Below are 60948 nucleotides of genomic sequence, written 5' to 3' on the forward strand. Positions count from 1 at the left end.
AAAGACAACGGGGATGTTTATTGTCTTAGGGTTGATTTTAAGCTTGAGGTTGCACGCGTTGTGAGCGGCGCCTCTATACTTACCAGTTATGTGGCAGTGATCTCTCACCGAATCACCGTTAAGTGGTGAGTCGCACACGTGACAGTTAGTGCTACTGGCGTGAGCTAGCATGTCGGCTCTGGTCATACGCATTGGAGCGATTTTATACAATGCATTCCTAATAATTTTTTCTTCCTCCTGCAAGCACTTTAGAAACCTTTCAGCCGCGTCAGGGCCCCTATACACTACCGGAGCTTTCGTTTCCCCATCACAACGGACGACAATGTATCCAAACGAACAGGCTTTATGCTCTTGTGTTTTGTGTGTGAAACTCCCACTAGTGGATGATTCCCCTACAATTAAGGCTTCGAAGTCGGCGTATATAATATAAGGCACAGACATTTGATTCTTGTGATTGTCGAATTTTAGGATATTTTCACCTTCCTTAGGCATGTCGACTCGTATGGCCGTCTGCCCAACACCTTGGCAATCCTCCAGGTGGGATTCTAATAAATCGGCCCGACTGAAACAGTGTAGGCATCGTACACAAAAGTGTTTTTCCCCAACGTGTTTCGACTGGTCGTGCAACAACCGGCTGAGATGTTTTATCCACGTGTAGTGATACGTTTCACCTTTTTGAATCATGAATAAATTAATAACTTGACAATCCTTCACCGGGCTGACCCTGTGTATTATTGTTGTATTACCTTCGTGTCCAAAGACATTTATAGCCAGATTATTCTGTTTTTCTACTTTAGTGATCTGGGATATTGGGGTGGGTTCATCTATACCATCCCAGTTGAGCCCATCGTCCTGTGGATAATTAGAAGGCCTGTTCGGATTAGTGGCAGCTGGAAATAAGGCTGACCTGATAGATAACCTCAAGCAATCGTTTCCTCTATTCTTAACGTTTACTATGGCTTGTTTGTTCTTATAGTAGGGAGGCAAGGCTAGGTATGACCCACCTCTGAACGGCACGTATTTAGCTATATCTAGATAGGCATTATCGATTTTATCTACAGCCCACCCGGACCCTAAGTGTGTGTAGCGTTCTAGGTATTCTCGTATCTGCTGAAAACTTGTATCGATTGATGCGTCAATGGTCTCTGCATGTGTGACGACCTCTTGTTTACCTCGGAAGTAAGGCTGAACATACTCAGTGGTACTCCCAACCTGCTTATCGAGCGACATTTTCACTGTGATCTGAAACTTGATACTTCCTAGATTATTTAGTTCCTGGTTGACCTTATCAGCTATCAGAGGCTTAATATCTGTAATGTCTATGTTTCTATCAATGTGCATGCGCCAACCTCTCAAATAATTGCCTACGGCGTGCTCAGTGCGCACAAACTGTAGGTCAATAGCTCTATTCTGTCGTAATAATTCTACAAGCTGTGGTTTTCTCATACGGGAATACCCGCCTAAACCCAAATCGTGTGCCTCGGCTTTCAGTTGTTTTACAGTGGGTACAGGGGTATGTGATAACAATGCGGTTAACCCGGCTCTCCCCAGGTTTGAATAACCCGTGTGTCCAAGCTGTTTTGCTTGAGCTTTTAATTGTTTTACCGTAGGAGGGGCTTCTAAACCTAGTAATCTCAACAATGCTGACTTCCGCATTCTAGAATACCCGATAACACCTCTCTGTTTTGCGACCCTCTTGAGCTCGCTTACAGTAGCCATAGTGTTTACACCTAAGAGAATCAATGTCTAATTGGTCGGCAGTAACTCTTAAAAAATATTTTCTGGTGGCCGGGTACAATTCTAGACATTCTGTCAAATCATCCCACGTACCTGGTAAAATATATAGTGTGGCTGTTTCAATCCAGTACTCGCCTTGGGTATAGTATTCCTTGTATTCACTTATACTCGAAAAACGTTCTATATGGTATTGAGACGCGATATCCCGCTCCCATTCGAAGGGGTGAGTATACTTAACACCCTCTTTAATCCATACCACGTCCACTATTATCTTAAATCTGAAGCTACCCCATAAGGCCAGTTCATATTTGAATATGTTTTCCACAGACATAGCTATACGTAGGTGTGTATAATCTCTAATTGGAGTCTATCTTGAGCAGTCGCCTACGTTCTTTTATGTAGCCTTTTTTATTCTCATATATGAGTTGATGTCTGACTACGTTCGCTCCGTGAGCTTTACATAAACAGTAGTGCCCTTTAACCCCGATACCACACACAGAACACGTGTAGTTAGGACTTCCCATATGGAAACAACAGAACCCCTGATTCCTACATTTCCTACCACAGGCCTCGGTCTTCCCCATAAGTATATATTCACATCGGTATGGAGCGGGTCTCATGTTTACTTATATAGGTATTTTAGTTTAATTGCTTAGCAACCAACGCAGTAGCTGCTATACCCAACACTATGAAGCCCAGTTCACGATTCATTTGTCCCTTGGATGGTGTGTAGTACTGAGCGAGTGTGGGTTTATTGAGCGGTTCCAATTGTTTACCAGTTAGTAGATAGTATTCTTTCATTGCTTCATCGACATCGTTGAATGTTTGAACGGCATGGTTTTCACGCGTGAGTTGTTCATTAATAAAATCGAGCCTCTGGAGGCGTTTTTTAGCGTACTCAGCCTGTGCTCTTTGTAATTTCTCAGTAGCGAGATCGTGTCGCTTCCTTTCTTCCTGTATTTCAGCCGCGTGATCATCTCGTAGTTTCGAGAAGAGGAAATTACTCCCGGAAAATGCCAGGGCATTCACTAACGCCCCACCGACCATCACAGCTATCGTGGCCATCCCTATATTTATTTCATTATATTATCAGGTATTATTCCTTGTTTTACTAGGATGTCTTTCGTGGCCATCGCCATACCAAGGTTCATTATGAGCATACCCATATCCTGCAGGTTGAAATCTAGCTTGATAGTTGGTTGTTTAAGCACCATTTTAGTTAACCGAGCGTACCCTACTGCTAGACTAGCTACCACTGTGGCGTGGTATGCGTCGTTGACGAACGTTTTCCCCTCAGACATTATGTATATGATATAAAATATTTTAAATTATAACATGATATGCGGGTCTACCATGGGGGATACCCCCATACCCCCACTGTTGTGGGTGGGGGGCTCACTGTTGGGTGGTGGCTCACTGTGGGAGGCGTATAACCATGTTATAACCACGGCAGCAGTTACACCTACAGCCAACAACAGTCGGGTTGGGTTGGTCACTTTATGTTGGTTACACCACCGTTTTTTACCGGCAGCTACTCTCTTAGGATTCTTCTGTCTGGTTACTGTTGAAGTGGTCTCCACCGTCACCTCGGGACTCACTGTTTGGGGTGTGGGGGGTACCACCACTGGGGTCTCCTCCTGTGCAGCATCCATCTATACTATTATTATTATTCTTTCTCTCAAATTGGCAATGTTTTGCCGTGATAATCGCCGCCGTCACTGGAGCCAACAACATACCATATTTGTGGTACAACCCGCAGCTGATAGAGCTCACGGCGTGTTCGATAAAAGGGTCTTTATCTAGGTCTTCCCACAGGTAAAGTCGGCGCTCTGGTGGAATGGGAAGGAAATGTGACACAATACCGGTGTACATCTGGGTCATAGCCGATCCTATTGTCTTTGTCATTTCTGCTCCGAGCCGGGACTCGTATCTAGCGTACAGCTTATCGATTTCTTCGGCTGACATTTTGTTAATTTTATCTGGAGTGTAGTCTCCAAAGTAATGTTTGGCTTTGCCTCCAACAGCCAACGCCACCAGTTTCTCTCGCTTGTCATCAGTGGGGCCTGCGGGCGGCGTGGGGGAACCCTCCAACGACAATTGTTCGAGCAATTCCTCACACTCCATCTTATAATATAACAAGTAAGATTTAGTTTTAACTATATAATACCCGATACAAACAAAACACAGAGAAATGAAGGTTAAGTTGCACACGACAAACACTTCGAATATCATAGCTATGCTTAGCATTTGCTTAGCTTTGCTTAGCTTTTACTTAGCTTTGCTTAGCAAACTATATATGCTACTGGTTGGTCGGTCTTTAGAACGAGCTTAGCGTGTTTAGTTTCAGCGAGCTGTTTCTTCACCCGTTCCCGTTCTAATTTACTCATCACATCGTTCTCTCTCAAACACTCCTCAAACGAATCCCTGTCCTTGCAGTGAAATAAGGCCACCCATCGCGTCTGCTCCCTGAGGTCTTTCAACACCGAGTTGAACTTCTGCGTTAGCACCCAGACGCTGTGATTTGCATGACGGCCGGAGAAGGCCAGGTACGATAGCATGTCTCTCTTTTTTGTTATCTCACGATTAGCGCTGCAGTCGTCCAGTATAAACAGCGTCGGTTCCCCTTTAAATTTCTCGTGAAGAGCTTTCAACCAGTCCTGCAGGCGTGTTCCAGGGTCGATTTTGTGTAAGTCAGGGTCCGTCATTACCCAAGGTCGCGCGTACGTTTTATTCATACCTAGAGTAGGGCACATGATAACGATGTTATCGAACACATCCTTGTAGTAACCCTCCAACATATCCAACACGAAAACTGTCTTCCCACAACCAGTCTGCCCGCATATGATAGCGCAGTGTGGGTCAGTGGGGAGGGGGAGACCCCCACACCCCCCAGAGGTTGGTAGTTTATTGGGGGGTATGGGGGGGTACCCCCCACTAGTAGATGGCTTGCACGAATCTCCCATTGTCTATATTAAGTTGCGCGTCCATAATAACGTACAGATATAATTTCAACTTACCAGCGGTTTGAGCCTTCTTAGTAATCTGGATGGTTATCCCTTCGCTGCCGTTATCTATACGACGCCCGCTACCGTGCAGTTTATCATCATCCGTGGATCGCATGTCCAACCATAGGGCGTACTTGGTGGTCAGGTATTCACCGATCTGCACGGAGCCGAGGTCCAGGTCCTTTGTTATGTAGTCCCCCACTGGTAGCTTTTTTATCTCATCCCACTGCTGGTGTGGCCTCATACCATGACTGAACAGCTGGTTGGGCACGCCCTCGATGGTAACTTCCACCTTTTCAATCTCGGGGTTGAAAAACTTCTCGCTGTCCCTCCGGAATGGATCGTAATCCTCCACGGGGACGACCAGGATACCTTTCATCGATCGCGCCGGCACGTTCAGGTTGATATTCCACACAGTGTCGCTCTTATCTCGCACGACTGATCTATGTCTCAGTACGCGATCGTACAGGATAGCCATCTTCCCAGAGTACTGACTTCGAACCTGCCTGGCCAGCTCCGGACTAGTGACCATGTCGAACTCCAGAGAGATGTTGTCTATGGTATAACTGGCCTCATCACCGTTCGGCGTACGCACTACTTTGCTATAGTCGTTAAACGTGAGCTCGTATTCGAGCCTATCACCCAGCGCGGCCTGGTAAAACGGCGCGTGTCCCGTGAGCAACTCGAAGTCGAGCGGCACGCAGAATCGATTCCCGTATGCTAGAGCGATGGCCTTTTCACCGTCCGATAGCTTGTCTTGCTGGTCTGTCGTGAAGACGTATCCTATGCGCGCCCGGGTTGATTTGCTGATGCCCTGGTACACATCATTGACTCGTTCTCTCTCGCTTTTCCAGAGATCCTTGTAGCAGTGAAACACGTCGCTGTCGTCGATGCTCAGCACCTCGTTACCGCTGATCTTGACGGTCGTTTTCTTGATGATAGCTCTACCCACGTTCCGCACTAGCTCGCGTTTGTCGTTGTCGGAGGTCAACGTGATATTAAACGCCAGTCGAACAGTGCCTGGTACAATGAGGTCATTCTCACCAAGGTTTGGAAATCTAACCAGCAGAGTTTGGTTCTGGTCTATCTTGCTGGGATTGTTGGTGATAGTCACCGACTGTCGCACGGCTCTGGCACCTAATGGCTCTCTCAATTTTCTGAAAGGATCTAATTTTCTACCGTACATTGTTATATAAATGAAATATATTTTTAATACTAATGGATGAAGACATACCTATGGATGATATGCGGGGCGATAGTGCCCAGGCATATGATGATGACCAGGAGACCTCATTCTCGCAAGGTGACGAGCTCCTTAAGGGCGCCGTCGACGGATTTTATGAAGGTTTAAAAAAGGATAAACATTACGTATATCCGTTGGATCGAGACGATTCCAAGTTTTTTGTTGATGGCAATGGCACGCTGCGTTTGAAGTCTCGCCCGGGGATCGATCTTATGAATAAACGCACTAGAGAACCGCTTGCTTTATCAACATTGGCTGGTAAACATGGAAGTAAGTTTGTCCAAAATGAACTAGGCTTCAAAGATTACGGTGGCGCACGACCTAAGATTCCTCCGAAGTTAGTTCAAGGTCTGGAAGGCATCAGGGACGCCACATCAGATCAAAACATGACTTATGATATTAAAAAGGTGTTGGCCGACTACGAGAACGAACCCTTCCCGGGGCTCAAAAGTACTTTTAGGGAACTGCGGGGGTTGGACCTGTTAATGCAAACCATTCGTGGTCATCTCTGGAAAAGCACGGCCAAAATGAGTGAGATAGACGACCACATCGCCTATGAAAGGAAAAAACTCGGTGAAACTGAGGACGAGGCTCTGAAAGCCCCCATCGAGAAACGAATACGTGATTTGGAAGAGGAAAAGAAGGTCTGGTTGGAGACAGCATCCTCCTTCAAAGAAAAGCTTCGATCCCAGGTCAGCCGTATACGAGAAACCATCAATCAAGTCCTCCACCGAGACACCACGTTAGCAGACAGGATTCGGATATTATTCCGGGAGCAAGGGATCACCATCGCCAGCATTCTAACTGCATTGGGTTTCATCATATCAACCCTGGTGGTGGCACTAACAGGGGGTACTATGGGAGTTCCCTCCACACCTGGCGGCGTCGGAACTCCAAGTGGCGGTGGGGGTGTTAAAGACTGGATTAAAAAACTCGGGGAAGGCCTAGCTAAACTGGCTGGTAAAGCCGCCGAAGCCCTTCCCGGCATCCTGGGTAGTATCGTCTCGTGGTTGTTGAGCGCTCTGTCTAAAACTGCCATGTGGCTCAGTCAAAACCTGTGGGCAGCCATCGTCGCCGTGGCGGGTCTGGTGTACGTAGCGGCTAAGAAATCTTTAACCAAATAAGTCCCAAAGTTACCCCACCAACCACTAAGGCTGTTTTATTATCAATATGCTGCTCATAGGAGACCTGCATATGAGGGGCCACCTCCTGTGGTGTTGGTTGAACTTTAGGCTCCGGAGGTGGCGCCACTATACCCTTTTCACGTGGTTGGGTGTGTGGGATATGTGGGGTGTTAATATCGGGGTTGATACCCAACTTTTGGTCCGCCGTGGCTATGACTATTTTGTTGTTATAACCCACCACTTTTTTTATTCTCAGTTGCATATCACTCGGAGCCATGTACAACCCCACGCCGAACACGTAATTGACTTTCGATCTGGCGTATTCTAACACGTTTTGGTAGCGTTCGATGGCCCGCGGGAGATCAACTGGAGAATTTATAGCATCCTCAACGTTGGAAACGAACTGTTTCTGAGCGTCGTAAGCAGTTCCCTTACCGAGGATGTTGGAACGCGTCATCGACTGCGCACCCAACAGCGCCCACACGTACGTTCGAATCGAGTCGTTCAAGCGTATTGTACCAGCACGAGTGAATCCTTTCGACGTGTCCAGCATGAACATTTTCCACCCGTCTGCGGTTGACTGCTCCACTTTCTGGACTGTGAAAGCAACACCACCTTTAAAGTTCATACGATCATCCCTCCATTCATTACTCGACAAAGCAAAGTCCGGGCGTAGTTTACCTTGTTTCAGTATAAGATCACTGAGTTCTTTCACTGATCGCACGCCATCAGAAGGAATACCCAACCCGTGGTTCGGCCCCGGCAAACGCCAATCCGTCTTCGGGTTTATTTCGAATTCATTACAAATACGTTCATAGGCCCGTCTATCGTATGGGTTGTTTGTTGCGTCCCACGCTTTGTCCTGTGGGAGGGGGGCACTGATCTCTTTAAGGATACGTCTGACCTGGTAGTACACGTGGAATTTGAACACAGACTGACTCAGCGGTCCACGCCGAGTGTCGGTCAATGCCACACCACACCCCGTTGTAGCGCACCACACAGCAAAGTTGAATTGATTCTGCCAGAACTGCATAGGGTTGTTGAACCACGCGTGGACTGCCTCAATGTTAGTCACCATAAGCTTATACTTATCGAACACATCTAAAAGCTGGGCATTGAAATACAACTCAGGAGCAACCACGATCTTCATGGGGGAGAAATCTACATCCAGTTTAGGGTAAAACACACCAGGGGAATACATTTTAAAACTATTATATAAATAAATATATATGTAATATGTACATAACACTTCCAGGAATAACTAGCGGTGAGGCCGTTCAGCTGACGCACGCGATCGATAACACGTCAGGTCAACTCGAAGTCGCACTCTGCGATATCACCTACCTACCGCAATGGACTAACATTAATATCAGCAACAATAAGCTGTTCGTCAGTGGAACTCGCAGCCAGATAACTGACGGCTACTACAGCGTGTGCTCTCTAAACGACGAGGTCTTCAAACCCCTGGGAGCCGAACTCAAGATGAACGACTCAAACGGTACAGTGGTGTTAATCAACAATGGAATAAACCCTTTGAGGCTCGGCCGACCATTAGCAAGGATGCTCGGTATGTCTCCTGACGAGATAAAACCAACAACAACCGTCACAGGCACGAAGTTACCCGACCTAGTACCGTACCGAGAGCTGTACATTCATCTCGATCAGGTGAGCACAACGTATAACATTCAAGGAGGCCACCCTTCCACTATACTGAGAGCAGTGCCGGTGAAAACTGAAAAATTCAACGACGGTAGAACCGAGTCGTTTTCACCACGGCAGTATAAGAGATTAACCCAGGGCAACATACCTGAACTGACAATATCGGTGTTAGATATAAATCATAATCCTGTAAATATAGGATACCTCAGCTTAACGCTTCACGTAACATGACCAGCGCACAAGGACCCGGAGTGAAAAAATGCGTCAATATCGGGATCTCCGACCTCGGAGACACACGCGGTTTCGACGCTCCCGGAGTAGATGGTAAAACGTACGCCTTGCAACTGAAAAACAACATTTACAAACGCGTTGAAGTCTCCTCCGGTGGAGCCCTAAGCGATGTAGTAGATACCACAGGAGCAACAGTCAACACTAAGTACGCCCTCGTCAACACCGGTGATGACAACTGGAGAATATACCCATCATTCGGAGGTAAACTGTTCGACTTAGATGATGTTGAGAGAACTGCCATCGAAAAGAACCGGCCATATAAGCTCGTCTTCACCGAAGATGACAAGTGGGTGTTGTTAACCGATTACGACAACTACTGGTTTCTCAATATTAAGCTCTTCTCCCCCTACGTGTTCACTGATAACAAAGACCACTACCTAAACAAAGTCGTGAACGATGGATTCCTGCTCGTGGCTTACGTCCCAACTCAGAGACGCAGCGTAGTCGTCAGCCCAATCGGCAATTCACCACTCCACATGCTATCGAGTAAAACAGGCATGCAAAACGTGACATTACAGTTGGTGTCTGAATTCGAAGGCGTGGACAAAATACTAGATGGTATACCATCAAACACAACACTGGTCATCAAAGTCTACCTAGGGGAATCATCGGGGGATAACGTCGAGATCGTGAAGGGGGTCAAAATAGGGTGGGAGAAACGACACAAGGATCAAGTTTGCCGCGTTTACGTGCGGGTGGGTGTCGGCTCCAACACCAGTCTGCAGGGTATCAACGTGATCGTGGAAAACAAGATATCACTAACCAAGATCTTCCTACCTAACAACATACACTTTATTAGTATGAATTTAATCCCTGAATTATTAACAGAAAGCCAGTTGGAAATTATATAATAATATTATAATAATGACCAGTCATCGTCCCAACACTACGCTTAACGACCTGGGAGATACAGAGGGATTCGATCAGCCTGGTGAGGAAGATGAATTATACATCCTGCACTTCAAAGACAACGTGTACAGACGGGTGTTGTTATCAGATTTTAAAGAGCCCAAATGGCTGCTCAACTTAACAATCGCCTCACCTTATATCATATTTAACGAAGATGGTATTACTATCTCTGAGATTAAGAACAACGGTACCTGGTTCTCAAATTTCATTCCGCATGGTTTATCAAATCCAGTATATAGGAGTGGCGGGAAAAAAAATATGTTACGGGTAAGAGGTAAATTAACAATTGGCAGTGGTGGTGGGGGGGATGTTATTATAAGCTCCAGATTCTACACACTCATCATAGAAGTCTCCTTTACGAGATTTGACGAGGAAAACTCCTTGAGAGGACACCAAATTTTACCCGGGTTGGTAATACACTGGTATGCCGAACACTTAGACCAAGATTGTCGTATTATTATACAAAATAATGTTTCAGCCTCTCATCTAACCTACTTAATAAACCTGCAAGGGGTTTTTATTACAACAGACTATTTATCTATGAGATTCACACCTATTACCTTGAATGATAAGCTATCCCTTGTTGGCTTCAAATTCATTGATAGACTATTAACTGAAGCTCAATTAAAATATCTTTTATTAGATTAACACCTATTACCATGAATGATAATCGACCCCTTGTTGGCTTCAAATTCATTGATAAAGTACTAACTGAAACCCAATTAAAATATCTTTCATAATATATATTATAGGATGGGTCTGTACCCAGTCATAGAGGAAGTAGCGAAGACGCTGGAAACCGTAGATGGGTTCCGCTTGAGGCAGTTATGTGATGTGAAACATCAACTAGAACAAGACCGTGACACGCGGAAAGCTCTATGTAAGAAGTACAATAGAGCTTTCAATATCGTGGACGGGGCTGACACTACCCTTATGGCAACCAGCATGGGACTAGGGGCGGCAGGCGTTGGGTTGTTAACCACCATCGTGGCTGCACCTATAGTGCTAGGTATTGAAATAACGGCTGGGGTGACAGGGTTGGTAGGGTTGGCGCTTAAGTTAGTATCACGCAGACTTAATCGTAAGGCATTGAAACACGACGAGATCAGGGTTCTGGCTGAAGCAAAGCTGAACACAGTGAGTGAGCGTATTTCCACGGCACTCTCTGACAGTAAGATCTCAGAAGAGGAGTTTCGTTCAATCCTATCTGAACTCAAAAAATATAACGGAATGAAACAAGATATTCGGTCCAAGTCTCGTAAGTCTGCTATCAGCGAGGATGAGAAAAAAAAGTACATAGAACAGGGGATACAAAAAGCCCAACAAGCCTTTATTACGAACACCAAAGAGATCATAGGCGGTTCACGTTAAACTGTTTCCTCGATATAAACATAACATAACCGTAAGCGAGCCACCGATCCTATATGTTCGGTCAAAACTTACAACAAATTATTGATCGTACCGTACGGCACAGTGTTACCGCCTGCCAAGTCACGGTAAACGTGATGGCGTGGCTTTGTAGTAGGGGCAATAATAGCAAGAGCTAATGGTCCCACCAAAGCCTCATTTAGTAAATGAGGCTTTTTAGAGGGGTTTTTGAAAAGTGTTTTCGGACTATCATTCCCTATACTACTTACTCACTGGGCATAAAAGCGATGCCAGAGGTTTGTTAAGTGCCCCTTCAGCTTCAGCAGCAGCTATTGCTTCGCCACAAATTTCAAAGCGACCCAGATGACGACGTCGTATCGACCTTTGGATATTAAGGAGTTTGTACTCAGCCACGGATGTGTGATTGTCCTGAATACGTTCTTGGTTCATATCACAACTTGTATACACTAAATTCACAGGTTTGTTACCTGTATCTGAAGGGATGAAGTGAGATGTCACTTTTCAAGTCATAGTATTTATCATATCTATCGTGACAATTCATTTAATTTAAGTCCATTTCATTTCACATAATCGTGATCATTATGTCTTTAGCTAGACAAATATGTCAACCCTCGTCTCAGCTGTTGCGACCAAGGACCTTCTGTCTGAGTGTCCAATCTGTGTGGAACACTTTGACGACTCTACACGAATTCCTCGTCGTATGCCATGCTGTGACCAGTCCATGTGTCACCCTTGTTTAGAAGCGTACAGTGGCGAAAATACAACCATACCCTGCGTTGTGTGTCGACACCAAGTTGCCCTGACTAATGGTGTCCTGTCTGCCCAAAGACACTGTCATCCAGAAGACTCTGACCCAGATCAAGATCCAGAAAGGTCATCATCTTCCATGTACAGACTGTCCTGACAAGGAAGCAGCAGTAGCCCAGTGTGATACCCGTGGGACATTCTTGTGCTCCTTTTGCTTAAGTGCGCATAAAAGGAACACGTTATCAAAATCCCATATAATATATACTTTGGGCCAACTTAAGAAGTGACCTATGCAGAGCGTCAGTCGTCGACACCAGTGCACACAGCATCAACAGCCACTTGAGTTCTACTGCCGCTCTTGTGACAAGGTCGTGTCTGGGCACTGCACTGTAGACGAACACAAGGAAGAGAGAGGTCACAACGTTGTATACGTGGACGAAGACCGCAAAGCAAGGGTGAAATCAATAAATGACATTTTACTCAAGATTGAAGAGAAGACAAAACAAATGACCGGAGAGGAGGAAGATCTTCAACAAAAGATAGAGAACATTATAGTATCAAAGAGATTAGCAAGAGATGATATCAACAACACCACTGAGAATCTGATTGATTATCTGCATCAAAGAAGAAAAATACTCTTGTTAAATATTGACGCTAAATCAGCTAAAAGTCTGAATCTTGTAGAGGGGCATTGGATCAATGCGAGTTCTACTCACTAAACTGAAGTCTTCTACTGAATACTTGCAAATTGATGAATATGCTGAGCAACTCTGACAAGACAGAAGATTTATAAGTAAAGGGATCACTTGAGGCGTCGTTTGATGCCATGCTGAAAGAATCACCACCTGAAATACACTTTGACAGGACTGGAGTCAGTTTTGTCCAAGCCAATGTAAAACAGCTTCGCGATATCATCAAAGTGACAGGAATGGTCAGAACAGTCACGTTCACCCCAACAGAGAGGCAGGAGTGCGTGCCGGACTCAGCAACATACAACGCCATCATACTGGAACCAGCAGAGACTTATAAAAATACAGTATTTTATCATGGTCTGTCAACTTAACACACGAAGAAAGCCTAGGTTACACGTGGTCGTTCAATCATCGGATGGTCAGACCTGCGGACGTAATTGACCCCTATCGATGCTCATGATGTCAATAGCCGGAGTGTCTGGTGTTCGCTTTATTACACAGAGACCGTCATTACATATCTGGAATATTGTGTTGTAACAGACACATTTATGATAACATAGAGATACTATCCCCATCTAGAGAATCTAAAACTTGTGCTTCTTTTCCTCAGCATCATAGTTTTAACAGGTGCGATTTGCATTACAATATTGGGAGCAGGCGGAACATACATAATAATATACATAAATATTAATGTCTTGTTTCTGTTATGGAGATGGACTGGATGATGTCTGACAATGAGATAACACGTAAGATATGTGTCCTTAATGCAAGGATGCAACACAGTATTATTATTGGTTTAGCTTCTGTCAGATTTGTTGAGAGATTCGACAACATCGAGATGTTTAATTCAAGCCCACCCGCTGACGAAGGACAGTAAAACCAACTAGAATATCGCTGTATCAAGAATTAAAACTAACATCGTCCTTTAAAATTGGATTTCAAATTAGCACAATACAGTATAGACTTTCTGCTTGATGGAGTCAACGACACAATACTTGTTATTGATGTTGTTGATAAATGTGTGTACACCTCTGTCACAGATGTAGACTTCGACAGACCAATCTGATCATGACTTGTCTTAGACTCCCCACAACAACAGATGTAAGAGGAGAACTCATAATCTTAGCTTTATGATCAGTGTATGGAATAAGGAGTGGTGTCACAGATTTGTTGAGTGCTGCCTAGGAAGCAAGATCAGCCATTGCGTTACAAGGAATGCCAACATGGCTGGGTAACCTACAAAAGACGATGTCGTATTGACCAGCAGCAAGATCATAATATAATTCAATATTTTCTATTAAAAGTGGATGTTTTAATAGTCTGAAGGCAAGAAAGAGAGTCTGAATAGATTATATATTGTTTATGGTTAAGGTGTTTTTGAATATATACTCATGGAAAAATTTAAGGGAACGTATGAAAGAGCCGTGACTTTTAATCTTTGAAACAGTAAGAGAAAGGTTCATACAGATGAAAAGGCTTATGTCAAGTGATGAAAATCAATATCGGGTGTGTCCCCCATGTCTCTGGAGAACTGCTTGGCATCGTCGTGGCATGCTGCGAATGAGTGTACGGATGGTACCAATCGGAATTCTACGCCATTCTTCCTGGAGAGCCACGAAAAGTTCATCCAAATTGTTGGGTTGAACAGGTCTGTCCCGAACATTGCGGCCAAGAACATCCCAAAGATGTTCGATGGGGTTAAGATCAGGACTTTTACACGGCCATTGCAACACCCGGACACCTGCAGCCCTCAGTCTGTCCCGACAAACATGAGCGATGTGAGGGCGGGCATTGTCATGCTGGAACTCGAACATTCGACCTGCTGTACGCGCAAAAGGGATCACAGTCGGGTTCAAGATCTCATCACGATATCGTACACCTGTTATCCTGTCATCAACACGCACAAGATCTGTTTTGAGGTTAAAGGGAAACCCGCCCCACACCATAACAGAGCCCCTCCAAAATGATCATGCTGTTTAATGGTGCAGGCACTGTGACGTTCCCCAACGCGTCTCCAAACTCGAATTCGACCGTCATTATGGTCAAGGGTGTACCTGCTCTCATCACTAAACATGGTGTTTCTCCATTGACGTACGGTTCTTCCTCCACGGTTCCGTGCCCACTGCAGTCTCAAGCGCTTGTGTTGCTCAGTCATGTTGATTCTAGCCAATGGACTACGACTTTTTAGACCAGCCGATTTAAGACGATTACGCATTGTACGTGAACAAATTCTGAAGTTTGTTCTTCGACTGAATTCCGTATTGATTTTGGAGGAGGATTTGAACCTGTCTCGCAGAGCAATAAGGAGTAGGGTCCGGTCATCCCGTGGGGTGGTTTTCTTTTCCTGTCCCCGACCATGCCTCATGTTGACGTCACCAGTCGCTCTATAGAGATGCCAAAGTCTGGATATCACGCTAACAGACTTTTGAAAAGTTGTTGCAACCTGTCGTAATGAGCTTCCACCATTAACCATGCCAGTTGCTTCCCATTTCTGTGGCAAAGTTAAGTACTGTCTCGCCATGTTAACAATGTTTTTAACCGTTGTGTTTGACAGTGCACATACACGTCACGTGTAAATCTAAGTGCATGTAACTATAGGAGCATGTAGTGCACATGCATGGAAAGCATTATGGTGAGTTTGAGTGAACTGCTCTTCACGAAAACGATAATACACGACGCTGAAGTTAGTAAACAGAAATATTGAATTGCCCAAAGAAACATGCGTTCCCTTAAATTTTTCCATGAGTATATTAAAGAGCCGTTAATATGACCTTTGTTTCTGTAGTAAAATAGAGCCACTGCGCCCCCGTCCTTGTACCCATCTGTGGATAAGGATTTATAACTGCTATACTTAGTTTTTAATTGATTATATTCTTGTTTACATTGAAATTCGTTAGTTTCTGATTTTTAAATGTAGCTAATATTAGGTCAACTTGTGTCTAACTAATTGCCAGGGAGGAGAAGAAAGAAGTCGGAAAGGAGCTATATTTTCCAGCTCAATGCCAGCAGCAGCAATAAATGGTTTTATTCTGAGCCCAAGAGGCGGAACTAGAGACAACCTTTTGTTATACAAATCCCCATAGAGAGGATTGAAAACACAGTTATATGCGGGGTTAGATTCGTTAGCGTATAATTTCGTGATATATTGTAAATCTAATGTTATTCGGCATTGTGTAAGAGATGGTTCATCTGCCTCGACGTGGAGGCTGTCAACAAGAGGGGTTGTAAAGGACCTAAGTCTTAGACCTAGGTGGTGAACAGAATCTAACAGCTTTAGGTTGCTGTTACAGGCCCCACCAAAGACGATGGAGCCACAATCAAGTTTATAACGGACCAGTGATCGATAGGGATGGAGGAGGGTAGCTTGATCACCTCCCCATTTAGAATTTGAGACAACCTTTAACAAATCGAGTACCTTCAGGCATTTAGATTTAAGAGATTTAATATGTGGCAAAAACGTCAAATGTGAATCGAAAATAAGTCCCAACAACTTGGCCTCCTTGACAACTTTGATTGGGGTGCCACTTAGAAATAGTGCTGGGTCTTTATGGGGTTTGAATTTACGGCAGAGGTGTATACAATTGGTTTTTGATTTAGAAAATGTTTATTACTTGAGATAAACTGTTGATCTTTATGCTAAAAAGAGTGACAGACAAAACACTGCTTTGTGGAACACCCTGATCCTGGTTGTAATAGACAGGGTAGAAACCACGGGGATCTGGAATTGTCTGTCTTGTGGAAAGTTGGCTATTTTTTAGGCAAACGACCTCGCAAGCCGAAGTCATGTAAATCTCTTAAAATGTCATGTTTCCAGGTTGTGTCATGTTTCCAGGTTGTGTCATGTGCTTTTCCTACATCAAAAAAGACAGACACTGCGTGTTGTTTATTAATTAGTGCGTTTTTAACAAATGATCGACTTAAGTACTTCTGTTTTTACGGAAACCCCACTGTATATGTGTCATGAGGTTATTAGTTTCCACACATTGGTCTCCACATTGGCAATGTGTGACGTTAAATATTAACTGACGCACTCACTTTTTGATTTCCAAGTACTAAGCAAGTCGATTATTTATCATGCGTTCCATGGTCTTGCAAACACAGCTAGTTCTGAAATCAGAAATCTGACGATAACTGGTAGGATCCGTATGATCACGTCCAGGTTTGGGTAATAGTAATACTATAGCGTCACGCCATGAAGACACTACCCTGAACTCCAAATATCATCCAAAATATATACGAGCGGCTCTAAACAGGATTCTGTTAAGTGCTTCAGTAGTTGATAATGTATGTTATCCGCTCCTGTCGCAGTGCCATGGGTTTGATCACCAGCAGTATGGAGTTCATGAATAGAAAATGTTTCATAATAATCTTCCCCGTTAATTTAATTGAAATTAATAGTTCTCTTTTCTTGTTGTCTTTGATAATGCTGGAATCTAGGTACATAATTAGAAGAGGAAGAGTGTTTAGTGAGAGTTTCAGCCAGTTTATTTGCAATATCTGATTTATCCGTAAGTATTTGATCTCCGTGTTGATGGACACTAGATTTAGTACCCTTACCTTTAGTTTTCTGGACTATGTTCCATACCTTGGACATGGGTGTCCGAGAATTTATTTTGGATACATAATATTGCCAAGAATGACGTTTGTTCTGTTTAAAGGCATGCTTTAGCATTTAAAAGTTTAAATTTATGTACGTTTTGCACCATAGGATGGCGACGGAAAACTGTTCTGCTTTTTTGTTGCCTTCCTAGCTTGTTTGCATTCATCGCTGAACCATGGTTTGCAGATATGTGTAACTGCAGAGGACTTTGCTAAACACTCATCAGCTATGGAATTCAGTTCATCAGAAAAGCATCTAATAGCATCAGGAACGTCAATGAAACGTTCAGGTTTAACATTTGCTCTTTCCAAATAGGACACTGTTTCCAAGAAGATGAATGGTTGGTGCATTTTAAATAAAATCACTGTCACAATCTTCTGTTGTATGTGTCTTCTCACCACAGTGAGCACACACAACAGGCAATGTGCAGGTAGTTAGAACGTGTCCATATTTCTGGCATTTAAAACACCTGAGCAGGTTGGGAATGTAGATGTCAACTTGGATATTACAGTAACTTGCCTTCACTGATTTGGGAGCATTTGGCAATGAAGAAAAACACAGGCAGGTATTCGTTTGGAATGTTTCATTGTTTTTCGGGTTGAAAAACGCTTTGAATACAGTACACCTTGATCTTTTATTTCTGATACTATCTCAAGTCCGGACAAATCAGCAAACAATCGATCACGATCTCTGACGATACCTTTACTTGTGTTCAAGGTTTTGTGAGCAGACCGTGACCGGAATGCCCACAAAAGATTCAATACTCATCAGACTGGTTGCGTGTTGTTTCTTGCTGCACTCAACTAGCAGCGCACCCGTACGTAAGCGTCTAATATTCTTAACATCTCCAGCAATACCTTGAATACCCTTAGATACTGCGAAAGGGTTCAGCTTTAATGGTGTCTTGTCAGGAGCCTCAATCACAAGGAAACGTGGCCAATACTCAATTGATAGAGACGGTCTGTGATCACTATCAACAGGATCAATTTCAAGTGGACGTTTTGTTGTTTTTAGGGGGAATTTCATAAGCCATGGTTGGTGTCATATGGTTCATCATCCGAGCTCTCCACACACCACGGAGGTCAATGCTAAAAACATGTGGGTTCTACAAGTTGCAGCACCAAGGATACTCGGATGATATACTCCCGTAGAAGAATTATGAATAATTAATCCATAAGATTGGTCCGTGAGCCATCGCCTTCTGGGCAGAAAATTCTATGCAAAGTTCAAAACAACATAATTCAAAACCAAACATGTTTTAGACAACAAAGCCAAGACCACAATTACACCAATTCCAAGTCATATATGTGCAATGATAAATATATTTATAATCAATGCCCAGGGCTTGACATAATCCGCCGATTGGTTGAACCGGGCCCATTCAACAAGCCGCCTAGGTGAAGTCAGGGCCAAAGTGGTGTATTAGGCAAGAGGAACACAGTTGCAGGCCCCTATTGCCCTCAACCACCAGGATCCCTTCCTCCATCGACACACGGCCGCAACCCACGGCAACCGGGTTGGTGGACCAAATATGCCCCCGGGTCCACAACAGGGATGAACGGCTGTTAGCGTTACCCGAGGAGTTGGCCGTTCACGAGTGCCTTATTTTTGGATGATAAAATCTTGATCTAACAACGTGTCAGCCCGTAAATGATTCTTCGTAGGAAAACAAATCATGCTTTATTGTTCCTCTAAAGTATTGAAATGAAGACACAGTCAACACAAACGACCGACACTTACTCTAAATTATATGCAAAAGGCCAGACGTAGAGTCTGTCAATTGTCTCTAGCTGGTGCTGATATTTAAACGTTGCGCATGCGGATGGTATGTATCGCTGATAATGAGAGATAGCCTTGTTTACTCCCCGAGTACTCAAAGGCAGAGTTAACAAGACGATATCAATGTTTTTTATGCAAAGCACGTCATGTGTTCGTATTTTAGAACCTTTGATCTCTGCACCCCACATCTCCAGTCAGTTGTCTGGGTGGTATATACGCCTGTCTGCCATAGTACTGTCATCAACGATTTCTATTATAAACAGGTAGGTCCGCAACAACCCAAACGCTTATTGCTATTGTTAGCGCGTACTATTCAATTAGGATCTCTTTTTTGTTCAAGAAAGTCTTTCATTTGACACTTTAAAACATTTGAGCACCTTTAGAATACAGCACCACAGCTTCTCGTGGGAACATTAAAATTAGGTTAACGTAACCTAACCCTAGCTTAACCTAACCCTAATCAACTACAATTACCTAAAACAGTATTATGTTTGTGGTGCTGTATTCTAAAGGTAGGCTAACATATGACCTTTATAATTAAGTTTGGATAGATATTAAGTAAAACCTATATGTTTCACATATGTATATTGCATGTCATACTTCACTCCGTATATATTATAATGTGTTAGAATGAAAATATATTCTGACACTTTCTAGTTACATGTTCGAAAGAAGCATAAGCGTTTCAACTCTCAAATATACTTTCGCCACTTATCGAAATCGAAAGTTTAATAATACTTTCTTAATTGAACGTACAGACCCATGCCAAAAGTATTCGTCACTTGACGCCATTTGACATTATTTCTGTGTAGCACAAATAATTTTCATGAAGTGGGTTTAGGATCAGTCTTTGTCAAATTTAAATCATCACGGCATAATTTCAGTTCATTTCTCCGACCACTTTTTAACAAATGACATCACAATTATCATCTGACGTATGCTTCCATGGGTCTGTTTATCACGTTGGCACATACTCTACATTGTCTTCGCTACGCCTGCATACGTACCATCACAACTATGTTCCTTGTACGGACGTAATATCATTAGAATGAGAGCTTCGATCGAGTGACACATATAGCAAAAACAGATTACATATAGGTGATAGCGAATCAGGTCGTGAACCAAAGCGTCGTTATAGGGCATTCACTTTCATCTTGTATTTGTAGAAATCACTTTGCATCTTTTCGCAGGAAACATGTCTGATTCCATCTCAGCGTCAAATATCCAAAGTTATTTGACAGAATGTCCAGTATGTTCTGAACAATTTGATGATGTTGCTCGCCCTCCCCGTCGTATGTCGTGCTGTGTACAGTGTGTCTGTCAGCCATGTCTTCAGCAGATCTTCAATGAAGATGACAAGACCTTGCTCTGCCCTTTGAGTCACCACAAGCATGAACTTCTCGATGGAATTACCTCTCTTCCTACTGAGCTTATCACATCAAAGATTCTGGACTACCAGAAAATACAAAGTGATGAGCGGGTGGCATGTACCGATTGCCCAAGCAACAACCAGGCTGTGGCAAGTTGTGAAGAATGCTGTGCATTTTTATGCAAAGACTGTAAGATAACCCATGACCAACATAGATTGTCACGATATCACAGAACTAAAACATTCGATGAAATTAAACGTTCGCCAATACACACATTGAAACGACTCCATGAGTGCAGTCTTCACCCACAGCGACAGGAGTTTTTCTGCAATACTTGTGAGCAGATCATATGCGTTTCCTGTACTGTGGAGGAACACCGTGAAGGGATGGGACACACGTTTGTGTCTTTGGATAAAGCACACAATGAGAAGTCAACACAAATTGACAACATGCTAAATCAACTTGACGAAAAGGCTGTAGAACTGACTCAGACAGAACAAGATTTGTTGCACAAAGTCGACAACATGCACGTGTCAGCAGAGGCAGCCAAACAGGATATCAACCGATGCTTTGAGAAGATGCTAGAAGAGTTACAACAGAGAAAGGCAATCCTCCTAATGGAGGTTGAAGAGAGATCCGGTACCGACGTGAAACTGACGGAGGAGATCCTCCAGTCAACAAGGAAGTTGCTGGCGAAAGTGAGATCTTCTACGGATTATATAAGGCAGATGAGAAGAATGGCTGACAACGTCGAAGATCTTCGTCTTATTCTTTCATCCACAACCTCATTGAATGGCATTTTAATGGAGGTACCAAAGAAAGTGAAGTTTGAAAGTAGGGGCACAGTCTTTGCACCAGTCAACCTGAATCATCTTGAATCAACTATTAAGATGGCTGGCATGGTTAGGTCTGTCACATTCACGCCAACACGGAAGCCAAAATATGTACCAGAGAAGACAGTCTACAACACAATCACTCTGGAGCCAGCTGAGGTACCAAAAGGTAGGTTTCAGTAAATACAATGTACTTTGTATATCATTAAAAAATGCAGGGGATATTGAATTTACAACATGTATTAAATGCAAATGATGAAGCCAATGTGGAAACGGATGTTTAAGATAAATTAAGAAGAATTGTGACAACATATTCCATTACTTTGCAAATATTTCCTCTGTATGAATATATATTACCTTTATTGACACGCACTGGCACTAGCTAGTGGTATGCAGCGGAAGCTGTCTAAACCAGCTCTCATTGGGACTGAAGAAACAATCCGGTTTAGACAGTGTGCCGGAATGCAGCACTGATGTTAAATGTACAAGCCACGGATGGGACTGAGATTTTATGCCAGTAATGACACCTGGCCTGACGGAACAGATGCCGGTGTTGACAGCTTCCACTGTATTTATATTTGTGAACAATTCTCTCTTCACAACTGGTGGAGGCATGTTTATGTGCTGCTCCAGGCGGTTGAATCTATGTATCACGGGGATATAAAAAAATATGGAATATCATTTATTGTGATAAGTCACGAAATTTCGTCTTTAATCTCTTCGAGCTGTCATGATTATACTGATTTGGACGAATATTGACATGTCATGCACAGCCAGATTTACACCTTATTATCCCAGTGACATTAGCAAATGACATATTCATTAAATATCACACTACCTGGACTCGATAATGTCTTGGCCTTCACCGTTTGATCCATTTCTGTACTAGACTCCTCATTAGATGTGTCTCATGTTAACATAGTGATTATCATGTAATCCAGCCTTTGAAACCACACGAAGCCTCAGCAATATGAAGAGTTCAAAATCCGTTACTTATATCTTTATATCTTCACTCAGCCAGTCTCATTTCAGTGACGGGTGCGGACATAAGTCTCTCAAAGGTGGAAAATATGCCTATCACATGTAAGTGTACTTCTATTAAACGTATCTTGTCGACGTAAAGCTTGGTCGTGAGTGTAATTTTAGATACCAACTTCTATATTACATTTGCAAACTGATTATGCCATCATACATAGTTTCTGTCAAGTATGATATGATTTTTCATTAATTTTACAATCAGTTTCTAAATGCTCATAAAAATCTGTGATACGCCTAGAAATCGATTTAGAGTGTGTGTGGTCATACAGTTTGACAGTGCATCCAAACTATTAAGAATTAACACCTTGACCTTTTCCATTTATGGTTTCAACATTTAATCCAACTTTGTAAGCTGTGGTTTTAAAAAGTTTTCTATACATTTCTTGCTATTTTCAACATAGTGATATCATAGACGCTACTTTTATTTCTTAAATTCCAAGTTAAGGTATTCATCTCTCCCTTTTCTGCACAACCGGCTCATGATAAAATCTTTTATATGCTGATAATCAGGATCCGATCCATGTTGCTACATACAACTTGTAGAAATGTGTAATCTGTCATGAAATATTGATATGTTCCTAAAATTTCTGTCCTTATGAAATGGTGCATAAGTCCCTGTGTATGACCCTGAAGTACTGAAAATATACCGTCTGTCCGTTTTCAACAGGCACCTATTTGGAGTGGGACACGAATCTTTCCAATCGTGATGTGACAGTAGAAGGGACTGTAGTGTCTAACGTCAAGCCAGATGTCCCGCCTCGTGACACCGGATGTAGAATTCAATCACCGAGGTGCGTCATAACGTCGAAACCGCTGACAATGAGAACTGGCCGCATTGACATGTTCCAGGTGAAGTCTCGCTTCATTCTGAAACAGAAGGTTGAGAAGAATACAATGCTATTTGAAACGGCCCTTACTCCCTCCCCATTAGATTCCCAGTGGAACCAGCTGTTTGGGTTGAGTGTAAGCATTGTAGCGTGTCCTTACCACAAGCAGAAGCTGTGCGTCTGGGTGAGGTGCGGGACACTTGTCACTCATTTGCCACTGTACAAGAATGAAGTTGGCGTGGTCCGTGAGCTGCACTGGAATTTTGTCCTTGATGGCAACAAACATAAGACACATGTCAGTAATGTTTGTGATGGGACAACGTTCAGTACCGTGCCTGATGTTGTACACAACACACCATTGTGGGTCATGATGTATGTTTCTCTACCATCGACATCAGAGATGACAGGGGAACTGATATCAGGCCACAATATAAACAGCAAATGTGAAATGCATGTGAGTTAACATTTGTTGTCATGATTTGTCTTCCGTCGAGGGGTGGATAACATGTAGTCTTATTATGTACGAGGGCGAACATATCGGGGTTCATATTTTTCATTTCTGCTCTCGAGCAAAATATCACTTTGTCATGGTAACGTGAAGTCATGAACAATGCCATGACGTCACGCCTCTTCTGTGACGTTTCGTTCTACATGTGGCGACGGCGGGTAGCCAGCTCATGATTGAAAGTAGATTTCGGTATATTTTCCTCAATTTAACGACTTGGGTCATAAACAGAATATAGTTTTCGTGCCCATGACATAGTAGGTTTAAGACACTTGCGCCTAGATATCGGTATATCCCTGGTCTCGCTCGGGAGAGAGTGAGTTAATATTTAACGTCATATCGGCAATATTGCAGCAACATCGTGACGAGAACATACATGACAAAAAGAATGTATATGCATATTATGAAGACCCTGTCTACGAAGGACAGTAAAACCATTAGACTATCACAGTTAGTATTAAAACTAGCGTGGAAACTTAAAAAATGATAGTATCACTATTTGGACAGTACAATATAAAAACAGGCCATAGATCGCCAACAACAGAGGGTAGATCATCATACCAGGGACCACGGGGACTTACAGTACCTCTGCTACCTGCATGGTCCTCTCGCTCGGGAAATACCAACATTTAGGCATTCGTGTCGTAAACATAGCAATATATGGGCACTCATATAATATCCTCTGTTTACGTCTTGCACCATAAACATTAAAGGTAGAGACTATACTAAATGGATTTATATGATAACAAAAATATGAAAATTTGAAACTGCCATGTCTTGAAATGAACAATTCAAGACGTGGTCGTTTCATGAAATGAACAACTCTTTACGATTAGGTATCACACATACATATAGTTAATGTATAGTATTTACTCCCAATTGTGTTGAAAGATGCTCATGATGTTGATCACTGTTGATTGTCTGGTCCAAACTCGATTATTTACAGATCGGCGTCATATAGCCGGAATATTGCTGAGTGTGATTGTAAACAATAAACAAATAAACAATCGTTTATATAGAGTTTTCAAACAACGTTTCCATAAAATACGCAGGTAAAGTGTGAATTATTAGCACAATGATGTCTTCTTAAATTGAAGAAATGAAGTTGACTTGAAAAGGTCACTTTTTGTACTGAAAAAAAACAGGTATATATAATTAACACGTACTTGAAGGTTATATCTTCATTGCAGGAGTGTGTTTTGCATAGAGATACATGCAGGGAATACGTTTTAAATCTTGGTTTCAGTTTTTTGTATTTGAGTCAGCATAGTGCCCCAGGATTACATGGTTCAGTATACAGTATCACATGTTTGCTTTGTGAAAATTTAAAACAAATGAGGGTACTTAAGTCTCAAACATTTGATTTTGACAGCTGAAGGGATGATGTAAATCCAGCTTGGTTCATGCAGGAAGCAAATGAACTGTAAGTCCCCATGTTCCTTAGTATGGTGATCTACCTGCAGTTGTTGGCAACCTATAGCTCATTTTTTTGCATTGTAGATACATTGTTTTAGATTTAATCACTACTTTTAGATTCTATTCTATAAGTGATATTGCACTTAAGTTTTACCGTCGGTTGACAGGATTTTACAATATATGTGCTATTAATTCATTTGTATTTTTATAATTAATCGTTCTCGTCACGATATGGCTGCAATATTGCCGATGTGACATTAAATAATTACTCAGTCACTCAGTCATTCACTTAAAACAAATGATACTGGATTGTGATTCAACGGCAAAAGGAGAGAAATATTGTCTTGTGAAATAGAAATACGATATCGAATAAGAACTGTATCACACTCATATTTTTAGGATAAAGTATTATATACCATTTCGTTTCGTTTTCGTGCTTTCAGGCAATAGAACAATTGTTCTGTTAACATCAGCTTTTATCGAAATACTAGAATCATAGTTCCCAATGCAGCATCATTTCCTTTCTTGGTTGTCCAGCCATGTTGGAACATCTGGAAACACAATGGCCGAGTCTGCTGCTAAGGAATCACTCGACAAATCCGTGACACCAATACTCCGATTACAAAGCTGTGATCAAATCTTACACCCGTAATACTATGCACTCGAGGTAGGACTCTCATGTAGGTATCAATATATCACATACAATAAAACATCGGTTACTTGGGTTGTCTGTCCTGATTTGAAGAGGTCATTGTGCGACGAGGTTTCTTTGGCCACACCATACACAAATGTGTATAAAAAAAAATGTCAAGATCCTCCATTCTGTATTCCTTGTGACCAAAGGACCATGGTCAAGCATGTTTTGGTTGATTGTCGATTTCTTCACTACGAGGGATAAGTATTTTAATGTAAAACAGTGAGGAATCTTTTTAACGTTATTTCACAATTATGACTGCATTTTTTAAAGAATTGGAATTGTTGGATAAATTGTGATAAATATTTTGTAAATATGTAGGCATTTTACAATTGGTAGCCTGGATCAACAGCTGGGATTGTTGGTCTCTGTATTCCCACAAGGGGATGGAGTATTGTATAATTTTTGTTCCCCACCTCCCCACCTTGTGGATCTTTGTAAGCCCCAAAACATTCTAGAAACCATACCGAACTCTGTAAAGGTTGCATACATTGTGATTGTCATTTTAAAAGATAGTTAAATGTGACTACAATAGTCGCGACTGAATTGATGGTATAACTCCAGCATGTCCCTGTATAGTGATCTACATTCACTTGCTGCCGATCTACAACCCGTTTTCATATTGTATTGTTCAAAATAAGAATACGATCTTGATAAGTTCATTCTGTGATATTCATGTTGTTGTGTTATTATTCTTTGTTGAAATTTTTTAATTGAACTATATTTGTTATAAATTTAAAAGTAGTTTTAGTCACGATATCGCTGAAATAATGCCGATGTGACCATAAATCTTAACTCATTCACTTATTAGTGTGTACTTAAGGACAACGATACAATATGGGGACGTAAAGTACGTTTGCGACCCGCATCTACCCTAACAAGATTACATCATCCCTTCAGCTGTTAGCAGTTCAGACAAATCTAGTAATACATTAATATTGATTATTTAAGCTTGAATGTAACTTCATTTTGATTGCGTGCTATCAGCTTCTTACGTCTCCGAAAATCATTTAGTCATGAAAAACACGTAGTAACAACGCATATTCCACTGGGTCATGCTAATTTCACTGTGATTATTACTCAAATATGAAACATGTGCTGTTAATACTTACGTGTCTGAAAATAACTCTGCAAGTGGTGAATTGAGAGGAAAGGGCAGACCGAGATAGTTCAGACCAGTTTTGCATTTCATTCTTCGCAGATTGTTGACCGTTTTTTCCATACTATCAATAGTGATCGAAGTCGTATTGAATGCGTAATAGCCAGACTGTACCAGCATCTTATACTGAAGAGCCTCTTCCAGAGAGTCTTGGATGTTTTTGATCGGGTGTCCAACACCTTTGTCCAGATTTGTTTACTCACACTATCGTTATTGTCCTGAATAGCGTTCAGAAATAAAATTTGATAATGACCAGTTATCGCCTTGGGAACGCAGGGAGTAGTTAGCAAAAACGCATATTTGCATATATGATAATAGTTAACGAGCTTCGCCAGACATAATGATGCATCTGGTGTTCTTTTCAACGCCACACATTACACAGGTTACATTACAATTTTTAGATACTGACCTTGTACATATCTTCGTAAAATGCTCCTTTTCGAATAAAATTTTGTAGTCCTCACTTTCTGTAAAGCTCTTCCATTGTATTGAAGGGGATCGTATCCATAGCCAACAGATTCCCCGTGTAAACCACGACAGTGGTGATGCAAAACAGTCACCTGCTTGCGAGAGAGAGAGAGTTTGGTAACGGGCATATGAAACGTGCCCATAGCACTTGAAAACACCCGTGGGCTTGCTTCTGGTCATGTTCTACGGGGTGTGTTAGGGATAGATAGATAGATAATTTAAGTTTTAATAGGTGTTCGGGCAACTAGGCCTATTTACACCTTGCCCATCACAAAGGTTTGCTAATTTCCCAAACGTTTATAAAGTATTAAAACTGCCACAAGCTTTAATATAAGCAAGAAGTGCATTCTGAACATCAGTGCGGGCGATATTCTGTGAACACAAAAGACCAGTCAAAGAGATTTTAATATTGAGTGTTGTAAGTGATTCAATCATCGCCTTACGTTGAGTGACATATTTTTGGCAATGCAATAAATAATGGGCATCATTATCTAGCTGATGACACACAGTGCAATTTGGAGAAGTATCTTTATCAAGAATATTTAGATAGGCCCCAAGACCACAGTGCCCAAGACGAAGTCTGGTTAATAGCACCTCTTCTCTACGGTTGCCTCTGGATAATTTTGACTTCGTTATAAAAGGCTCAATGCCATAGAGATGGCGTCCTTTTAAGGATGAGGACCATCTCTGTTGCCATTTCGTCTGAACTCAGAACTTACTTAAGGTGCATAATTCAGCAGGAGAGGGCAGTATGGACTCATCCTGTTCCGATCCATCAAAATCTAATGCAGCTTTTGCCAATCTGTCAGCTTTTCATTTCCAAATATCCCAACATGAGCCGGTATCCATGAAAATTCAACGTCTAAAAGATCTTTACTTAAGTCATTAAAGAGTTCAAGTATAATATAGATCAAATCTTGCCTTGCTGAGGAGGAGCCTGTCCGAACTGCTTGTAAAGCACTGACAGAATCACTAAAAATGACCGCTGATACAGGCTTAAAAAATTTAATCCAGCACAAAGCTTCAATGATGGCCGCAAGTTCAGCAGAAAATACTGACAAGTGATCAGCTAATCGGAGAGAAATCTCTCTTTGATCAGTAGCTATGAAGATACCTGCACCAACATGACCGGACACTGGGCACTTTGATCCATCAGTGTAAATCTGCATAGCATTAGCCCACTGTAAACTACGGATATGTTCCTCAGCAAGAGCTTTGATACGAGGAACTGGATCAGATTTAGATGTTTGGTCCAGAACATCAAGATACACGGATGGATGTTCAGGCAGCCAAGGTGGCTTCTTAGACAGAACACTGACATCATCTACTGCAACATCACGTACTTGATGATGCAAAGCAGTTCTCTGACAACGCATCCCATAAGGCCCCATACCGTCCTTCCAAGGATCGAGAAAATACTCAACACAATCTCCCAATACAGCTGATGTCGGGTGTTTCAACCCAAACTTCAGCATGTATCTAACTTCTAACAGTTCACGTCTGAGATCTAAAGGCATTTCACCCGATTCAACATGTAGAGCTTCAACAGAGGTAGTTCTAAATGCTCCAAGACAGATTCTGAGGGCCTTTGACTGAACAACATCTAGTCTTGCCTTTTGTGTTACACATGCAGATCCATAAGCTTGACAGCCGAAATCAAGTCGTGATCTAATGAGGGCACGATATAACAGCAATAAACACTGCCTGTCTGCACCCCATTTGGTGTGTGTTAGGGAGCAACGTCTCGTCGAGTCATCCTTAATTCCAACGATACAATACAAAGATGAGGGACATCAGACATGAGCTTGACACATTATGTCTGTGTGGGGAATCGAACCCGGGTATCCAGCATCACGAGCGAACGCTTTAACCACGAGGCTAACCCGCCGCACCTTCCGGCATCTATGCTTGACGTAATTTCTTAATTGAACATTACATATAGAGGTTGAACCTGAATGTAGACAAGCGCGATGAACCGTGTTGCAGGTGTACACAAATGTTGACATAAATATTATCAAAAACGTTTAAACATCAGTGGTTACAGTTATTCACCTCCAAGATGCCAAATATAAGTTCTCTTCCATTCAAAATATGCCGTATTGGGAAAGAGCGCCAACGGAGGTGCCGTACATCTCCCCGTTGTTTGACATTATTCCGACTTGAGACCATTCCCTACCTCCATACTTCCGCAAGTGGCACCCGTGGCGAGCCACCTCCTCGTGGTGGGTGCTGGGTAACGCGAAGAGCTCGCCGGCACCAGCGTTGTGGACCCGGGGGGCATATTTGGTCCACCAACCTGTTTGCCGTGGGTTGCGGCCCTGTGTCGGTGGAGGACGGGAGTCTGGGGGTTGAGGGCACTGGGGGCCTGTGACCGCGTTCCCTTTGCTCAACACACCCCTTCGACCCTTACTTCACCTAGACGGGAGGTTGAATGGGCCTGGCTCAACCAATCGGCTGGTCATGCTAAGCCCTGTACATGTAAATTTTACTGCATAAATTTTTAGAAACCATTTTGTCTTTTGTCAGTTGTCATGGCTTTGTGATGATATATCTATTTTACGATTAAATAACTCAAATTTCGTATCTTGCCTTGAGTCCTATGTCCAGAAGGCAGTGGCTCATGGGCCAATCTGGTGGAATAATTACTTGCTGATTATTCTGCTTGAGTATATCATCCGGGTATCCTTGGTGCTGCAGGCTGGAAACCCGCCTGCTCTTAGCATTGTCCTTGTGATACTCCGTGGGGGGTGGGGAGCTCGGATGACGAATTCATACTAACTTACCATGGATTACCAAACCCCAAACAAAGAAACGAAACGCCAACTCGACAATGATGATGATGAACAGCGACCGTCCAAATCTATTGATTACTGGCCTCGTTTTCTGATCCTTGAGACTCTTGATAATACTCCTTTAAAGCCGAATCCATTTGCGATATCTAAAGGTATCCATGGAATAGCAGGAGATATTAAAGATGTGAAACGCTTGCGTTGAGGATGTTTATTACTTGAATGTAACAGAAAACAGCAAGCAACTAACCTGTTGTCCATTGAAACGTTTGTTGGAGTTTCGGTTAAGGTATCTGCGCATAGAACACTGAACACCAGTACAGGTATTGTACGAGACCGAGATCGTCTATTTGCAGATATGACCGAGATTGACATTGCATCGGAAATGAAGGATCAAGGTGTGATGTATGTCAAAAGATTTTCCACTCGAAAAAACAATGAAAGTGTTGCAACTAACACATACCTGTTTTCTTTTTCTGCGCCAAATCCACCCAAATCAATCAGGGCAGGTTACTACAGCGTTACTGTTGATGCATACATCCCCAATCCTCTGAGATGTTTCAAATGCCAGAAGTTTGGACATGGTGTGAAGACTTGCACATTGTCTGTTACTTGTGCTCACTGTGCTGAGACTACTCATGTAACAGAAGATTGTGCAAGTAGCTCCAAAAAATGTGCCAACTGCAATGGAAATCATTCAGCATTTACTAAGGATTGTCCCACTTGGAAAAAGCAGATGGAGATCAACGGGATTAAATACACTAATAATGTCAGTTTTGCTGAAGCCAAAAAGTTGATACAGCCAAGGGATACTAGTGAAACTTATGCCTCCATCGCCAGAAAGCCATCAGAAATGACCAACAAAGAAAATACTTCTCAAGTCATTACCTTGTCACATGCCTGTCAAACAGACTTGACGTGGATAAACACAGACATTCCTAAAAATCTTTCTCCTGAGCAATCAACACAGACAGCAGATTTACTTCCTGATCAGCAGAACTTTTCTCAGCACCAATCTCCCGTTTCTCAACTTGGATCACAAACAGGGAAGAATGAGAAACAGACAGGTAAAACAAAGTTCAAATCAAGATCAGACACTTCAAGACCAAATCGAGCTCCTAAAGGGTCACACAAGATCAAATTATTTAATAAGTTTGGGTCACTAGAAGATATGGATGTGTCTGATAACATCCATCCTCGGGCACATAGCTTGTCGCGGGGTAGATCCCCAATCAACCCACCATAGTTTTTGCCAATACAATAATACAATGGAATTGTAGAGGATTAAGGACTAATCTTAATGAACTACAGCTATTAGTCCAAGGCGTTGCACCAGCAGCTTTCTGTTTACAGGAAACATACCTGAAACAGACAGATACTTTTAATTTACGTCAGTTTGATGCATACAATTATTTTTCCCCTTCGGGTGACAGGGCCACTGGAGGATCTTCAATCCTCGTCAAACAAGATGTTATCCATAGTTCTGTAGCTCTTAAAACTAACCTCCAGGCCGTTGCAGTGAGACTTACTCTTCACGTTACTTTTACACTATGCTCTTTGTATATACCGCCTTCCTCAGCACTCCAACAGTCAGATCTGCAAGATCTCTATGATCAACTCCCAAAGCCGTGTATCATAATGGGTGATCTCAATGGCCATAACCCGCTATGGGGTGGTACAAACACTAACTCAAAAGGTCAAATACTGGAAGATTTTATCTCCAATAATGACTTATGCTTATACAATGATGATTCAAGCACTTATCTGCACCCTGCAACCGGCACCTACTCTTCTCTAGATCTGTCTCTTGCAGACTCTTCACTACTTAATGAGTTTGAGTGGTCAGTCCACAATGATCTCTGTGGAAGTGACCATTTCCCTACTATATTCAAATCTATAACTCCATCTGATGTTCCTCCATCATCAAGGCGGAATTTTAAAAAGGCTAACTGGGCTTTATATGAAACACTGTGTGCAGGAAAACTTAAACCTGAACTTTTTATTGACGTTCCTGATGCTATTCAATGTTTTTCTGAGGAACTGAATTCCATAGCTGATGAGTGTATACCAAAGTCCTCTGCAGTTCCACACATAAGAAGACCATGGTTCAGCGATGAATGCAAACAAGCTAGGAAGGCAAGGAAAAAAGCAGAACATTATTTCCGTCGCCATCCTATGGTGCATAATTTAAATAAATTTAAGATTTTAAATGCTAAAGCGCGGCGTACTTTTAAACAGAACAAACGCCAGTCTTGGCAAAATTATGCATCCAAAATAAATTCCAGGACACCTATGTCCAAGGTATGGAACATGGTCCAGAAAATTAAAGGTAAAGGTACTAAATCTACTGTCCATCATCTTAAACATGGAGATCAATTACTTACTGATAAGTCAGATATTGCGAATAAACTGGGTGAAACTCTCGCTAAACATTCTTCCTCTTCGAATTATACACCTAAATTTCAGCAATATAAAAAACAACAAGAAAAGAAAATTATTAATTTCAATTCTGATAACGGGGAAGATTATAATGAAACGTTTTCTATTCATGAACTCCATACTGCTCTTGATCAAGCCCATGATACGGCTACAGGAGCTGATAACATCCATTATCAACTCCTGAAACATTTACCAGAATCCTGTCTGGAAACTCTCCTAAGTATTTTTGATGATATTTGGACATCGGGTAACTTTCCTCCTTCATGGCGTGATGCCATAGTAGTACTAATACCTAAACCTGGACGTGATCATACCGATCCATCCAATTATCGTCCGATTTCATTAACTAGCTGTGTTTGCGAGACCATGGAACGCATGGTAAATAATCGACTTGTTTGGTACTTGGAAACAAATAATCTCATAACAGATATACAGTGTGGTTTCCGTAAAAACAGAAGGACTGTCGACCACTTGGTGCGACTGCAATCATTTGTTAAAAACGCACTAATTAATAAACAACATGATGTGTCTATCTTTTTTTATCTTGAAAAAGCATATGACACCAACTGGAAATATGGCATTTTGAGAGATTTACATGACTTTGGCTTGCGAGGGCGTTTGCTTAAATTTATTGCCAACTTTTTAAATGACAGACAATTCCAGGTCCGTGTGGGTTCAACCCTGTCTGACCATTACAATCAGGATCAGAGTGTTCCACAAGGCAGTATTCTGTCTGTCACTCTTTTTAGCATCAAGATCAACAGTTTATCAAAAGTTGTAAACGATTCAATTGATGGATCGTTATTTGTGGATGATTTTAATATTTCTTGTCGTGGTAAAAATATGCATACCATTGAACGGCAACTACAGTTGTGTTTAAACAAGATTAATAAATGGTGTCTTGAAAACGGCTTTAAATTTTCTAAATCGAAAACTAACTGCATACATTTTTGTCGTAAATATAAACCCCATAAAGACCCTGAACTGTCTCTAGATGGGACGCCCATTAAAGTTGTGAAGGAAGCCAAGTTCTTGGGTCTAATCTTTGATTCACATTTAACTTTTTTACCACATATTAAATCACTTAAAACTAAATGCCTGAAAGCACTTGACTTGTTAAAAGTTGTTTCAAATTCAAACTGGGGAGGGGATCAAGCTACCCTTCTCCATCTCTATCGATCACTAGTTCGTTCTAAACTTGATTATGGCTCTATCGTTTACGATGGAGCCTGCAAAAGCAATCTTAAACTTCTTGATCCTGTCCATCATCAAGGTCTGAGACTTTGTCTTGGATCTTTTAGAACTTCACCTATTGACAGTCTCTATGTTGAGGCTGATGAACCTTCTCTTGAGCAGCGCCGTATAAAGTTAGCTTTACAATACATTACTAAATTATACTCTAATCATTCTAGCCCTGCATATAACTGTGTTTTCAATCCCCTTTATGAGGATTTATACAACAAAAAGTCTTCTCTTGTCCCGCCTCTGGGACATAGAATTAAACCCTTTCTTTCTGCTGCTGGGATTCAGCTGGAAAACATAGCTCCCTCCCGTCTTCTTTCTTCTCCTCCCTGGCAGTTGGTCAGGTCTCAAGTAGACCTAACATTGACCACATTTAAAAAGTCAGAAACTAATGAATTACAATATAAGCAAGAATGTAATCAATTAAAACATAAATATAGCAATTATAAATCCTTATTTACAGACGGGTCCAAGGATGGTGGCGCTGTGGCTTGTGCCACTGTCATTGGATCCAGAACAATATCTTCTAGATTACCAGATAGTAGTTCTATTTTTACAGCAGAAGCTAACGCCATATTAACAGCTCTTAAATATATTCAAAGACACCCTAAACGTAAACAATATATAATCTATTCAGACTCTCTTTCTTGTCTCCAGGCGATTAAAAATTTGTCATGTAAACATCCACTTTTAATTGACATTATAGAATTGTATAATAATCTTGCTACTGGCCAATACGACATCGTCTTCTGTTGGTTACCCAGCCATGTAGGCATTTCAGGGAACACAATGGCCGATCTTGCTGCCAAGGCAGCACTAAACAAATTTGTGACACCGCTTCTTATTCCCTACGCTGATTACAAAGCCACCATTAGATCTTATATCCGTGATGTGATGCAAAAGAAGTGGGACACCCAAGTGAGTATAAATAAATTACATGAGATAAAACCTTACATTGGTTATACCCACTTGGGTTGTCAGTCCAGATTTGAAGAGGTCATACTACGACGATGTCGTATTGGCCACACTAGATATACTCATGCATACCTGTTGAAAGGTGCGGATCCTCGATTTTGCATCCCTTGTGATGATAGAGTTACGGTCAAGCATATTCTGTTTGACTGTGTTGAAATCTCCATCACAAGGGATAAATATTTTACAGTTAAAACAATGAAGGATCTTTTTACCAACGTTAGTTCTCATTTTATTATAGGTTTTTTTAAAAGAAATTGATTTTTTGGGTGAATTTTGAATAGTATGTTTCTGTAAATAGATGTATTTTAATGATTGGTAGTTTGAATTAGTAACTTGAATTGTTGGTGACTGTACCCTCAAAGGGGGTTGAAGTATTGTAAAATTATTGTCCTCCTGAGAGGGTACGTAAGTCCACAAACATTCACAGTAAATTTAAGTCTACCAGGTTTTTAATCGTAGTATTCATGATGTTTTAATTTTGGCTAACCTTTCGTACAATCGCAAGCAGCTGAGGGGATGATGGAAATCCAACTAGGGTCCATGTAGGTAGCAAAGGTACTGTAAGTCCCCATGGTCCCTAGTGTGGTGATCTACCTTCACTTGTTGGCCATCTATAGTCTGTTTTTATTATGTATTGTCTAAATAGTGCTATTAGTTTTAACTTTCCATACTAGTTTTAATTAAAATTGTGATATGCTAGTTGTTTTACTGTCCTTCGTTGACAGATTTTTCCATATGCATATATTTAATTTAAATGTTCTCGTCACGATATGGCTGGGATATTGCCGATGTGACGTTAAACATTAACTCACTCACTCACTCACTACTTCCGCAAGTGTGTGCTGATTATTAAGGAGGAATAGGATTTGCCTGTAACCAAATGAAAACAAAATCCGCTATCATTGGAAAAATGACGTTCGGGTATTGTTTCGGAGCTCCACCAATAATTTTTGGCACGTTTAACATCAGTGTAACTCTTGCCTGATTACTTTAACTGCCACTGCTAACTTGTCCAGATGAATGTCCTGATTGTGTACCTCTGATAACAATGGCGGAAGGGTGACTTCAAGCGTTCTTAGTCCGTATTCCTTGTTTTTTTCTGGAGGACTGGGGCAGAAAGAGGACAAATCATGTATGTAAACATGCCCCCACAACTGGCCCAAACGAATACTTTACCATTGTCAGTAAAGACATTTCTCAGTTAAGTGCAGATTCTAGGACATTTGGGTAATACAATGCACGTAACCTGGACTGCCGGTTGTCCGACTTCCATTTTGTGCAAGCCATATTGGGTGAATGGATTAAATCGCTGACATTGTGTGCTGACGGATAGGTGCATCACCCTGAACATGTTCGTTCATATTTCTAACCGGTGTCAATGCAAAATGTGCTAGAAAATTGTATTTCATGGAAAACATAAAACATATTTTGTCAAATACAACATGTGATTTCACATTTGACCAAATCCTAAAGGAAGGAAACATATGTATTGAAACAACAAATGCGCACATAAACAGTGGTTACGGAAGTGATTATTTGACGTTTAAACAATTACACAGGTAATGAGCCACATATAAACTACCACGATTTACGGCTATGCAAAGTCATAAGAGCATTGTCCTGTTCCCTGGGTTGGTATTTGCGCGTTTCAATCGACAACCAATCACCTTTATAGTCATAAAATTTCCTATGGCTGACGTGCACGTTTTCTAACGATTAGAACGGACCTTTACGACTAATCTCCGGAACACATTCCAGACTGCAGAGTTTAGTGTTTAGACCATTCAGCGACTTAATTGTCTGCATCCTAGCACAGCCAAAGAATACCCAGGTCATTCCGGAAAAAACACCCAGCAGTCTCCAGTCAACGGGTATCAACATGTCTAAACACGTCTTGAAGATCGTTGTACACATGCTTGTCTTTTTCAGAGAAACGGCTTTGGGGTGGTCATGATTTGGGATAGGATGAAAGAAACCCGTCTGTTATTGTTCATGATAATTTCAAGTGTGTAGGCAAGATCACTGAGATTCCCTGAGAAGTTGCAACTACAGATCTTTAATTTCAATCCCAACAAGCCCTACATATACTAACATACCCGCACATACTCCAACGTTGCCGCGGTGCACTGTTATTCTCCCTGCTTAGGTTTGGTTAGCGCTTATTGAGTTTGTGACATTAACTCTTGTCCTGCATTTGGACTCGAAATGTGACTGCCGAAAGAAGTTAAAATGTAGGCATTTTTTGTGTTGTGTTGTGTTGTGTTTTTGTTGTTTTTCTGGTCAAAATGTACGTATGGCATTGGAACCCCTGGAAATCATCAACGGTCATGATAATGGACTCTATGAATATGTATTTCACCCCATCATTGTGTGTGGCGATATTAGAAAGGTATACTGTAGCTGTACTCATATGAATAGCTCAGGGCCCCCAGGTCGTGACACAAACCGTTCCTTCCTATCCACCAGTCAGATTCTCGTCCCTGATGTCATCATATATGACAAGCATTATATCTTAGCATAGTTTACATATTAAATGATATAAATCCAGCTTGGGCCCATGTAGGTAGGTTCTGAAAGTCCTCCATGGTCGCTAGGGCGGTGGCCTACTTTTCAGTTGTCAGCTATCCTCGGCCCTTTTTTTACATTGTATTGTTCTAATTTGATGTAATATTTTAGAGATATGTGCTAGTTTTATTTCATGATATTGTGATGTTCTTGTCGATTTTACTGTCCGTTGATGACAGTTATGTTTATAATTTACCAGAAATTACTATGTAACACAATTAAACGCTCTCGTCATTATATGGCTGAAATATTGTCGATGTGACGTTAAATCATAACACACTCACTCACATGTTAAAAAGTCAACAGTTATAGGATCGAGAAGATATTGTTGTGTATCCAACGACTCTGACACAAGCCACTGTGCCACTGTGACACTATCCTTGGATCCATCTGTAAATAAGATTTGCAACTGCTGTACTTACTTTTTAATTGATTGTATTCTTGTTTATACTGCAACCGTCTTCTGGGCACGTTAGACTCTAGGCAAGTTTATATTTGTTTACAGTAAACAAGTAATGAATTTTAATACAGTTTTTACCAAGTTCATAAAATATTAATTGGAATACATCAAATGTGTGAAACATCATATGGAGCACAGGGCTTGGCGTGACCAACCGATTGGTTGAACCGGGCCCATTCAACCACCCGTCTAGGTGAAGACAGGGGAATCTACTAGTCTTTAATCGTAGTACATATGTCATTGTATTTCATAACTAAATTGTCTAAAATACTGAAGAATAGTGTAAATCCCGCTGGGGTCAATGCAGAAAGCAAGTGTACTGTAAGTAGAACAAATGGTCCCTTCGATGGTGATCTACCTTCAGTTTTAGATTTACATACCGGTTGTAACTTCATACTTGTGATACCTGATTCACTAACGGGTTTGTTTTCAACGTTTTACACATATATTTATATAGCAAAGGTATTGCTTGTTTGTATATGGCTTAGATATTATCGATTTGACATAAAGTCTTAACCTTCACACATTTAAAGGTCATATGGGGTCATCTGCTGGATCTAGAAATGTGTAATCCATTGCATTCATCGTGGGTTTGTAAGTGAGTTTAGTTGCTGCACTCAGCAATATTCCAGTTATATGGAGACGGCCCGTAAATAATAGAGTCTGCACCACTCAATCCACTGACCAAAAGCATGAGCATCTATCTGCGCAATTACGTGTAAACAAAGTCGACGAGCTTGACCACCTGATCCCCTTAGCCGCCTCTTAGACGACAAGCGTGGGTTACTAGTGACCAATATCCTAAACCGGACCTTCGCGGGTATATTTCATTGTGGAGGCATAGCAGTTTTTACAAATTTGTGGTCCTGTACCTGGTGCAGACGAAATCGTAATGCTTCTGTGTTTCTCATCAGCATTTTGCTCAACTTGTAAAGATACGCGTACAGACGCGAAGCGTGCGTTTGTTACCATATGTCCAGAGTGGCCCAGGCCGATGATGGTATTTGATGATGTCATTGTTTATATTCAGGATTTGTTTACGTGCAGCACGACCATCAATCTACACTATTGGGATACGACAACACGTACCAACCAAGCCAGCGAGTCTGACCACCCGATCGCGCTTGTCGCCTTTTACGACAAGCATGGGTCCATGAAGATGGATTATCTCCACGCAGCTTATATCCATAACATGACGCAGGTTCTCTGCAATGATACTGTCTCAAAGGTTGCCTGAATGAATTGAATGCACACTAAAACTATAGTTCCTATGATAATTGTCAGCGTTTGTGATTGCTCTGGGGCTAAGGCGTGTCTTACACACTTCATAGGAAATCGACAAAACATGTTTATTCCATGAGTGATGAGACAAAAGATTCCAGCTTTACATTTTGTGACACAGACAACAAAGTGGTGAATGGATAACCTGTCAACTGAAACCTCCTTACATGAGAACATCGTTTTTACACAACGGCTCATGAACTTTTTTCCCTTCTGTGATACTTGTCAATTTCATACACTGGTAGCTGACAACTTCAAAACAAGTCGAGGAATCAATGTGCAGTAGTCACATGCCATCTTTGGCAACGTCTTTCCATCCGTTTTTAATGTTTTGCAACAGTTCAGTATGTACGAGTTATACTCAGGAGATTTATTTGTCATCTCTGAATCAACTCCAAGTGGGAATAGAAACTCCCTTATGTGAACACCTAGTCAGCTGTTACTCACAATATCTGAAAGTTTTCAGTTGAGTGTGCGGATCCCTGAACAAATATTGGAATAGAGAACGTGTTTCCTTTGGAATTATCGGATAGTTTTGCAGATTGTACGATGTGTCCCTGTTGAGAGCGTGACTCAAAGGTCTAAATGATGTCTCTGTCGGCTGCGTGTTCTGTTCTCTCGGTTTTACTGCTGCAATGTATCTTGACTCACGCCGATACCCACAACAACACAGGTAAAGTCCATGCATTTACTCACTGGGCCATTATTTCAGAATCCTATGATTATCTTTTCTATTTGCCAAAACGTTGTGTCTGGCAGATTACTGCCTGCTGTCAGTTCAGAGCCAAGATGAGAACAGTTTGTTTCGGATCACATTAACGATGTTTGTACACCAGTGTGAACCATAACCTGAATGGTTACGGAATGAATAAAGTCATATGGTCTCACACCCTCCCCCTAAAGAGTAGGTGAAGACGGTCTTGAGTCACTTTCAGCAAATAGTTCTGCTGTATCGGTAGGGGTTCACACATTGAACCAGTGTAGGGACTCAAGGTGAGGTCTTCATGGTGATGACCAAGAGCTCCCACCCTGCCACCCCCACGTCGAATTTGAGTCAAATTGGGAATCGTATGGGAAACCATTTTTGACGCAGTAATCTTATCTTTGAAAATGTTCACCAACCGTCTAACGTATTGGTTTTATTTTGATTTCCTAATGATCTGAATAATACTAGATAATCGAGACTCCTAGTGTTGTCAAAACGTTTAAGCGGTACATCTCCAGGGAAAGCCAGACAATCCTGCAGGCTGGGCTACAATAATCAGCTTTCACCAACTCTTTGTATATCCCGTGCATACCCATTTTGGGACATTGCTTTACGTTTAGAACATGTTTTGTTCAATTTTCTTTAGAGGCTATATTTTCCTTTATATTCAGTCAATGTCACAACGTTGGAGTGTTCACTGGATGTGCCAGCTGGGTACAAGATGATTGGAAGTTTGAAGTACAACCAGTCAGTGTACTTTTCCTGCGTAGGATGCAATGGACAAGACACCTGGGGAGATTCAGAGTGCAAACATGACGGCACCCGGGATGAAGTTACATTACCAAACTGTTCAGGTAGACAAGTATAGACATCCTTTCAAACGTATGGGTGCGTATCTCTGTTTGATCTCTTTGATCTTGCTGATCTCAAATTGTTGAAAATGGAGACTGGATGCGTCAGGGGACAGATCCACATAATGGGTAATAGCACTGGGTAATAACTGCAGTCACATCACAATGAAATAGCAAACTACGCAGTGGATTACACATCTCTAGATCCACCAAATTGTCTACTAAGTTATTTAGAGACTGATGAAGCTGTCTGTGCTGTAGTGACATGTAAGGAAGTATTGACTGCAATTGTTGTAAGTGAAATTATGAAAGATCAGTGAACGTCATGGAACTTTGAAGACATCAGACAAGAAAATTCAAGGTGACATCAGCTTCCATCACAGGCGAGCGCTGTCAATCTAACAATTCTTTTCCAGTTTCCTGTCTAAACAGTGCCAAGTCGTGTCCAGCAGGGAGGACAGGTACCTGTTTGTTCTACCCCCACTTGATCTGGGATATATGTGGCCGGTCATGTGATACACCAGCCCTCTGCCACAGTACGTTACGGCAGTTTCATATAATGCATCATCAATACACGTTTTAGCGGTTTGAGTGAGTGAATGAGTTAAAATGTATCGTCACATTGGCAATATGTCAGCCATATCATGAGAACGATTAGTACAAAAATCTGTATGAATTAATGGCACATTGTAAAACACATGTCAACGAAAGGCAGTACAACTTACTAGCATATCACATTAGAAGAATGTAAAACTTGTAATTAGATCTAAAACAGTTTAACTATAAAGGTAAATACAATATAAAAAGGGACTATAGATTGCCAACAATTGAAGGTAGCTCACCACACAAGGGACTCACGGTACATTCACTTCTTGCAGAGGCCCAAGATCCATCCCTTCAGCCGTTAGCCATTTAGACAAACTTAGACACACATTAAACAGACACATATTATGCGAAACAGTCAAAAGTTTAAATTTACAACAAATGTATTGGGACTTGCGTATCTTCTCAGGAAGACAATATTTTTACGGTACTTTAATCCCCTCGAAGATACAGCCACTAACAATATTAGTTACTAATTCAATCTTCCAATCATAAAATAATTATCTATTTTCAAATCATTTAACAAATCCAATTGCTATAAAAATTTAAAAATTAAATAAGAACTGTTATTGTTAAGATGATCCTTCATCGTTCTTGATCTAAAATAATTACCTCTTGAGATGGAATATTCAACACAGCAAGACTTTCTTGACTCTGATTCTTTCATCACAAAGAATGCAAAACGGAGAATCTTCACCTTTCAATAGATATTCATGAATATATCTTGTGTGGCCAATAAGACATCGCCACAAAATGACCTCTTCAAACCTGGACTGCCTGCCTAGGTAGGTATAACCAATATAAGGTGTTATCGCATGTAATTCATTTATACTTTCTTGTGAGTCACACTTCTTCTGTATCAGATCATGGCTATACGATATAATGGTAGCTCTATAATCAGCGTAGGGAATAAGAAATGGTGTCACAGATTTCTCGAGTGCTGCCTTAGCAGCAAGGTCAGCCAATGTGTTACCAGAGATTCCAGTATGGCTGGGTAACGAACAGTAGACGATGTCGTATTGGCCAGTAGCAAGATCAGTATACAAGTCAACAATTTCAATTAAACGTGTAAGTACTTGCAGGTAATATCTTTTAATAGCCTGAAGGCACGAAGGAGTTTCAGAAAGGATAATGCATTGTTTATATTTTGGGTGTCTGTTAGTATGTTTAAAAGCTGTTAGCATAGCGTTAGCTTCAGCTTTGAAAATAGAGCTGTTATCTGGTATTCTAGTAAATATTGTTCTGGATCCAGTGACAGTGGCACAAGCCACCATCCTTGGATCCATCTGTAAATAAGGATTTGTAATTCTTATATGTACTTTTTTAGTTCATTATATTCTTGTTTACAATGTCATTTATTAGTTTCTAATTTTTAAAAGTAGTTAATGTTTGGTCGACTCGTGGCTTAAGCAGTTGCCACGAAAGAAGTCGGGCAGGAGCTATATTTTCCAACTCAATGCCGGCAGCATTAAAAATAAATGGTTTAGTTCTGAGCCCAAGAGGCGGAGCAAGAGAAGACTTTTTGTAACACAAATGCTCATAGAGAGAATTGAAGACACCAGAGACCATATAATAGAGGGACGGCCCTCTCCAACAGTTTATCACTAAACATCAGCGCTACGGTCTGGCATGTAACTGATACACATCGACACCCTGCTGCTAACTTCCGGTTACCGGAACACAGCAGATGCGCAGACATTCGCAAATGAGCACTCTGGTAACCACGTAAACAACATTGCGTAATATCCGGACCTAGAGTTAATTCCTTAGCTGGATTTCACCGGCTGCGACTGACAGTCAAAGATTACATGAACAGCTCCAATAAACTGATTACAATAATCGTAATCTCTATCTTGTCACTCACAAGTTGTCAACTTTTCTACTGTCGCACATGTCAACTGACAAAATCGCTGAAAATGTGTATCGTTCGCGAAATCCGTGCCGTTTTAGGCCAGTCATGTAACAGTACTGTCGCCAATATCCCCGATGTTCGCTGAACTTCATCACATAACCTCTAGATTTTTTTAAGTATCCTTTGCCACTGGTTGGTGGTTCACTAAATGACGCTATTAGTCTCTGATTTTGATTTCATATTAATTTGCGTAACTTCATGAAGCTGATAGTCCCAACGAAACATGATTTCACGTTATCCACGAACGTTACAGTAATGTTTTTTCAATGCCAGTTTGGCGCTGAGAGTGATAATGCTTTCGGAGCCGTGCGGCGACGTACGCACATTATAACATGTTTTGTTTTTTTTTGCAAAGGAAAGCTACTCAGATATACTAAAGCCACGAGGACCATTTTCACAAACGTCAATGTGACCATTTGACCGTTTCTTTCACAGTAGATTGAGAGGGAATGAAACAATGACTTGAGAACTTGAACTTGTCATGATATAAAGGTCGTGAAGCATCCCCCCAAACACCCCACCCGATGAAATTAATTATTTTCATAGGGTTCATAACTTTAATTTTATCATGACACTTACCATGAAAAATTTGTCACATACCTTTCCGAAAATACCGGAATTGCAACTGACTGGGACTGTGCAGGTGTGATTGTGATGTTTTGTTATATGTTTTATAAAAGAACAATAAATGTATATGTATGTATATGTTTTGCAAAATACAACTATTTAGATAATATTCTTTCAAGCTTTCATTAAAAACAAATATGAATGTCAATTGTTTGAAATTGAGACTAACACTAAAGAATATAGTAATTTTTTAAAATATTAAAACATGATATTGTAAATGAAAAATATCAAATCTGTACACAACTTCGTCCAGGGATATCTTTCAGAGAATAACCATCAAACCACACAGTTTCAAACCTGATGAAAAACACAGTTCAAAGGTCTTGCCTCTTGCAAGTGAAGTTCAAATGATGGATGCCTGGAAGATAGTGTATTTGCAACCCTATGATGGATGCATCACAGTCAGGTTCAATACTTGGTCATGATCTGATTCAAATTGTCAAAGCCCTTAGTAGAGATTCCCATGTCACAAACGATTTTATAGTTGAAGACAAAACCAAGTTATCTGGACAGTCAATTTCTTTATTTATTTCATAGTTAATTTGACAATAAAGTTACACTATGTGTTCAATGTGTTTTGCCATTGAAGCTCATTATCAAGCACTCGAGAGGTACTTTGGATCATATATCATCAGATGTGCATACAGGAAGATTTTATTTAGAGTATGCACACCTGTATAGAAAAAGTCAGCAGCCATCACAGACTTATTCACATCTTCGCCCAGTTTTTGCTAAACCGCAGAATTAATGGCAGAACAGCCATAATAATCTGTCTGATCCTGCTGGCATGGGGTGTCTGTGCGTTCATCAGTGAGGTCAATGAAGAATTACTTCCACTGTTTGTCACACAGTGCATCTATTGAACTGAAAAAAGGAGATGAACAATTTTGATATTAAAATATTGAAATTATGTGATAGCTGGTTGTCAATGCTCTTTCAAAACAAGATCTGTTTACTTACTCTCAAGATGGGAATATTGCACTTAATTAACACTGTATCTTTCCTTACATAAGAAAAGAAGCAATATTAATTCTTGACTATATAAACGTTTTGATATTTCAAACTTTTTTTCTGCAGATAACGGATAATACAAATACCTATAGAATAAATAAATACCAATAACTACAAATTATCAACTTTTTATCAACAATGTTTCATCCAATAAAATGATTTCTCTGGTGTGCACCCTTAGTTAACAGAGACACCATTTTGAATATATTACTTCCATTATTCCTTACCTGCAATCATCAAGAACTGTTCATTGAACTTTCTTTTTCCTGGGCATCTACAAGACAAAATAATACGTTTATACTATGATTGGTGTAATGATATAAGTATAAAGTTGAATAAGGTAATTTAAATCATAATTAAACTTCATTAAGAAGAAAAATGATAAAAACAGAAAAATATATTATTTCATGAAAAATAAGGATACTTGCTACAAGCATAATCATCACAATGAACAAAAATGGAAATATGTACAATTATTTACAACCCATTAATGCATGAGACTTTTGAAGAATGGATTAAACATCTATTCGGGTCATATTAACAAAATTAATGTTGTGTCGTCTGCTACATGGTATCTGAAATGTTCAGTACATGATGCAAATGCGGGTTTACGTAAAAAATCATAAAAAATAAAATACCGATCATAGCCATATAAATTTAGTACCAAGAAGAATTCGCCGTACATGTTCACATACTTATTTTAAAAATGCTGGTTGTAAGCTGTTATTGTGAAAGCGTGCGGAAATCAAGTCTTGTGGAGTAAATATTTCAGAAAACATTCACATTTCGTCGTATTGCAGGAGTCAAAATAAGGAATTATGCGTCCTCCACAGATCTATAAATACCACTAAACCAAACGTTATCTAATCTGCTTTTATTACATCCCGGTAACTAAGGACTGGTTTTGAAAATTAGTAGCTGTTATTGAAAATCAAAATCGGGACTTTCGCCGATTTTGCACCGCCGCCATTGTCCTCACGGAACAACGATCACACATGACAGCATTCATCCAATACAAAGACATGTATACGCTTTAGCACCACTAAAAACCTCAGATGCACTCTTACAAATATATGTATGTACATGAGAATAAATGAGAAAAACTAAATCTTACCTTTGTAATGAAAATACGCAAAATCTATGACTGAAGTGAACACACGTTCCTCGCAGCTTCCGGATATGCTGGGCAGTACAAGCCGTAGCGCTGATGGTTTCGCGCATTGGCTTGAGGGCCGTCCCTCTATTATATGGTCTCTGAAGACACGTACGCAGGGATACATTTAACAGAGTATAACTGATAATGTATTGTAAAGCAAATTTTATACAGCGTTGTGTGACAGATGGTTGATCTGCCTCGACGTAGAGACTGTCAACAGGAGAGGCTCTAAAGGACACAACATAAAGTTTTAGACCATGGTGGTTGACAGAATCTAACAGTTTGAGGTTGCTGTTGCAGGTTCCTCCATAGAGGATGGAGCAATTATCAAGAATAGAACGGACAAATGATCCATATATAAGTGGGGGAGGGTAGCTTGGTCACCTTCGCATTTAAAATTTGAAATCACTTTCAACAAGTCCAGTGTCTTCAGGCATGTATTTCTAAGGGATTTAATATGAGACAGAAACGTTAAGTGTGTGTCACAAATGTATTCCCAAGAACTTGGCCTTCTTGACAACTTTGATGGGAGTGCCATCTAAGTATAGTTCAGGGTCTTCATGTGGCTGCATTTACGGCACAAAATGTATGCAATTAGATTTCAATTTAGAAAATTTAAAGCCGTTTTCAAGAAACCATTTATTTATCTCGTTTAAACACAACTGCAGTTGCCGTTCAATAGTGCATATTTTTACCATGACAAGAAATATTAATATCATCCACAAAAAGTGATCCATCAATGGAATCATTTTAAGCTTTTGACTAAATATTCATCTTTATACTAAGAAGTGTGACAGACAGAATACTGCCATGTAGAACACCCTGATCCCGATTGTAATTATCAGACAGGGTAGAACCCACGTGTACATGTAATTTTCTGTCATTTAAAAAAATGGCTATAAATTCAGGCAAACTGCCTCAGCATCCGAAGCCATTAAAATCTCTCGGGGTAGAACAGGCCTTCAGTAAGCCATGCTTGCCACAAAAGGCGACTGTGCTTGTCGTAAGAGGCGACTAATGGGATCGTGTGGTCAGGCTCACTGACTTGGTTGGCACATGCCATCGGTTCCCAATTGCGCAGATCGATGATGACTGGATTGTCTGCAATATTTACAGACCGCCGCCATATAGCTGGAATATTGCCAAACTCACTCACCCATTTAAATCTGTTAAAATTCCTTATTTCCAGGTTCTGTCATATACTTTTTCAAGATGTCAAAGGATAGACAAAGCATGTTCTTTATGGTTGAGAGCGTTTTTCACAAATGATTCCAAACGCACTAGGTGACTGACAGAAGTCGATCATGCGTTCCATGGTTTTGCAAACACAGTAGTGCACATTTTAAAACAGTGTCATCTGCATAGTATGGTGCTACTGCTATAGCTGTTCGTCAATTAAACAATTTACAGTACCAAGTACATTTACACGTGTTCACATAAAAAAAAGTTTCAAGGTCATCAAGGCAGAGAGCAAATAAGAAAAGGGATTAATTTCCACCCTATATAACGCCAATATCACAGTGGAAGAGTAGTAGAGTAGAAGTCATCATGTTTTACACTTTACACAATGTGTTGGTGCCTATTGTACATTATCTTGAAACATTTGCTGCTTATGTTACCACAAGCGATTTAATCCATAAACCATTTCTCCAAATAGTATTAAAGACTTGACTGCAATCGACAATTGGTTTGATGTAACCGAGTAGCCAAGGTTCAGGTAGAACTCTTCTCCCGAAATGGATCATGTTTCCGTTCGGCATCGTATCTTTTGCCTTGGTGGTACTTCCCTAATTCCTTGGAAATTAGCTCATCCAGGAAATCCGAAATATAAATATCAGACTTTTTGTCATGTAATTCGTGTATTCACTAAACATGAACTTGTTAACAGATAATTGGTTATGTTGTCCACACTGGGGTGGACTGGGGCAAAAACAACCCTAATGAATTCCTTCTTAAACCCTTAATAATGCAACTAATTAATTTGGTTCTTTACAATAATAGGTGACTAAATGTTTAATACAATATTCAGTTTAGATCACGTTGAACATTTTCAGAGAAATCAGTAGACCAGCTCATATCACAGCTGGTTCTAGAGACAAATAGCTTATGAGATTGTAGTGTATTTTTCGAAAAGCATTAAATTCTAAAGTGAGAGAGAGAGAGAGAGAGAGAGAGAGAGAGAGAGAGAGGGAGGGAGGGAGGGAGGGAATTACCAGTAATTCTGAGTATGAGTCTCTGTGTGTACCTCAACACAACAGCATGCATTTATATATAGGACACATTGTTACGGTTAAGAATTTACCGTGACAAACGATGTAAGAAATCCCCTTGTGAACCAGTAAAACAGAACAAAGACAAGTCATAAACATTCAAATTCTATTATTATACAATGAGAGCAATGTATACAAAGTCACAAGTCAATAGTCACAATACAGATTTCAAATACAATTCAAGAGAGACAAAATCAATGAGTCACAAAATATAATATATCAAAATATCACCAAAGTCTCAGTACGAGAGGTTCAACTATGCAGAAGGTCAACACAGCGATCGGTGTGACAGCAGATAATGTAGATTCAGGCGTTGACGGGTTTTGATGATCAAGCGTGGCAGTGATGTAATTCCAGCAAATATGAATGAGTGTGTCGCCCTACTAAGTCATTTTCCGATGTATATATATACTAAGTCATTTCCCGAAAGTTCGGACACTTACGAACATCGTCAACACTGTAGAAATCCCTCGAATAAGTCTCCCGGAAGTAAACACATAGAAAACTAGGTACAGCTAATATCAACTTTATTCAAATATACTGAAAGGCCACAGGCCTATAGTACAAGCAATCAACTTCAAAACTTTAGATAAAAATCATTGTAAGTACAGCATACAGATACAACATGCCATAGCATATCTTATTCAGCGCATCACATGTTATGTAATTAGTTATGACAAATGGGTACCTACATGTAACTAATATTATGTTCTAACATATATTCAGCTCTGAATTTCATTGCATAATACACACACATTGCCAGGTTTTGAAGTATAATTTTGTTTCTATTACTCAATAGCGCAACAAATTTGTGTTGGTTTGCATGCACATTGTAGTATTTGTTGATATAAAGATTTCTCAATCGAGTATACACCGGGCATATTAAAAGAAAATGATATTCATCTTCAATGGCACACTGGTCACAAAGCTTACAAATCCTATTCTCTCTATCAATCGCTCTAAATCTTCCACTCTCAATATATAAATTGTGCGAGGAACATCTAAATCTACTTAACGCCGTTCTAAACTTTTTGACATTAATAACTGACAGATACATTTCCTGGTCTAAATTATATTTAATCATTCTATAGTAAAGACATTTGCTCGAAAGAGACATGTTTTCAAACCATTCATGCAAATACATATCTTTTAGTCTTCTCGTTAATTCTGAAATAAACAAGTTCTTAAAATCGACATATTGATTGTTCCAGACATATCCAAAGCCTTTTGAGAATAGAAATTTTCTAATTGCAGTAACCCAGTTAGTGTGGCCGTTTCTATCAAATAGTACCAACATATTGTAGCATTTTTTGGGTAAACGATACGGGGGCATATTCAATAATTTTAACCAATATTTATTTACCAGTTACCAGTAACCCAGTTAGTGTGGCCGTTTCTATCAAATAGTACCAACATAATGTAGCATTTTTTGGGTAAACGATACGGGGGCATATTCAATAATTTTAACCAATATTTAATTACCTTTATACTCGTAAATAGCGACATTGGATATCTACCACATTCTCCGTAAACCATTAAATTCGTTGTATTATGTTTAACACCAAGAAATTTCTTGCAGGCTTGTAATTGCACCCGTTCAATATCTGGTAGATGACTTAACCCCCAAATTTCAGCTCCGTATGATATTATAGGGTAAATTTTTGCATCAAATATCTTGAAGTACGAACTTATATTTAAATCTCCAAATACATTCAGTTGCTTATGGAGACCTATCATGACCTTCTGAGCTTGCAGACTTGCGTATTTAGCATGTGTTAGCCATGAGAGACAGTGACTAAAAAATATTCCCAAGTATTTATACGAATTGGTGGTTTCTAGTTCTATGCCCCTGTACTGCCATTTCTCATTTTTCGCTAGGCGCCCTCCCCTTTTGAAAACTACTACTTTAGTTTTATTCCTGTTAGCCTTTAACTTGTACTCATCACAATATGTCTCTAGTTCCATTATTAGTTTTTGTAAACCTGCCAGAGTGCTCGAGAATAGGACAATGTCATCTGCAAAAAGCAGCAGAAATACGTGTACAATATCTGGATGCAATTGGATTCCATTTTCACAATTCATTTCAATTTGAGTTGCTAGTTCATTAATGAAAAACGAAAATAAGAATGGGCTAAGTATACAACCTTGCCTCACTCCAAGCTCTAGGTTAAATGTATCTGACAATTCATTATTATTTCTGACGCAAGCTTTTACATTTTCATAGATATTGTGTAACAGATTTTTCATTTTCGGGCTAAGTCCATGAGTACTGAATGTATCCCAAAGTTTCTTCCTGTCGACAGAGTCAAACGCTTTTTCAAAATCAACAAAAAGAGCATATAATTTACCACCCTTGAAATTAAGATAACGTTGTATAATACTATGTAAGATAAACATATTGTCTATGGTCGTATACCCATGTCTAAATCCAGCCTGAGACTCGCTGATTTTATTCATTGCTTCCCCCCACGTCACTAGTCTTTTATTTATGATAAAAGTGAAAACTTTACTAAAAATGCTTAAAAGTGTGATTCCTCTATAGTTGTTTGGATTGTCAACACTGCCTTGTTTATGAATTGGAACGATAATACCGATGGACCAACTGGGTGGATACGTTCCGCTTTCAAGAATGATATTGAACAACAGTTCCAGGTAGGGCGCTATTATATCTGCTGAGCTCTTAATCATCTCAGGTAAAACATCATCAACCCCAGGCGATTTATTACATTTTAAGTTATTGATACCATCAAGTATTTCTTCTCTACTGATCGGAGAATCCAACATGTCCTTTGTTATTTCAAAACTAGAGTCAGAGGTTTCAGAAGCGTTTAATGTTTCTACCTTATCATTTACTCCTTTCTGTTGATCAGTTCTGAAATTGAAGAGGCCACTAAAATGCTGATGCCAGTCATTCATGTCAATACTGTTGTTTGATATGGTAGGATTCTTCAAAGACTTAAGTTTATTCCAGAACTTTTTTGAATCTGCTATATTATTTTCTATATCCGCTTTTTGTTCTTATAATAATCAAGCTTTTTTTGTTTACAAACTGCATTATATTCATTTCTTACTTGACAATAATCTTCAAACGTTTCCTTGTCTTTTTACCTTTCTAAACTTGTTTAGTAATTTACACCGTTTTCTTTTCAATTTTTCGCAAGTTCCATCATACCATTTGTTTGATATTCTACGTATCATACCAACTTTACGTTTCATATTTTCCGCTGCGGAACACAGTGCGTCTGTGACATATCTAATGCTATCGTCTATATTTGTAAAAGCAGAATCGATTGACTTGTCAAACAATAACTGAATGTTTTCAGACAATAGATTTTCTCGAAATACTTCAACTTTATCCTGTTGCCAATAAAACCTATAGGCCTTATTTGAATTTCTCTTAGTGTTATCTAAAGATCTAACATGTTGTGCTTTTACTGATAAGGTAACAGGTAGGTGATCTGATTCAGTACGTGACTGTATGCTAAAGTCACAAACATGGTCAAATAATACAGACGATGATATTATGTAATCTATTACACTTGCCCCGTTGTTACCTATAGAAGTAAAGTCTCCAACTTCTGTATCACCACCACAGCGCCCATTCATAATATGAATATTCATGATAGAACAAAGATCTAGTAAGGATTTACCAAAGTTGTTTAAAGTTCTGTCGGCGGAAAAACGTTTCTAATTAAAATAGTCTGTTAAAAAGTCCCACTGTGATGCATTTCGGTTTTCTGTATAATCTAGAAGGTCATCTTCTACAAAATCTGGGTTTGTACTAGTTCGGGCATTAAAATCTCCGCCACTGAGGATATAAACATCGGGTAAACCAGAAATGATATCTAATAAGGACTCTTGATACAGAAGCACAGAAGTACAGATAAATTCCGGAATACCAGAATGCTAAAAGTGTTGACTAGCTATTAAAGCGAAATGTGACCCATCATATTTAATATTCAAAACACTAAACATTGTGACCCAATAATAATTATTACTTAAGTAATAACAAAAATAAACTCTCTCAAAAAAGAAACGCAACCCTCGTGTTTTGACAATTTTATTTCTAAGATTTGGGACAACAGAGCTTTTTTATTTGTGAAGACTCAGGTCTGATATTTGGGAAACTGATAACTGATATAATCATGTTTGAAATGTCCAAATCAAATGCCATTTCATAGACCCCAGTTTGTCACCAGGGGGCGTTTTCCTCAGTATCTCGTATGGGCCCCACGAGCTTCAATCACTGCACGGCATCTCCTTGGACAGGAACGAAAAAGTCGGCGGATGTTTTCTTGTGAAATAGCTCTCCACTCCTCCTGCAATGCAACAGAGAGCTGTTGTAGCGTCTGCGGCGCAGGCTGACGTTGACGTACGCGTCGATCGAGGGTGTCGAATAGGTGTTCGATCGGGTTGAGTTCGGGAGATTTAGATGGCCATGGCAGGACATTTACGTTAGAATTCTGCAGAAAGTTCACTGTTGCATGTGCGGTATGAGGCCGGGCGTTGTCATGTTGAAAGATCTGTCTCTGTCGATCAATAACTGGGAGAAGGTGAGGCTGCAACACGTCGTTGATATAGCGCTGGGCTGTCAGGTTGCCTTGAACGATCACTAAGTTCGATTTCTGGTTATAGGAGATGGCTCCCCATACCATTATGCTTTTTCCGACAAATCTGTCCACTTGTCTTATGCAGACAGGCGCAAAACGTTCTTGACGTCTCCTATACACACGCTGTCTTCCGTCGTGACGTTGCAAAAGGAAACGGGATTCATCTGAAAACCAGATGCGCCTCCAGTTTTGTAAGGTCCATATCTCTACGTTTCGGCACCATCTGAGTCGTTGGCGTCGATGTAGGGGGCGCAGTACATGTCGAAGAACTGGTCTACGAGCACGTAAACCCACTTCCTTCAAACGGTTCCTGACTGTTTGAGCTGACATCCTCCTCAATCCGGGTATCTGTGTGGCTGTCACCGTTGGTAGGGCATGACGATTGCGTAGATGATGGACCCGGATGTACCGATCTTGAGCGTGGGTCGTGATTCTTGGTCTACCACTTCTGGGGCGGTCGTTTGTCGAATTAAAGTTAGTGTAGCGGTTCCAAAGTCGAGATATCGTTGTTTTATGAACGTTAAAGTGACGTGCAACAGTTCCAAAACTTTCGCCAGCTTGAAGACGACCAATGGCGATATTTCTGTCAGCATTGCTCAATCGTGGCATTTTTAACGCTGCTTCTAGGCGACAAGTCAATGAATAAGATACGAAATCACACGAGCTTTTATACCCCCTTACATCAACTGCCATTTTCATGTATTGCACGTGCATTTGTCTTTTTGTGCAAAGTCAGAAATGCCATTTCATGCGTTTTCCCCGAAATAAGCATTAAACTACACTTCTGTGTGAAAATGGGGTTGTTTGGATGATAATCCTCATTAATAATGTGAAGTATTTGAATACATTTCCATAAAAGTTAGTTTGGTAAAATATAACATACATAAAACCTATTTTGAAAATCTGAATACAGGGGTTCCGTTTCTTTTTTGACAGAGTTTATACAGAAAATACACACTCATAACAACATAGTCTAGAATATTCCCAAATATAGTCCTGAAAAAGCATTGAACACTAAGTGGAAATACGGCATCATGAACGATTTGCATGACTGGATTATTGGGCCGTTTGCCTCAAATGATATCCAAGTTTAAATCCCTAAAACCAAATGCCTGAAGTCATGCCTGACACTTAATGTGTAAGGCTAAAGGTTTTTAATCGTAGTACTTTTCTCATTTTAGTGTATGGCTGAATCTGATCTACATTCAGTTGTTGGTGATAAACAGCCAATTTGACATTGTATTGGTTGTGGTAAAATGGTTTTCTACCTTTAGAGGTATATGGTATTTAGTTTTAAATTACGTTGTGATGATCTAGTACTCTAAAAGTCCTTCGCTGAGATGGTATTACATATGACATGTATTTATTAGGAACTAGTTTTAGTCACGATATGAATGGATTATTGCCGATGTGACTTTAAATCTTCACCCATTCATTCACTATCAGCTCATTAATCTACCTTCTGTTGTTGGCGATCTGTAGCCTGTTTTTATTTTGTTTTGTCCAAATGGTGATATTAGGTTTAACTTTCCACGCTAGTTTTAATTCCATTTGTGATATTCGAGTTGTTTTACTGCCCTTCGTTGACAGGATTTTATAAGATACATATAGTCCATTTCAGTGTGAAATGTTCACGTCACGATATGGCTGAAATATTGCCAATGTGACGTTAAATGTTAACCCCATCACTCCCTCCACCTCCTTAGACATAGCTTTGACAACGCATGCGACATCTTCAAAGGGGAGCTGGTTAGAATAACACAATGCCGTCACCATATACTGTATGTATATTTTTAAAACAATGCTTGTTGAAGGAGAATCTGGAGAGTCGGACTGCCGATGCGGTTGGTATGCCAGGACAGGACGATGTGAAAAGGAAGCGAACATCCGGGAAAGTATCTGCCCTTATACCTGCTCCCTCAGAGCCAGTGAGTAGCCTTTCGGGAGCCCTCACAAAAAAAATTCATAAAAAATAAATAAATAAAAAATTATTAAAAAAAACAAACAAAAACATACGTCTTTTTCCCTGTCTTTTGTTGATTTATATAATGTTTATACACTATTGCATACATCTAACGTTCATTGAAATGCCTCAACACATACTATAGATTGTACAGGTGAATACTATTTTATCTATGTTGTATGCCCAGTAAATCTGCATGGCAAAACTTGTCTATGTTGCTTTATTGATCGTTTGTTTCTTGTACATTTTTTGAGAAGCAAATAAATTTGTCCATCATCTAAAATGTTAGATAATCCATAATCCATAATTACATCAACAGTCTCATCCAAACGCTTGAGTCCACAGACCTCAAACAGACCTCATAACACCCATATCCATCGCTCGTAAACCCAAACCGACATCCACAGTCGTACACACTTACGGTCACATCCACATAATTTAACCACAGCCGTTGCACATCTAACCACATGGGCCTGAACATCTAACACAGATGTACAAAGACGTTTCGTTAACTCTGGTAACATTTACAGATATAACCTGCGGCGATCCGAATCTTCTCTTCCCTCACGTAGTAGCTTCCCGTCGGACCCCCCACTGGATGGATCTGATAACTTTCAAATGCGAGCCAGGCTATATAAACATGGGCCACTCCTCATGGATGGGCTGTGACATCAAGGGGACTTTGGTTTTGCATTACAAAGTCAATGTGCCTCACTGTGTCCGTAAGTTATTCTCAATGTTTTGCCTTTACAAGGTGATGCCTGTAAAAGCAACTTAAAACTATTAGATTCTGTCCATCATCAAGATCTTAAACTTTGACTTGGCTCCAGTTGACAGCATGTACGTCGAGGCTGATGAACCATCTCCTGAACAGCGCCTTATAAAATTAGCTCTACGGTATATAACAAAACTATATTCCAATGAGCCAGACGCTGCATATAATTATGTCTTCAATACTCTCTATAAGAAATCCTCTCTTGTTCCGACTCTTGGTTTCAGAATAAAGCCACTTATTTCTGCTGTCGGCATTGATCTGGATAGCTCCTTCCCGTCTTCTTTCTTCTCCTCCTTGGCAATTGGTTAGGCAACAGGTCGATCTAACATGAAATATTTTGAAAAATAAAAAACTAATGAACTACAATATGAACAAGAATATAATCATGTTACGGTTAAGAATTTACCTTCACAAACAATGTAAGAAATCCCATGTGAACCAGCAAAACAGAACAAAGACAAGTCATAAACGTTCAAATAATGTATTATTAAGCAATGAGAGCAAGGTATACAAAGTCACAAGTCAATTTCACAATACAGATTTCAGATACAATACAAATGAGACAAAATCTAAGTCAATGGGTCACAAGATATATATAGTGCAAAGTCACCAAAGTCTTGATGTGAGAGAAAATCAACTATGCAGAATGTAAACACAGCGATCGGTGTGACAGCGGATGATGTAGATGATATCAACTCCAGAAATGTCCATACCGCAACACGACAACCAGCCTTTATATATACTGAACATCATTGAAAACGCACCACCCCTAAAATTGTGGATTTCTAAGAGGAGAAGTGAGCAATCTATGTAAATTTTACATATTTGTGTAGACCAATGTTTGATAAAGAAAAGAAGCAAAAAACAATCAAGCAAAACAGTGAAGATTTAATGCAGCTGACAATGAAATAAAGATGGGGTCAAAATGGAAAGTCAGTAGCGTGTATGACCCCCGTTAGCAGCAACACAAGCTGTGCAACGTCTCCTCATTGAACGGATAAGTCTCTGAATAAAGTCCTGAGGCACTGCATTCCACTCTTGCTGCAAGGCATTGTCGAGTTCCCCAAGGTTGTTGATCTGCAGACGACGTGCGAGGCGTTGGCCGATGTAATCCCACAAGTGTTCGATGGGTGACAAATCTGGTGACAATGCAGGCCAATGAAGTAGAGGAATGTTGTTGTTAGCCAGATACTGTATCGAAACACGTGCAGTGTGGGCTCGTGCATTGTCATGTTGAAATGTGTGCAGATCTTGATGCTGGTGAAAGAAGGGAACGACGTTGTTCTGAAGAATGTTGTCACGGTAGTAAACGGCATTCACTCTGCCACGACAAACAATCAGAGCGGTTCTGTGGTGATAACTTATCCCTCCCCACACCATAATGCTGCCTCCACCCCACCGATCGGTTTGCACAACACAATCCTGATGATAACGTTCACCCCGTCGACGCCATACCGTAGACGCCCGTCAGCATTTCGCAAGTGAAAACGCGACTCGTCGGAGAACACCACACCATGCCAACGTCGTAACAACCACACACGATGCTGTTCAGCCCATTGTCGGCGTTCACGGCGATGCCTGTCAGTCAGGATGGGTCCAACGTAAGGGCGTCGACAACGTAACCCTGCCGCACGGAGACGGCGTCGGACGGTGGAAGCGCTGATCAAACCACGTCGACCCTGGACAGCGTTGGCGGTTCTGGCAGCGGGCAAGGTTCGATCCCGAATATGGCGCCGTACAATGTCTCGATCTTGACGAGGGGTGGTAACACGTGCCTGACCTGGGCGTTGCCGGTCCCTGCTGGTTCCTGTTTGTTGGTATCTGTTAGCAAGCCTCAGAATGGTCGAATGATGACACCCAAATCGTCGTGCAATGTTTCTGCTTGAAGCGCCGACCTGCAACATACCCAAGGCCTGTTCTCGTTCCTCTGGTGACAATCTTGGCATGGCGGAAAAACTTTACTTACGAAAGTACTGCGAAAATGAGAACGGTTTTGTGCCGAAGGTCATTTATACCCCTGAACAGCATGCTTTCTGCATGCAATTTGTGCCCTTCGTGTGTGATGTGCATGAATTTTGTTGTTTTCATGTGATGTGTTCGATGATGTGTTCGAACGATCCGTTTTTTACTGTAGAGCGTTATTTACGATCTAGTGTGTTATTATCAAAATTCCCACCATTAATTTTCCATTTCAAAAAGATTCTATTGCCTTATTTCAAAATTTACAGGTGGTGCGTTTTCAATGATGTTCAGTATATATATTTAGCCATGTCCCGCGCACAAACGAACATCGTCAACACTGTAGAATGCCCTAGAATAAGTCTCCCGGAAGTAAACAAACAGGAAGTCAAGGGCAGATAATTCCCGGACAAGCCTGCTGCGAGAATCCTAAAAATGCGGATCACCTATTAAACGAAATGTGACCCATCATAATTATTATTCAAAATACTAGATGTTGTGACCCAATAATAATTAGCAATTATAAATCCTTATTTACAGATGGGTCCAAGGAAGGTGGCACAGTGGCTTGTGCAACTGCCACTGGATACAGAACAATATCGTCTAGATTACCGAATAGTAGTTCCATTTTACAGCTGAAGCAAACGCCATACTGACGGCTCTTTAATATATTCAAAGGCACCCTTAACATACACAGTATATAATCTATGCAGATTCTCTTTCGTGCCGTCAGGCTATTAAAATATTTCTCGCAAACATCCACTTTTAATAAAAAATTATTGAATTGTATAATGATCTTGCTACTTGCCAATACGACATCGTCTTCTGTTGGTTACTCAGCCACGTAGGCATTTCTGGTAACACAATGGCCAATCTTGCTCCCAAAGCTGCACTCAACAAATCTGTGAGACCACTTCTTATTCCATACACTGCAGTCGATTATAAAGCTACCATTAGATCATATATCTGTGATCTGATGCAGAAGAAGTGGGGCACCCATGTGGGCATTAATAAATTACATGCCATAAAATCTTATTTTGGTTATACCTACTTGGGTTGTCAGTCCAGGTTTGAAGAGGTCATCATGCGGCGACGTAGTATTGGCCATACGAGATATACTCATGAATACCTATTGAAAGGTGAGGATCCTGTGTTCTGGATCTCTAGTGATGAAATAATCATGGTCAAGCATGTCTTGCTTGACTGTTTTGAATATTCCAGTACCGTAAAGTTACGTATAATTATTGTCCTACTGAGAGGGTACGTAAGTAAACAAACATTCAGAGGAAATCCAAACTCTCCGCTATTTTAATCGTAGTATATATGTCGGTTTAAATGTATGGCTAGATGTGCCTAAACTGCTGTAAATCCAGCTAGGTTCCATGCAGGAAGCAAAAGTAATGTAAGTCCCCATGGTCCTCAGTGTGCTTATCTACCTTCCGTTGTTGGCAATCTATAGCCCATTCTTATACTGTATTGTCCTCTATGGTTGAACAGTTTTAGATTTAGTTAAATGGATATATACTAGTGGTTTTACTGTTCTTCGTCAACAGGGTTTCTTATACTCTTGATTTACAACATCATTATTACTTGTTCTCGTTACGATATGGCTGCAAAATTGCCGATGTGACGATAAATATTAATTCACTCACTTACTTTATTCTTAGAAACGCAGACAGTAGATGCACCGATGCATGTCAGTGACGCCTTGTAACATACTTAAACTGGCACGATGGTCCATGTCCTCCCCGTCACGGTGTCCCGTGTCTTCCCTGACACAGCAGCTAGTTTCATCCCTAGCATAAGGCTACATATACTCCGTCACTGATTACTACAGTTCCTTCCTGTCACAAAGGTCGCAATGCACTGCCCAACGCACACCCCACCCCGACACCATTATGTCAATGATAAGATGCTTCATGTCACATCTGGCCCGACGTCTCTGACACATTTATCTATGTCTTCCCTAACACAAAGGTCCATGTTCGTCTAGATACACGCTCCTATGTTCCTCCTTACACATGTACATGGGGACGATGGTTTATCCCACCTAAGGCAATAGTCTCCGGAAAAACGGCCTATGGTCTCCCTTACACTTTTATGTAACACGATGAAACAATAATATTATCTATTTTTCTATTCTTGATTATTGCACCATATGTGTACATTTCAATTGTATTGTTAGAGTTCTACATTTTTATGTCGAATCTGAACTGTAGATTATTCTGTCAGTATTATAAGTATCAAAGCGAAAGGAAACAAATACAAAACCAGCAGAGGGAAATGAGGAAAAGAAATTACAAAAAAAGTAATATAAAATAAAAATAATTAAGCAAAGACCTATCGCTCGCCCTCTCATTCATATCCATGCATTCTCTACCATAATATAATGACACTAATGTCACTTTAACTTCCTTTGGGTAAATTATGTATATAGCTCTGATTATGTCGAAATGACACTAACAAAGTGCCTCCAGTGACACAAGCGCTCATGACCTCAGAATAACTGCACCAATAGGCATACGTGTACTTATAAATCTCGGATCAAATGAAACCTGTTAGACAACCTCATTGTGATGTTAGTCTTACATTACTTTTCCTTACAAACACGAGGGTGCATGTACCCCTCCTCTGAGAGAATCCCACGTGTATTATTAATGACGTTACGCGATTAAGTGATACATCACTTGGTTTATCGATCCACATAATAGTTTGCGGGAACTATTTTGGATAATATTCACTCACTGATTGTCGAAAAAATTGTATTTCAGCGAAGAAGATATACGACTTCTTCCGATACTCTCCACAGAACATCGCTCTGGAGATCATAGAGTCTTTCCCTGCTAAATCGGGCTTCTATTGTGGTATAGCATGCAGAGAGTCGTCATCGTGTACCCACTTCATCTTTGAGAACAACACCTGTGACATATGCAAGTATCCTAAATGGATAACCGGAGGATACAACATGTCCGGAAGGAAACTTTGGCAGAAGGTATTACCAACACAGTATTCTCGTGACTTTCAAACTCCCTAACGTGTACAACTCACATACTAAGAGGGACGTGTAACGTGAATCATCGGTCATTCTACCATGACTTTTAAGTATGTTCGGTTTTGTTTTGCTGTTACTAAAACATTAGAAGTGAAACATTGCCAATAACCAATTATGTGTCCGGGTCACTGCATGTAGGGATATTCTGCACTCATTAATCCTTACAGGCGTAAACAAACATGACGTCAGAAAGTGTTAGGTTTGACCTCGTCGATTT

At 40.6% G+C, this 60948-nt stretch overlaps 3 protein-coding genes and 1 pseudogene across 3 annotated transcripts; 3 read left to right on the forward strand and 1 right to left on the reverse strand.

Annotated features, from left to right (window-relative positions):
- Positions 1 to 11958: 11958 nt before the first annotated feature.
- Positions 11959 to 13167, forward strand: LOC137276945 (E3 ubiquitin-protein ligase TRIM45-like; annotated as a pseudogene).
- A 6200-nt stretch (positions 13168 to 19367) lies between these two features.
- LOC137284080 (E3 ubiquitin-protein ligase TRIM71-like) lies at positions 19368 to 24752 on the forward strand. Its single transcript, XM_067815760.1, has 4 exons — positions 19368 to 19438; positions 20366 to 21547; positions 22411 to 22461; positions 23084 to 24752. The coding sequence occupies exons 2-4, from the start codon at positions 20371 to 20373 to the stop codon at positions 23704 to 23706; spliced, it is 1851 nt and encodes a 616-aa protein (XP_067671861.1). The 5' UTR covers positions 19368 to 19438; positions 20366 to 20370; the 3' UTR covers positions 23707 to 24752.
- A 15072-nt stretch (positions 24753 to 39824) lies between these two features.
- On the forward strand, positions 39825 to 60713 carry LOC137276970 (uncharacterized). Its single transcript, XM_067808625.1, has 6 exons — positions 39825 to 39909; positions 40614 to 40796; positions 41210 to 41329; positions 54797 to 54910; positions 55476 to 55667; positions 60451 to 60713. The coding sequence occupies exons 1-6, from the start codon at positions 39825 to 39827 to the stop codon at positions 60711 to 60713; spliced, it is 957 nt and encodes a 318-aa protein (XP_067664726.1).
- LOC137258681 (uncharacterized) lies at positions 49061 to 50619 on the reverse strand. Its single transcript, XM_067796377.1, has 2 exons — positions 49792 to 50619; positions 49061 to 49672 (listed from the first exon to the last, which is right to left on the reverse strand). Exons 1-2 carry the CDS (start codon positions 50617 to 50619, stop codon positions 49061 to 49063), a joined length of 1440 nt encoding a protein of 479 aa, XP_067652478.1.
- Positions 60714 to 60948: the final 235 nt, after the last annotated feature.

The sequence above is a fragment of the Haliotis asinina genome, chromosome 1 (genome assembly GCF_037392515.1).
Source record: "Haliotis asinina isolate JCU_RB_2024 chromosome 1, JCU_Hal_asi_v2, whole genome shotgun sequence".
Lineage (NCBI taxonomy): Eukaryota > Metazoa > Mollusca > Gastropoda > Lepetellida > Haliotidae > Haliotis > Haliotis asinina.

Bases quoted from the DNA above. Each gene is read 5' to 3' on its own strand.
- LOC137284080 (XM_067815760.1), top strand. From the start codon at position 20,371: ATGTCTGATTCCATCTCAGCGTCAAATATCCAAAGTTATTTGACAGAA. The intron at 21,548-22,410 runs GTAGGTTTCAGT...GTCTCATTTCAG, and splicing joins GCCAGCTGAGGTACCAAAAG to TGACGGGTGCGGACATAAGT. The intron at 22,462-23,083 runs GTAAGTGTACTT...CGTTTTCAACAG, and splicing joins GGAAAATATGCCTATCACAT to GCACCTATTTGGAGTGGGAC.
- LOC137276970 (XM_067808625.1), top strand. From the start codon at position 39,825: ATGTCTCTGTCGGCTGCGTGTTCTGTTCTCTCGGTTTTACTGCTGCAA. The intron at 40,797-41,209 runs GTAGACAAGTAT...ATTCTTTTCCAG, and splicing joins TACATTACCAAACTGTTCAG to TTTCCTGTCTAAACAGTGCC. The intron at 55,668-60,450 runs GTAAGTTATTCT...ATTGTATTTCAG, and splicing joins CAATGTGCCTCACTGTGTCC to CGAAGAAGATATACGACTTC.
- LOC137258681 (XM_067796377.1), bottom strand. From the start codon at position 50,619: ATGAAAAATCTGTTACACAATATCTATGAAAATGTAAAAGCTTGCGTC. The intron at 49,673-49,791 runs ATTATGTTGGTA...AAAAAATGCTAC, and splicing joins GTTTACCCAAAAAATGCTAC to AATATGTTGGTACTATTTGA.